Source organism: Oncorhynchus tshawytscha, linkage group LG25 (genome assembly GCF_018296145.1).
Source record: "Oncorhynchus tshawytscha isolate Ot180627B linkage group LG25, Otsh_v2.0, whole genome shotgun sequence".
NCBI lineage: Eukaryota > Metazoa > Chordata > Actinopteri > Salmoniformes > Salmonidae > Oncorhynchus > Oncorhynchus tshawytscha.
The window spans coordinates 7105919-7178007 of NC_056453.1; the positions used below are offsets into that span (position 1 = coordinate 7105919).

At 42.4% G+C, this 72089-nt stretch overlaps 1 protein-coding gene across 2 annotated transcripts; it reads right to left on the reverse strand.

Annotated features, from left to right (window-relative positions):
* Positions 1-2162: 2162 nt before the first annotated feature.
* On the reverse strand, positions 2163-52625 carry LOC112219527 (serine/threonine-protein kinase SBK1). Of its 2 annotated transcripts, none has more exons than XM_024380845.2 (5): positions 51746-52625; positions 51502-51623; positions 8759-8997; positions 6099-6301; positions 2163-5697 (listed from the first exon to the last, which is right to left on the reverse strand). In XM_024380845.2, the coding sequence occupies exons 2-5, from the start codon at positions 51537-51539 to the stop codon at positions 4882-4884; spliced, it is 1296 nt and encodes a 431-aa protein (XP_024236613.1). In that variant the 5' UTR covers positions 51540-51623; positions 51746-52625; the 3' UTR covers positions 2163-4881. The 2 variants fall into 2 exon arrangements, with proteins under 2 accessions (XP_024236613.1, XP_024236612.1); XM_024380844.2 differs by having other exon boundaries at positions 51502-51628.
* Positions 52626-72089: the final 19464 nt, after the last annotated feature.

Below are 72089 nucleotides of genomic sequence, written 5' to 3' on the forward strand. Positions count from 1 at the left end.
AAAAAAAAAAAAAACTATTGAGAGCTGCAAACTGCAGATGATATTCCTATGAAACTAGGCTGGGTGCAGCACGCATGTGAATATATTTCACGTGCTTTGCGATTGTGTAGGCTACTTTGTGTATGATCTCTGTATCGTACTACATAATTGCTAAGTCGTATACCTCCACTACTTTGATACGCATCAATACAGATTAATGCCCACTGAAAAAAACACTACACCACAGGCCCTTTGTGTTTTACCAAAAGTGCACTCTCCTACATGTGTGTGCTGGTATTACGTTTGCTGTCCTTTCAGAATCATGAACCTGTCCCACCACTGTGCAAACATATCTGTAAAAGATATAAAGGCTGTTAAGATATTAATGTTTAAAAAGAAGAGTATATATTTGGCTTGGCAAAGCGGTTTTATGCACTGACTGGATGGAAGCTGATAATTATGAGTTTTTTTACTCTACTGGTCTTGGCTGGTTACGGGAATACATTACTAGTGTCATGCCCTGATCTGTTTCACCTGTCCTTGTGCTTGTCTCCAACCCCCTCCAGGTGTTGCCCATCTTCCACTATTATCCCCTGTGTATTTATACCTGTGTTCTCTGTCTGTTTGTTGCCAGTTTGTCTTGTTTGTTCAAGCTTACTAGTGGTTTTCCTGTCAGCGCCTATCGGTTCCCAGCCTCTCTGTGCTAGTCATCCCTGTTTTGACCTTTGCCTGTCCTGATCCTGTACCCGCCTGCCTGACCCTGTGTCTGCCTGCCGTCCTGTACCTTTGCTCCACCTCTGGATTACTGAACCCTGCCTGTCCCTGAGTCTGCCTGTACCTTTGCCTTACCCTGGATTTTCAACCCCCGCCTGCTTTGACCTGTTTTTGCCTGCCCTCGTTGCTACAATAAACAGTGTTACTTCGACAGTCTGCATCTGGGTCTTTCCTTGATTTCTGATACTAGTCCTCACTGTGAGACCGAGTACAAATGTATCCGACACCAAAGCAAGACCTAGACACTCAATATGTGGTCTCGAGACCTGAATTTGAGTACTACAACACTGCTAAATATCATCCTTTGACCACAAACCAATCTTCCATTTCTGCTAACTGCCTACTTGTAGAAGAGGCTGGTGGGAGGAGCTATAGGGGGATGGGCTCATTGTATTAGCTGGAATGGAGTAAATGGAACGGTCTTATACACATCAAACATATGGAGACCACGTTTCATTAATTCCATTCCAGCCATTACAATGAGCCTGTCCTCCTATACCTCCTCCCACCAGCCGCCTCTCCCTCCTAGCGATTTAGCTAGCATCTCCACAAAGCCAGGGCTTAACACCACAGCACCTCTGCTGAGCTTGACAACTCCATCCATCCATGAAACATCTAGGCTCCATCCACCCTTGCCTATCAGCTCCACACAGCCTTGGTTTAGAAATCCTATTTCTCTCCAGCCAGATCTGAGTTATAGGCTATTAGAGCATCTTATACTAACTCAATTAACCTGCAATTCAGTCGCTACTGTAGCTAGTTACCTCAGGTCACCAGTCCTTCAAAGAGCGGGAGAACAGGCTATTGCACATGGCTAGATTCCACATGCTAACCCCATCTCTCTCTGCCACGTAGACCTTTTTCAAGTGCTTCTGTACTGTCTGACCTGATTAGCTTAACACAGTAGCCGCTAAAACCCACCATTTCCCAGACGTCCAACTCAGCCCCATTATGGCTATACTGCTAATGCCTCAGCTCAGAGAAGACAACATTAACACTCGCTGAAGGGGGTGGCTGATAATTGTTCTCGTTTGTGGTGGGATATTCACACTGCCTCGCTCTCATCCCACTTTTTTGAGGACCGCCAGATAACTTATCTACGGATGTGTTAATTGGTCTTTCAGCAGGAAGTCAGCTTATTAAAGCAGTCTGCACATGCACCAGACCAAAGACTCAGGACATTAGACCCGCTTTGACCTGACCTTCAGCTAATGTGCAGTCGAAAGGAAACACCTAGAGTTGGACTGGATTTGCATACACATATAGGTGGAGTAGAATTAAATGCGGGGAAGAGGAGGAGGGGATAAACAATGACATTCAGCCATATATAGATGTTAATGCACTGGTCATTTTAACATATTGCCAAAAATAATACAAGTTTGTATCAGTTCTGGTACACAAAGTTTGATTTAAACTCAATATTAAACATTTTATTTGTTTCTGTGTTAAAGACTTAATACATTTGCACATTTACATAATTCAACTTGCTGGTGGACACCAGCTAGTAGGATCAGGACATAACTGAGGTAAACAGTAGGCTACAAAACTAAAATGAACATTACACAATGTGATCATAATGCCTACATAACCTATCATAACAGTCTGACAAAAACTTGACACTTATGACAACTGACATAACACTGTTCTGATGTATACGGTTGTGCAATATCGAACAAAACTATAAATATTCACAATTCACACAGCAACAGTGTATGCATCTTGACATAAGTAGAGGCTACATATGCAAGTTATGCACGCATTCACCCTATGAGTGATCACAGAAAATCTCTGCCCAGATTGAGGTCAATGAACCACCATTCTCCTCTGACTACGGTCATCCTTAAAGAGTGACATATGACAAGGGCACTGACTTCATGACTAGCAGGTAGGTGTTCTAGAGACGATGGAGGAAGAAGGAAGGTGAATTGGACAGATTTTGACAAACGTAAACAGTACAACAGATGTATGTACATTGTATATGTGATAGAATGAGACTGACATTGCCGACATAGCAGAACAGACATACTGTATACTACACATTATATGTGGAAGGCAATTGCTATGAGAACTCATGGCTAGCAGGGCAGTGTTGTTGCAGAATGACCAGACCAGACAATTATGTTTGATGTTTCGGGAGTGGACAGGAGCTGAGAAACTGACCATAAAAACACTGACTGTCACTATAGCGACAGGGATAATGGGCTGTCATCGGGGAAAGGAAAGAAGGGAAGTGTGGGACACACACAAAACACACCTGTCTGACATAACAGCAGCAACTTAGCTGATAAATAGAGATGAACGCTTGATAAAGCAGCACACAGTGCGCTTTTTAGATGCTTACATCATTTGTTTTCTTTTTTCGCTAGCTGAGACACTCGCGGTGTGGCGGCCTCAATTGATCATCAGCCCACAGCATGTCAAAGGGGGGAGAGAGAGGTCATCCTACCAGACAACACAGAATGGCTCAGAGACTCAAGTGCAGGAGAAAGACAAGCAGATGGGGAAGGGAGGAAGAGAGCGAGTGATGAAGGTGAAGGACGAAGAGAGGAGGAAGATTGGTTGGCTGGGAGTTTGAGGAGCCTGGAGCGAACATGGGATCTATGATCAATTATATTGGAATTGCTTCGGTAATGTTATACAGGATGCATGTGTGCAGTAAAGCAGTAACTCAGTAAAGTACTTGGTTGATTTGAGTTGAGTTGTATTGACAGAGGAAGGGGACTATTGATGGTTAAGATGGGCTAAGGTCACAGTGTTCAGAATGTGCTCAGGGAGAGACATCACACACGTGTTAAACAGTACTATTCCAATAGGCCCTTGTCCCATCCCAACCATACTCTAAAGGCTGCTACTGTCCACCCCATTTTTGGCACCACTATAGAGCATTATCATTTTATAATGTTCATATACTGTACATGTCATATTATTTTTGCTACATTCAGTGCGTTGATCCCTGTAACCTCTCCCAGTAGTAAACAATATTAATAGAGCTACATGGTTGAACTACCTGACAACAATACAGTGTGGCGCTTAACATAGTAAATATCTATAATGCACTCTTTTTTTTATTCTCCCCCTTTACAAAGAGATTGTGTTTTAGTTGTTCAAACACCCCCCCCCCCCACACACACACAGCAAATATAAAATAAACACTCCCTCTATTCTATAACAGTTTCCAAGCATTTGAATGTCAACAGAAGCAATTATATATTTTCTCTTTTTTTTCACATTGGAAGATGCCTGTATGAACTAATTAGGCACTATTACAGAATGAAATGTGTCCTTTTAAACAGTGGTCTACTACAGGAAGTAACCGCTGAGATGTCCTGAGATGTCTGACAGCAGGGTCCTGTCTCAGTTCAGACAGTCTAGATGAGCAATGTCCCATTGTCATAGTAACTGCTACATTGGAGAGTCACCTTCACATATTTTCTCCTTTTGAAAAACAATCATTCTCCCCTATGTCCATAGCCATTTTCACACGTTGGAAATGACCGGAAATGCCATGGAATCCCATTCGTTCAGCGATATGTCAGTCAGACAGAAGATCAGTTTGACCTATTGGATCGCTGGCCCTCTGATCAGCTAGTTTTCTAAAGCATGTCACTAGATCAGCTAAGGTTTGGGCCTCCCCAGGTCAAAGGTATTTATATATATAGAGAGAGAAGCAGAAGAAGAGAAATTAGGGAGAAGGGAGGCAGAATGGAAATGTGTCATCAGGGAGCATTGAAGGTTTCTACTGAACCCAATGTTTAGAAATGGCTAGAACTGTTTCTATTAGCATCGTTAGCCGTGTTAATGTGTGTACCAAGAAGCAAAATAGCTGAACAGTGGAACGAGTTGCTGTGAAAAAAACGACGTCAGTCAGTGGACTCTTGAATGTCGCTTCTCTAACTCAGAAAACAGTCTAAGGTCACAAGTCAAAATAACAAACGCATGCGCTAGTGATGACTTGTCCAAGAGTGTACTGCCGTGAGTGCTGATACCAATCTGTGGGACAGTCAAGAATTCGATATTGGGCTTCTTCTCAGCAGAGTCAACCTTCAACTCCAGGCCGTTACAAGTACCTTGCGCAGGTTCCTATCGCCATGGCAACGCCCACAGATACCGCTGCTCATCCAGTCTCTGTCAGACACAGATCTCTATGGCAGTAGCCATCACCTTGGTCTTCTCTCGACCCAGAGAAGAGTGGTGCTGGCCAGGAGACTCCTCCTGAGGGGACTGGGGGTCAGAGAGGACGCTCCTCTTCAGGGGCGCTGGGTGCAAGATTGAGGTCGTCCCTGGTGGAGTGGAGGGCTCTGGGTGTCTGTGGGAGCGCAATGAGGAGGAGGGGCAGCCTGCAGGGCATACACCAGATGAACTGGACCTCTCGCCTCGCTTGGCTCGGCAGGAGGCACGGCGTCGGAATTCGCTGACCAGCTCGTACTTGACAAAGCAGAAGACGTCCTTCACGCCGCATCGCTTCTCAGGTTCGGCAGCTAGCAGCCGCTGGAACATGCGCAGGGCGTCGTCAGTGAAGCGGCGCCACTGGGATGGGTGGGCCGCCGTGGGACACCCCGCACGATGCCAGCGCCGGAACTCCTCATAGAATGCGTCAGTAGGCAGCGCTGCCTCCCAGGGGAAGTTACCGGTCAGCATGCAGAAGACAAGCACTCCGAACGCCCAGATGTCCAGACTGGTGGTCACCAGGAAGCCTTCGGCACGACTGGCGCGGCACACCTCCGGCGCCGTGTACGGGATGGTGCCACTCACGCGCTTCACCCGGCAGCCCACTCTCCGCGTCATGCCGAAGTCAGCCAGCTTGACGCGCCGGCACTCGCGGTCGAAGAGGAGCACGTTTTCGGGCTTGATGTCACGGTGAACCAGGTTCTTGCTGTGCATGAAGTCCAGAGCCAGACCCAGCTGCTGCATACAGCGCTTCACCATCTCCTCCGGAAGACCCACCTACAGGGAGGAGAGGAGGAAGGAGTGAAGAAAGAGAAAAGGGTGTTAGTTTTAGATTTTACAGTAAGGGAGGAAAACGAAGTACAATAAATGAAATGAGAAAGAAATAGAAGAGTTGTAGAGGGACTAAAGTGGGACAAAGAGGCTCTTGTTAAGCATTATATTGCACTCATCTTTAACAACCTAGAATAAGAACCTTTGCTTCTGGGTACCAGTCCCTCCACTGAAATTAAACGAGAGCTCTACAGTACACTAAATGAGTGTGCAGCTCAAGTCTGAGCAAGGACAAGGCTCCAATCCCAGAACCACAGGTCTTTGAAACATTGTGCTTGATTGGCTAGGGTATGGGAGAACAGTGATTGGTGTGGAGATAAGTACGATCCAGTACCAGTACCCAGTACCTGGGGAGGAATGATGTCGAACAGGTCTCCAGCGGGGGCATACTCCTGTCCAAAGACGTAGCTATCCTCGGTCTCGAAGAGTACGTCCAGGACTTTGATGATAAATGGGCTGCAGCTCAGTGTTCCCGTCAGGCTGTACTCCCTTAGGAAGCTCTTCAGCTTCGTCTTGCTCTTGGTCACAAACTTCAGAGCCATTTTGGTGCCTGATATGTACACACAGTGGTGGACAGAATTAATAAATTATTAATTTAATGTCCCAATAGGGAAATTTGTTTGGCAACATTTCAGAAGATAGACAGGCAGAAGCAAGCACACGCTCACACACACGCCTGAGTTAATAACATTACAACTCACATACTGTATCAACATTCTGTATAGCAAGATTATTAAAGTTTTTTTTATTTTCGTTTTTATTTCTATTAGTGTTGGGATTTGTATTTGGAATTCAGTTTAGTTTCAATTAGTTTTTAGACCTGTTTCAGTTGTATAAAGTAATTATTATTTCATGTTTTAGTGTTAGAGACAGAAAGTATGTGTGGGCCCAGCTAGGAGCCATTTGTGTTGTATAGTTTTTGTGTGTGTATTTTTTCCAAGGGGCAGCAATTCATAGGTTGGGTTAGGTTTAAAGGAGCCATCAGCAGTTGCTTCATACATTTTTACTAAAATTAATGATTGATTCTTGAATAATATATGAGCCTCATGAGCTTAACTTTCTGTTATTCCCCATCAGAACCCAAAATATAAGCTTGTTTATAAACAAAGCATTAAATCATGGTTAAAACTATAATTTTGATATCATGGACGGTCAATTCTTGTTTCCATAGCGCCGTCTATGAATTTGAAAGTGATTACATTTCTCCAGAGCCATCCCTCAGCTTGTGGAGTGGAAAATGCTTTGTTATTTTTCTACTGCTGATTGTCTCTTTAAATGATAAAATAAATATCAATGTGACTAGGATTTAAAAGGAACAGTGCTGAAACTGGTGCAAAAAATATTGTGGAAGGAAACTCTCTCTCGCCCATATTTACACCAATCCAATGCTTTTTCACCTCAGTAGGACATACAGTGCCTTGCGAAAGTATTCGGCCCCCTTGAACTTTGCGACCTTTTGCCACATTTCAGGCTTCAAACATAAAACTGTATTTTTTGTGAAGAATCAACAACAAGTGGGACACAATCATGAAGTGGAACGACATTTATTGGATATTTCAAACTTTTTTAACAAATCAAAAACTGAAAAATTGGGCGTGCAAAATTATTCAGCCCCTTTACTTTCAGTGCAGATCTCTGAATGATCCAATGTTGACCTAAATGGCTAATGATGATAAATACAATCCACCTGTGTGTAATCAAGTCTCCGTATAAATGAACCTGCACTGTGAAGTATTATAACCGGTCTTTCTGGAGAGACTAATAGTGATACAAACTAGACCTATTTGAAACATTGGCATTTACCTGTCAGATTCAGTAGCTTGAAAACCCCATTAGATTTTTTCCCCAAAGCTTAGAAGAAAAACTAAAATGTTATTTTAGTTTGTTTTGGAGACAAGGATAATAGTTTCAGTATAGTTTCCGTTTTTCAAACTGGTTTGTTAATTATTTTATTTCAGTTTACAAAATATTTTTTTCATGATTACTTTTTCAGTTTATTATTATAACCTTGCTGTACAGTATCAGATAAATATCTTAGGCAAGGCAATATAAACTTAACTGACATGAACTAAATATGCCTGTTCTATCTGATTCTGTGTATCTGATACGATTGGAATCTGTTATTTTTCCCACAGTCTGAATAGCCAAAAAGCACATGGAATCGGATATTTCAAGCCACATTTCAAACCACCTTCATAGGTGGTTTAACATCAGAAATCTGATTCCTGGCCATGTGACTGAATGGTCAAATCTGATTTGACCACCCTCAAGTGCTTTTTTGACTCTTATTTCGCATATCTTGAAGTTTGCTAGCTACTCTGTTGACAGTTTGACAAGAACATGTGGTAGATAACTGACTTGTTAATTGTTTAAAAAAACAAATTACTGAACGTGCTAGAAAGCTAAACAGCTGCCTAGTTGACTGTTGTGGCTAGCCAAAAAGGACTTGTTTTGAAAGTTGGATCATCATCCTTTGAGGCTTTGAAAGTGTTCTTACCCTATGATTTTGAACATTCAAAGCAACTGGGAAATGTCCATTGGAGGCATTGTCACCTTAGCTTGCTACATAACTTCTGAGTTAGAGGAAGCATGAGCACCACCACCAATCAGCCTACACCACTGCACACATATCCGTCATTACTATGACAGCTATGGTAGCCTTCTCAGCAAATGACTGCGGTCTGAACACACACACACATCCGATTTGGTCCCTTGTAACTTGCTGTTTGGACAATCAGTAGTCCAAAATGTATTTGAAAAACAAAACTAATTTGAGCATTAAGGCCTTCACTTTTACCAAGTCTAATGCCCTCTTCAGCTTAATGGCATGTAACCTTGTAGTTAACTTTCAACCTGAAGAGCCCTTTCACACTGACATCTTACACTATGGTGACCTTTGACCTCACAATGCCCTGTCACTGTAGTGCCCTTTTCATTGACCGTTGACTCTATGGAAACTTTTGCCGCCAACAATGTCCCTTCACCACAGCCATGCCCTCTGACTCACCCTGTGTGCGGTGTGCCACAAGGTCCACCTTGCCATAGGTGCCCTTGCCCAGCTCGCGGATGTGCTCGTAGTGTTTTGCCACGTCTGCACCCGGCAGGGAGGTAATGGCCAGGGCCTGCATGTCCTCCACAGGCACTCCTCCACCACCGCAGTAGCCCACCTTGGAGTTGGGAGAGCCTCCACCACCCACCCGGCCCGGCCCCAACAGAGACAGGCTCACCTTGACGCTGTGGGGCAAACTAGGAACAGAACACAGACAGACAACATAAATTCATGTGTCTGAGACAAGAAAAACTGTGTTACGCTAAATACAGCAGGCTTATTGGCGATAACACACATGAATGTCATTCAGTGTGTGTGGCCCAACGCTCTAAACACTAGGCTACCTGCAGTAATGAAGTCTCTGTGTCAGCCTGAGAGAGAAATGGCCGGCTCTTGGCAATGTTCCTCAGGTGGTGAAAATATATTTTGGTCACATTCCTAATTATGTGATTTGAAATTTTGTTCAGAATCTAAAATAACACCTAGGTTTTTTTACCTGGTGTTTTATCTTTATTGCCTGTGAATTAAAATATGTGGCTTGATTCTCTCTCTGTGCTTTGGCTCCAACAATAAGTACCTCAGTCTTGTCTTGATTTAGCTGGAGGAAGTTGTGAGCCATCAAAGTATTTAAATCACTAGTACAGTCTAATAATTTATCAGTGGAGCTAAAATCCTCTGGTGACACAGAAATGTAAAGTTGTTGTGTATCGTCTGCGTAGCAGTGAAAATCAATGCTGTGCTTTCTGATAATGCTGCCAAGATATGTAAAAACTGAACAGTACCGGACCCAAAATCATACCTTGTGGAACGCCACATGTGTTATGTATTTTCTCTGAGTTATCGTCACCAAGGGTGACAGAAAACTCTTCACTGGTTAAATAGGTCCTAAACCAATTTAGAACAGGACCGGAGAGGCCAACACAAATCTCCAGTCAGTCCAGAAGGACATCATGTTCAACAGTGTTGACTGCAGCACTTAAATCTGAGAGTACAAGGACAAAGAGCTGTTTGGTATCTGTGTTGGCTTTTAGATAATTTACCACGGTCTCTGTGCTGGGCACGAAAACCAGATTGGAATTTTTCAAAATTACAGTTGGCACTTTTTCCTGAATTTTGCTTAAGAATGTAAGGTTGGAGATTGGCCGAAAATTGCTAAAAGCTGAACAATCTAGATTACTTTTCTTCAGAAGGGGTTTCACCATTGCAGTTTAGTGCAGTGGGGAAAGTGCCTGTAAACAGGGATTGATTTTAACAACAGATTGCACTTCGTCAGATATGCAATTAAAAAAAGTTTTGAAGAGAGTGTTGGGGATAGGTTCGAGAAGGCCGGTAGAAGGCTTAAATTGTGATATAATTTTCCTGAGCATATCTGTGTCAACCAGGGAAAATAAATACATAGTGCCTTTGCGTGGTAGGCTAGGGCACAAACTTCTCATCAGTTCTTGCTATTTAATGTTTTATTTCTTATTTCTTACTTACTATTATTATTTTTTATTGGTGCGCAACTGTTATGAAAGTTCTATTGTCAATTTTGTTTTGTATTTAAACGCCACTTTAAATGTGAGAAACATCCAATTAACTTTGCGCTCAGTAAACATATTTGACTTGTTGCAGCTCTGGGCTAGCTTTTAGAACGTTGGATGCTGACTCAATTTCCTGAACCCTGAAAAAATTGCTGCTGAGATGTTTGTTAAGACTTTTCAATAGCATAGACTAACCATTAGAAGACAGAGGCAGGGCTCATCACCATCCCAAATTAAAATACTTATTTATTTTATTTTTATGTTTTGATATGCCAAAATGGGTCTACTCTAGAATCTGTCATTCACAGTGATTTAGAAGGCTAATAACATTACTACTGAAATAGATATACAGTTGAAGTCAGAAGTTTACATACACCTCAGCCAAATACATTTAAATTCAGCTTTTCACATTTCCTGTAACTTAATCCTAGTAAAAAAATCCCCGTTTTAGGTCAATTAGGATCTTTATTTTAAGAATGTGAAATGTCAGAATAATATTAGAGAGATTGATTTATTTCAGCTTTTATTTCTTCATCACATTCCCAGTGGGTCAGAAGTTTACATACACTCAATTAGTATTTGGTAGCATTGCCTTTAAATTGTTTAACTTGGGTCAAACATTTTGGGTAGCCTTCCACAAGCAGTTTTGTGAAGTTTGGCCCAATCCTCCTGACAGAGCTGATGTAACGGAGTCAGGTTTGTAGGCCTCCTTGCTCGCACACGCTTTTTCAGTTCTGTCCACAAATTCTCTATAGGATTGAGGTCAGGGCTTTGTGATGGCCACTCCATTACCTTGACTTTGTTGTCCTTACACCATTTTGCCACAACGTTGGAAGTATGCTTGGAGTCATTGTCCATTTGGAAGACCCATTTGCGACCAAGCTTTAACTTCCTGCCTATTGTCTTGTGTTGCTTCAATACTTCAATATATCCACATAATTTTCCTTTCTCATAAAGCCATCTATTTTGTAAAGTGCACCAGTCCCTCCTGCAGCAAAGCACCCACACAACATGATGCTCCTACCTCCGTGCTTCACGGTTGGGATGGTGTCCTTCTGCTTGCAAGCCTCCCTCTTTTTCCTCCAAACATAACGATGGTCATTATGGCCAAACAGTAATGTATTATATAATGGCCAAACAGATCAGAGGACATTTCTCCAAAAAGTACGGTCTTTGTCCCCATGTGCAATATTCACTGACAAAATTAAATACACTTGAGTAAATGAGGGATAATAAAGTACATCAGAAGCAGGTGCTTCCACTAGAGGTCAACCAATTAATCGGAATGGCCGATTTAATTAGGGCCGATTTCAAGTTATCATAACAAATCAGTAATCGGCATTATGGCCGATTACAATGCAATCCACGAGGAGACTGCATGGCAGGCTGACCACCTGTTATGTGAGTGCAGGCAGCAAGGAGCCATGGTAAGTAATGCTAGCTAGCATTAAACTTACCTTATAAAAAACAATCAATCTTAACATAATCACTAGTTAATTGCACATTGTTGATGATATTACCAGTTTAATGAACTAGCTTGTCCTGGGTTGCATATAATCAATGCAGTGCCTGAAATTGTGTCACTTCTCTTGCTTTCAGTGTAATCAGAGTCAGGGTATATGCAGCAGTTTGGGCCGCCTGGCTCGTGGCAACTGTGTGAAGACCATTTCTTCCTAACAAAGACCGTAATTAATTTGCCACAATTTGACATAATTATGATATGACATTGAAGGTTGGGCAATGTAACTGAAATATTTAGAGATGCTACACGTTCTATAAAATATGGAAGAGTTCCGTATTTCAATGAAAGAATAAACGTTTTATTTATTTTTTTTAATTTATTTTATTTCACCTTTATTTAACCAGGTAGGCTAGTTGAGAACAAGTTCTCATTTACAACTGCGACCTGGCCAAGATAAAGCATAGCAGTGTGAGCAGACAACACAGAGTTACACATGGAATAAACAAATTAACAAGTCAATAACACAGTAGAAAACAAAGGGGGAGTCTATATACAATGTACGATGTGTGCAAAAGGCATGAGGAGGTAGACGAATAGTTACAATTTTGCAGATTAACACTGGAGTGATATATGATCAGATGGTCATGTACAGGTAGAGATATTGGTGTGCAAAAGAGCAGAAAAGTAAATAAATAAAAACAGTATGGGGATGAGGTAGGTGAAAATGGGTGGGCTATTTACCAATAGACTATGTACAGCTGCAGCGATCGGTTAGCTGCTCAGATAGCTGATGTTTGAAGTTGGTGTGGGAGATAAAAGTCTCCAACTTCAGCGATTTTTGCAATTCGTTCCAGTCACAGGCAGCAGAGTACTGGAACGAAAGGCGGCCAAATGAGGTGTTGGCTTTAGGGATGATCAGTGAGATACACCTGCTGGAGCGCGTGCTACGGATGGGTGTTGCCATCGTGACCAGTGAACTGAGATAAGGCGGAGCTTTACCTAGCATGGACTTGTAGATGACCTGGAGCCAGTGGGTCTGGCGACGAATATGTAGCGAGGGTCAGCCGACTAGAGCATACAAGTCGCAGTGGTGGGTGGTATAAGGTGCTTTAGTGACAAAACGGATGGCACTGTGATATACTGCATCCAGTTTGCTGAGTAGAGTGTTGGAAGCCATTTTGTAGATGACATCGCCGAAGTCGAGGATTGGTAGGATAGTCAGTTTTACTAGGGTAAGCTTGGCGGCGTGAGTGAAGGAGGCTTTGTTGCGGAATAGAAAGCCGACTCTTGATTTGATTTTTGAATAGAGGTGTTTGATATCAGTCTGGAAGGAGAGTTTGCAGTCTAGCCAGACACCTAGGTACTTATAGATGTCCACATATTCAAGGTCGGAACCATCCAGGGTGGTGATGCTAGTCGGGCATGCGGGTGCAGGCAGCGATCGGTTGAAAAGCATGCATTTGGTTTTACTAGCGTTTAAGAGGAGTTGGAGGCCACGGAAGGAGTGTTGTATGGCATTGAAGCTTGTTTGGAGGTTAGATAGCACAGTGTCCAATGACGGGCCGAAAGTATATAGAATGGTGTCGTCTGCGTAGAGGTGGATCAGGGAATCGCCCGCAGCAAGAGCAACATCATTGATATACACAGAGAAAAGAGTCGGCCCGAGAATTGAACCCTGTGGTACCCCCATAGAGACTGCCAGAGGACCGGACAGCATGCCCTCCGATTTGACACACTGAACTCTGTCTGCAAAGTAATTGGTGAACCAGGCAAGGCAGTCATCCGAAAACCGAGGCTACTGAGTCTGCCGATGAGAATATGGTGATTGACAGAGTCGAAAGCCTTGGCAAGGTCGATGAAGACGGCTGCACAGTACTGTCTTTTATCGATGGCGGTTATGATATCGTTTAGTACCTTGAGTGTGGCTGAGGTGCACCCGTGACCGGCTCGGAAGCCAGATTGCACAGCGGAGAAGGTACGGTGGGATTCGAGATGGTCAGTGACCTGTTTGTTGACTTGGCTTTCGAAGACCTTAGATAGGCAGGGCAGGATGGATATAGGTCTGGTCCAGGGTGTCTCCCCTTTGAAGAGGGGGATGACTGCGGCAGCTTTCCAATCCTTGGGGATCTCAGACGATATGAAAGAGAGGTTGAACAGGCTGGTAATAGGGGTTGCGACAATGGCGGCGGATAGTTTCAGAAATAGGGGGTCCAGATTGTCAAGCCCAGCTGATTTGTACGGGTCCAGGTTTTGCAGCTCTTTCAGAACATCTGCTATCTGGATTTGGGTAAAGGAGAACTTGGAGAGGCTTGGGCGAGGAGCTGTTGGCCGAGGTTGGAGTAGCCAGGCGGAAGGCATGGCCAGCCGTTGAGAAATGCTTATTGAAGTTTTCGATAATCATGGATTTATCGGTGGTGACCGTGTTACCTAGCCTCAGTGCAGTGGGCAGCTGGGAGGAGGTGCTCTTGTTCTCCATGGACTTCACAGTGTCCCAGAACTTTTTGGAGTTGGAGCTACAGGATGCAAACTTCTGCCTGAAGAAGCTGGCCTTAGCTTTCCTGACTGACTGCGTGTATTGGTTCCGGACTTCCCTGAACAGTTGCATATCACGGGGACTATTCGATGCTATTGCAGTCCGCCACAGGATGTTTTTGTGCTGGTCGAGGGCAGTCAGGTCTGGGGTGAACCAAGGACTGTATCTGTTCTTAGTTCTGCATTTTTGAACGGAGCATGCTTATCTAAAATGGTGAGGAAGTTACTTTTAAAGAATGACCAGGCATCCTCAACTGACGGGATGAGGTCGATGTCCTTCCAGGATACACGGGCCAGGTCGATTAGAAAGGCCTGCTCACAGAAGTGTTTTAGGGAGCGTTTGACCGTGATGAGGGGTGGTCGTTTGACTGCGGCTCCGTAGCGGATACAGGCAATGAGGCAGTGATCGCTGAGATCCTGGTTGAAGACAGCAGAGGTGTATTTGGAGGGCCAGTTGGTCAGGATGACGTCTATGAGGGTGCCCTTGTTTACAGAGTTAGGGTTGTACCTGGTGGGTTCCTTGATGATTTGTGTGAGATTGAGGGCATCTAGCTTAGATTGTAGGACTGGCGGGGTGTTAAGCATATCCCAGTTTAGGTCACCTAACAGAACAAACTCTGAGGCTAGATGGGGGCGATCAATTCACAAATGGTGTCCAGGGCACAGCTGGGAGCTGAGGGGGTCGGTAGCAGTGAGAGACTTATTTCTGGAGAGAGTAATTTTCAAAATTAGTAGTTCGAACTGTTTGGGTATGGACCTGGAAAGTATGACATTACTTTGCAGGCTATCTCTGCAGTAGACTGCAACTCCTCCCCTTTGGCAGATCTATCTTGACGGAAGATGTTATAGTTGGGTATGGAAATCTCTGAATTTTTGGTGGCCTTCCTGAGCCAGGATTCAGACACAGCAAGGACATCAGGGTTAGCAGAGTGTGCTAGAGCAGTGAGTAAAACAAACTTAGGGAGGAGGCTTCTGATGTTGACATGCATGAAACCAAGGCTTTTACGATCACAGAAGTCAACAAATGAGGGAGCCTGGGGACATGCAGGGCCTGGGTTTACCTCCACATCACCCGCGGAACAGAGAAGGAGTAATATGAGGGTGCGGCTAAAGACTATCAAAACTGGTTGCCTAGAGCGTTGGGGACAGAGAATAAGAGGAGCAGGTTTCTGGGCATGGTAGAATATATTCAGGGCATAATGCGCAGACAGGGGTATGGTGGGGTGCGGGTACAGCGGAGGTAAGCCCAGGCACTGGGTGATGATGAGAGAGGTTGTATCTCTGGACATGCTGGTTGTAATGGGTGAGGTCACCGCATGTGTGGGAGGTGGGACAAAGGAGGTATCAGGGGTATGAAGAGTAGAACTAGGGGCTCCATTGTGAACTAAAACAATGATAACTAACCTGAGCAACAGTATACAAGGCATATTGACATTTGAGAGAGACATACAGCGAGGCATACAGTAATCACAGGTGTTGAATTGGGAAAGCTAGCTAAAACAGTAGGTGAGACAACAGCTAATCAGCTAGCATAACAACAGCAGGTAAAATGGCGTTGACTAGGCAACGGGGGCCGACAGATAAAACATAAACAGGCAGAATGGAGTACCGTGATTAATGGACAGTCCAGAGTGCATCAGCTATGTAGCCAAGAGATCAGTGTCCAGGGGGCAGCGGTGGATGGGGCAGGGAAGCTGGATGCACTCTGTTTCATTTTCGAAAGTTTCGCAGTTTAATTTTCGAAATTATAGTTTCCAGGTTTGACCATATTAATGGGGTGGCAGGGTAGCCTAGTGGTTAGAGCGTTGGACTAGTAACCAAAAGGTTGCAAGTTCATATCCCCAAGGTGCAAATCTGTCCTTCTGCCCCTGAACAGGCAGTTAACCCACTGTTCCTAGGCTGTCATTGGAAATAAGAATTTGTTCTTAACTGACTTGCCTAGTTAAATAAAAAATGACCTAAGCCTTGTATTTCTGTGTGTTTATTATATTATAATTAAGTCTAAGATTTGATAGAGCAGTCTGACTGAGCGGTGGTAGGCAGCAGCAGGCTTGTAAGCATTCATTCAAACAGCACTTTCCTGCATTTGCCAGCAGCTCTTCGCAATGCTTGAAGCACAGCGCTGTTTGACTTCAAGCCTATCAACTCCCGAGATTAGGCTGGCAATACTATAGTGCCTATAAGAACATCCAAGGTCTATGAAATACAAATGGTATAGAGAGAAATAGTCCTATAATAACTAAAACTTCTTAACTGGGAATATTGAAGACTCACGTTAAAAGGAACCACCAGCTTTCATATGTCAGGGTTCTGAGCAAGGAACTCAAATGAACACTTATGGGAGATTCTGGAGTGATGTTGGAGACAGTTTTCCACCACCAACAAAACACCAAATTCAGAAATTTCTTGTGGGAGAATGGTGTCACATCCCTCCAATAGAGTTCCAGACACTTGTAGGATCTATACCAAGGCACATTGACGCTGTTCTGATGGCTCGTGGTCACCCAGCTATTTTGGCAGTTACCTGTATGTAAATAATTATGCCCCGTACACATCGTGATGCATTTCCTTACACCATACTGTATGTAATCTTTAAGTCTCTCTGGACAGAGACCAAAGGGAGTTTCACAACCCAAGACAAGATGGAGGAGAGTCTCTCGTTTATCACATTTACTTAGGGAAAACATAACCTTTTCATTCACGACAGGAGAAACATATTGTTTCAGTTGATAATAAAACATGTTTAGTTTAGTGACTTGTTCCACAACTTGTTTCTCTTACGTTCTAGCAAGTCAAGCTAGCTTACAGAGCAGCTAGCGACCTCCACCTAATAATAATCATCCAAAACAAATGTCATTACCATCACATTAAACTAAAACGGCAGGAAACAGTAATATAATTGGCTTAATTAAGGATCAGACCCTTTTTTTCAATTTTTGCCTAAAATGACAGCATGTAGCTCAGGACCTGAAGCAAGGATATGCATATTATTGATACCATTTGTAAGGAAACACTTTGAAGTTTGTGGAAATGTGAAATTAATGTAGGAGAATATAACACATTAGATCTGCTAGAACATAATACAAACAAAAAACAATGCATTTTCTATTTATCATTTTGTTCATCATCTTTGCAATACTTTGAGAAAGGAGTCCAGGTGTAATTCTAGTTTGAGAAACAGACGCCTCACAAGTCCTCAACTGGCAGCTTCATGAAAGTACCCGCAAAACACCAGTCTCAACGTCAACAGTGAAGAGGCGACTCCGGGATGCTGGCCTTCTAGGCAGAGTTGCAAAGAAAAAGCCATATCTCAGACTGGTCTATAAAAATAAAAGATTAAGATGGGCAAAAGAACACAGACACTGGACAGAGGAACTCTGCTTAGAAGGCCAGCATCCCGGAGTCGAAGAACTTTTCTTTAATGAGTTGGACGGGAAAGATATACTCCAAACACCCGAACAGGCCCTCATCCCCGTAATTTGCTGGAGAAGGAAACTGAGATTTTGTGGAAAGAGATCAGGGTGCCTTGTGAGGATCAGGCGACGAGTGGCTAATCTGCCTTTGTACTCCGTACTGCTAGCTAACGTTAAATCACTGGAAAATGAATTGGACAAATTAAAAGGACGTATATCCTACCAACGGGACTTTAAAAATGGTAATATTTTATGTTTCACCGTGTCGTGGCTGAACGTAGACATTATTAACATACAGCTGGTGGGTTATATACTATCGGCAGGACAGAGCGGCGTCCTATGCATATTTGTAAACAACAGCTGGTGCACGATATCTAAGGAAGTCTCAAGGTTTTGCTCGTCTGAGGCAGAGTATCTCATGATAAGCTGTAGACCACACTATTTACCTAGAGAGTTTTCATCTGTATTTTTCATAGCTGTCTACATACAGACAGAGACTGGCACTAAAACAGCACTCAATGAGCTGTATACCACCATAAGCAAACAGGAAAACGCTCATCCAGAGTGGCCGGGGACTTTAATTACCGCAGGGAAACTTAAATCAGTTTTACCTCATTTCTATCCACATGTTAAATGTGCAACCAGAGGGAATAAAAAAACAACAACTCTAGACCACCTTTACTCCACACACAGAGATGCGTATAAAGCTCTCCCTCGCCCTGCATTTGGCAAATCTGACCATAATTCTATCCTCCTGATTCCTGCTTACAAGCAAAAAATGAAAGCAGGAAGCACCAGTGACTCGGTGGGTAAAAAAATGATCAGATGAAGCAGATGCTAAACTACAGCATAGTTTTGCTAGCACAGACTGGAATATGTTCTGGGATTGAGGAGTACACCACATCAGTCACTGGCTTCAACAATAAGTGGATCGATGACATCGTTCCTCAGTGACTATGTACAGTACATACCCCAACCAGAAGCCATGGATTACAGGCAACATTTGCACTGAGCTAAAGGCTAGAGCTACCTCTTTCAAGGAGCAGGACTCTAACCCGGAAGCCTATAAGAAATCCCGATATCACCTCCGACGAACCTAACAATTTCACAACAACTACCTTATACACACAAGTGTAAAGGAATGAATACGAATATGTACATAAAAATATATGAATGAGTCATGGCCGAACGGCTTAGGCAAGATTCAGTAGATGGTACAGTATATACATATGAGATGAGTAATGTAGGGTATGAAAACATGATATAAAGTGGCAGGGCTTGCAAACTATTACAGACTACAAAGGGAAGCACAGCCGAGAGCTGCCCAGTGAGACAAGCCTACCAGACAAGCTAAATAACTTCTATGCTCGCTTCGAGGCAAGCAACACTGAAACATGCATGAGAGCATCAGCTGTTCCGGACAACTGTGTGATCACACTCGCCGATGTGAGCAAGACATGTTAAACAGGTCAACATTCACAAGGCTGCAGGGCCAGATGGATTACCAGGACGTATACTCCCGAGCATGCGCTGAACAACTGGCATGGGTCTTCACTGACATTTTCAACCTCTCCGATGACTGAGTCTGTAATACCAGCATGTTTCAAGCAGACCACCATAGTCCCTGTGCCCAAGAACACTAAGGTAACCTGCCTAAATGACTACCGACATGTAGCACTCAAGTCCGTAGCCATGAAATACTTTGAAAGGTTGGTCATGGCTCACATCAACACCATTATCTCGGAAATCCTAGACCCACTCCAATTTGCATACCGCACCAATAGATCCACAGATGATGCAATCTCTATTGCAATCCACACTGCCGTTAAACACCTGGACAAAAGGAACACCTACAGTGGGCAAAAAAGTATTTAGTCAGCCACCAATTTTGCGAGTTATCCCACTTAAAACGATGAGAGAGGCCTGTAATTTTCATCATAGGTACACTTCAACTATGTCAGACAAAATCCAGAAAATCACATTGGTTATTTTTTTAAATGCCTTCCTCACCATCTTAAATAAGCATGCCCCATTCAAGAAATTTAGAACCAGGAACAGATATAGCCCTTGGTTCTCTCCAGACTTGACTGCCAACACAAAAACATCCGATGGCATTCTGCATTAGCATCGATCAGCCCCAGTGATACGCAACTTTTCAGGGAAGTTAGAAACCAATTTACACAGGCAGATAGAAATCCAAGGCTAGCTTTTTCAAGCAGAAATTTGCTTCCTGCAACACAAACTCAAAAAAGTTCTAGGACACTGTAAACTCCATGGAGAATAAGAACACCTCTTCCCAGCTGCACACTGCACTGAGGATAGGAATCTCTGTCACCACCGATAAATCCACTATAATTGAGTGGATTTCACTCAATTATAGTCAACAGCACTGCACCCCCCACAGCAACTCGCCCACCCTTCCCCATTTCTCCTTCTCCCAAATCCAGTCATCTGATGTTCTGAAAGACATGGACCCCTTCAAATCAGCCGGGCTAGACAATCTGGACCCTTTCTTTGTAAAATTATCTGCCGAAATTGTTGCCACCCCTATTTCTAGCCTGTTCAACCTCTCTTTTGTGTCGTCTGAGATTCCCAAAGATTGGAAAGCAGCTGCGGTCATCCCCCTCTTCAAAGGGGGGGACACTCTTGACCCAAACTGCTACAGACCTATATCTATCCAACCCTGCCTTTCTAAGGTCTTCGAAAGCAAAGTCAACAAACAGATTACCGACCATTTGGAATCCCACAGCACCTTCTCCGCTATGCAATCTGGTTTCAGAGCTGGTCATGGGTGCACCTCAGCCACGCTCAAGGTCCTAAACGATATCTTAACCGCCATCGATAAGAAACAATACTGTGCAGCCGTATTCATTGACCTGGCCTAGACTTTCGACTCTGTCAATCACCACATCCTCATCGGCATACTCGATAGCCTTGGTTTCTCAAATGATTGCCTCTTCAGGTTACTAACTACTTCTCTGATAGAGTTCAGTGTGTCAAATCGGAGGGCCTGTTGTCCGGGCCTCTAGCAGTCTCTATGGGGGTGCCACAGGGTTCAATTCTTGGGCCGACTCTCTTCTCTGTATAATGATGTCACTCTTGCTGCTGGTGAGTCTCTGATCCACCTCTACGCAGACGACACCATTCTGTATACTGCTGGCCCTTCTTTGGGCACTGTGTTAACAACCCTCCAGACGAGCTTCAATGCAAATACAAGTAAAACTAAATGCATGCTCTTCAACCGATCGCTGCCTGCACCTGCCCGCCCTTACAGCATCACTACTCTGGACGGTTCTGACTTAGAATATGTGGACAACTACAAATACCTAGGTGTCTAAACTCTCCTTCCAGACTCACATCGAACATCTCCAATCCAAAGTTAAATCTAGAATTGGCTTCCTATTTCGCAACAAAGCATCCTTCACTCATGCTGCCAAACATACCCTCGTACAACTGACCATCCTACCGATCCTCGACTTCGGCGATGTCATATACAAAATAGCCTCCAATACCCTACTCAATAAATTGGATGCAGTCTATCACAGTGCCATCCATTTAGTCACCAAAGCCCCATATACTACCCACCACTGCGACCTGTATGATCTCGTTGGCTGGCCCTCGCTTCATACTCGTCGCCAAACCCACTGGCTCCAGGTCATCTACAAGACCCTGCTAGGTAAAGTCCCCCCTTATCTCAGCTCACTGGTCACCATAGCAGCACCCACCTGTAGCATGCGCTCCAGCAGGTATATCTCTCTGGTCACCCCCAAAAGCAATTCTTCCTTTGGGCGCCTCTCCTTCCAGTTCTCTGCTGCCAATGACTGGAACGAACTACAAAAATCTCTGAAACTGGAAACACTTATCTCCCTCACTGTCAGAGCAGCTCACAGATTATTGCACCTGTACATAGCCCAAACAACTACCTCTTCCCCTACTGTATTTATTTATTTTGCTCCCCATTATTTATATCTCTACTTTGCGCATTCTTCCACTGCAAATCTACCATTGCAGTGTTTTGCTTACTTATATTGTATTTACTACGCCACCATGGCCTTTTTTGCCTTTACCTCCCTTGCTCACATTGTATATAGACTTATTTTTCTACTCTATTATTGACTATGTTTGTTTTACTCCATGTGTAACTCTGTGTTGTTGTATGTGTCGAACTGCTTTGCTTTATCTTGGCCAGGTCGCAAATGTAAATGAGAACTTGTTACTTTAATAACTCTACCGACATGTACATATTACAATTTGGGGTGGCAGGTAGCCTAGTGGTTAGAGTGTTGGGCCTGTAAAAGAAAGGTTGTGAGATCGAATCCCGATTTGACAAGGTAAAAATATGTTGTTCTGCCCCTGAACAAGGCAGTTGACAGCCTAGGAACAGTGGGTTATTGTAAATAAGAATTTGTTCTTAACCCACTTGCCTAGTTAAATAAAGGTAAAATACAAATTACCTCGACACCGGTGCCTCCGAACATTGAATCTGTACCGGTACCCCCTGTATATAGCCCAGCTATTGTTATTTACTGCTGCTCTTTAATTATTTGTTATTCTTATCTCTTAATTTTTTTAACTGCATTGTTGGTTAAGATAGCCTCCTTTTTTAAAAATATTCGCCTAACTGACATACCCAAATCTAACTGCCTGTAGCTCAGGCCCTGAAGCAAGGATATGCATATTTTTGGTACCATTTAAAATGAAACCCTTTGAAGTTTGTGGAAATGGGAATTTAATTTAGGAGAATATAACAATAGATCTGGTAAAAGAAAATACAAAGGAAAAAAATGTTTTTTTTCTACCACTATCTTTAAAATGCAACAGAAAGGTCCCTGTTCCAGCCATCACGCTGGTTGTAATTCCAATAGTGTCCACAAGATGGCAGCAGGGTATGTGCAAAGTTTCAGACGGGTAACCTGAAGTATGAGCGAGCTACATGACATTTAGTGTGAAGTCACCCAGTTACATTTGGGCAAATTGTGAGAGACACTTGCATTCATATTACATTTTTTTCTGCAAGAATATCATCAAATCTGTATACTTGGACTTTGATTTAGCTTTTCCAGTATTAGTAGCCATATTATAAATTCAACATTTGCAAAACAACCAGTTTTCATCACTACATAACTCTGAATACTCTTATAGTTTTTGTCCAGAATGAAAAGGTATGCTGTCGTACAAGATTAGTAGCTAGATTTTAGGGCAGATACATGGTTTCCGGATACTCCTGTAAAGCCCAGCTCATTGGCTATCTAGCTAGCTTTGTTTGACAAAGGTAGAGTCGTTCAAATAAAGACCGCCCGCGTCATCGGCCGGCCATGAAGGCGTCGCTCACTGACCAAATATGGCGTCCTATAGGATATACTACACCCCTAATGATATAGTGAAGTCTTGTTATGTTCTAGGATCTCTGAGGAATACATACGAACACGATTTGACTGGTTGAAACAATGTTTAGGGTGAGATTATCACAGATTCCTTTCTTTACAAATTGATTGAGTGGAAATACAAAATCGATCGTGCATGCTATATGGACATTTTAGGATATGAAAAAGGATTTGATCTAACAAAACAACACTTCATGTTATCTCTGGGACCTGAAGGAGGGTGTGGGGTGGGTGGACTGAGGTAGGGAAGGGACTGGGGGGTGTTGTGTGGAGGGAGGAAGGAAGGGTGGTTGGGATATTGTAAAATCTTTATAATTACAATGATGTACATTTTGTAAAACTTCAGAAAAAAAGAAATATATATATATATATATATATATATATATATAAGAAAAATGAGCTAATTGGAATGCAAGGCGGACCTAATAAACAAAGAAACTAACGTATTAATCTTGTTTTTATGTGCTGTGTGGTTGTATTGTACACACAGATAGGGTTTTTGATAAGGCTGATCTCACACGGAGATGTCATCTATTGTGCATGGATATCACAACACTCACACACCCCATCAGTGTGCATTTCCCACACAGATGGGCCATTGGTAAGCGAGCAATCTCTCTCGCACATGCACACACACAGACAAAGAAAGACTAGTTCATTGAAGGCTCTTTCTCCCTCCCTCCCTCCCTCCCTCCACAGCCCAGCTTTTGTTCTTTGTTCTTCCTCTCGTCCAATTAAGATTACTCAGTTATCTTGTGGGAAGAAAGTCATAAATATTACATTATTAATTAGAGGGAAGAAACTGCAATAGGGTGCAACTATTTGGAGCTGCCAGATCTTCACACGCTTGGACTAAACAAGGCCAAAATATAAGTGTGCCTCGCTAAGTATCTTCTATCAGAACACATATGCTCCTTTACTCAGTCACGATTAGAGCCAAGACCGAGAAATAAACATTAAGTCACAGCATGTCTTCTGCCAAGGAGTGAAAACTGTACAGTGCATTGTCTATGATATTCTATAGACAATGCATACTTATTGAAGTGACATCAATAAGGGATCATAGCTTTCACCTGGATTCACCTGGTTAAGTCTATGTCATGGAAAGAGCAGGTGTCCTTAAAATGTTATTGTAGCTCATTTTGCTGTTGTAAAAAAAAGGCTTTGAACAAGTTGGGTTAAAAAAATGTTTTAACTGATTGAGTAGACCAGACTCCCCATCCCGCTCCTGACCCATCAATCATAATGAACCCAGTAGATGAGCGGCTGTTTGTTTACTGGCACTCCTTAAGCGCTAGCTGGCTAGCTGTAGTTGCAGCCGCGTAGGGCTCCAGGGTGGAACATGCAACACTCCGGCATCAAATCTAATTGCATTACTCAGCCTGCACGAAGACAAAAACACCTCCGAACCTAAGACGCAACCACCTCATTTCCTTTGTAGAACATTATTAAGAGACCCAGAATGGGATGAGGGGAAGAGAGATGCCATCAGCTGCAGTATAATGTTCTAAATGGGAACCGGGAAATGGGGATCCTGCAAAGTGCTTTGTGGGTGTGTTGATAGAGGGTTATGTGTGAGTCTAAGTTTGGATGAATGCGTGCACTGAATGTGTTGTGAATGTTTGAGTGTGTACAAGTGTGTGACTATGTGAGCTCAGTTTGCACATGTGTGTGTACCGCATGTGTTTGTCCCTGTGCACACAGTCCTGCAGTGACACTATCAAAGGGCCATTGTGTTCCCATATCTCCCAGAGAGCAGCTGCGGCGCTGCGTGAGGGAGGCAGAGCGTCTCCACCGGGTCTCTTTCCTCACCCCTCAACATTAGTGTTCAGCTAAGGCCACATGCCCCACTGCGCTCCCATTCTGCCCTGTGCTACTCTGTCCTCAGCACCTACTGTATAAAAGAGAGGCAGCATGGATATATAGGGATTTCACTGTGTGAGATCCTCATGTCCCGGAGTTTATTGAGCCAGTAAAATAACTGAAAAGAGTCTGCACACTCAAATGACAAATTTCACTACTTGGATCAAAACACTTCAATATAGGTATGTCAATCAAAAATGGGTGAGCAGATTGCAGATCTACTCCAGTCTCACATTTCCTATTCATGTATATTTCACTGGTCACCCCCAAAGCCAATTCCTCCTTTGGCTGCCTTTCCTTCCAGTTCTCTGCTGCCAATGACTGGAACGAACTGCAAAAATCCCTAAAGCTGGAGACTCATATCTCCCTCACTAACTTTAAGCACCAGCTGTCAGGGCAGCTCACAGATCACTGTACCTATACATAGCCCATCTGTAAAAAGCCCATCCCCATACTGTATTTATTTATCTATCTATCTTGCTCCTTTGCACCCCAGTATCTCTTCTTGCACATTCATCTTCTGCACATCTATCACTCCAGTGTTTAATTGCTATATTGTAATTACTTCACCACCATGGCCTATTTATTGCCTTACCTCCCTTGCACACACTCTATATAGACTTTTTCTACTGTATTATTGATTGTTTGTTGTATGTGTCGAAATGCTTTTATCTTAGCCAGGTCAGCAGTTGTAAATGAGAATTTGTTCTCAACTATCCTACCTGGTTAAATGAAGGTGAAATAATACATTTAAAAAATGTAATTCTTAGCACCTCTGAACCCTCATTGCTCAAGACTAGACTCTAGAGATCACCATATGCAGCAAATACATGTTTTCTGCATTATTGTTTAATGTGCTGGGAACTGAAAAACGACCTCTCCAGCAGTCAGTGCAGCACTACCCTTGATAACCCACCGTGCAGACATTGGTGAAAATAAACATTGATTCAATGTATTGTGACGTGGAAAATACATTGGAATTGAAAAAAGTCATAAACATAAACTTTTGTTTTGAGGGTCAAATTTCAACCACAGGATTATGTCATTCATCATGGTAACCAATTTTCAACCTAGACAAACCTTATATAAAATGTGTTGAATTTGTACCTTTGAAACAATGTCAGATCTTCAACGTAAAATCCACCATAAGAAAAAAACTATAGGCTGGGCAGCACTTTTTACTGGAGAGTTTATCTACAGCTATCCCTTTGGTCTTCCATTCAAGGTTTTAACCGAGCCCTTCTTAGCTTTGATTTGTCACTGACTATACCCAATGTGCTATCGTGAGAATGATTGCTGAAAAATCTCCACTTAATAAATGTACTGTTCCTATCGAAGTCATTCCAAAGGGTAGGTTCAACAGAGCAAGTTAAATGGAACCATACTTTATCAAAGAAGCCATTTAGGCCTGTATAGCGTTTGGTAAGTCATCAATAGCTATTGTTTAAATTCATCCCAGGATTAAACAAAAAAATAGACAATAGATGTAGGCCTAGAGTTTCTAGCTTTGGTTGATTTCAAATGGAATCTACACGTTGTAACGATCGTTGTCCTCCTCAGATGAGGAATAGGAAGTATCAGACCAAAACGCAGCGTGGTAAGTGTCCATGTTAATTTTAATAAATAAGCTGATCACTGCAATAACCAAAAACAACACAAGCGCGTAAACTAAACAGTTATTATAGGTGAAGACACACAAACAGAAAACAACTACCCACAAACACAGGTGGGAACAGGCTCCCTAAGTATGGTTCTCAATCAGAGACAACTATAGACAACTGCCTCTGATTGGGAACCACACCAGGACAAACACAGAAATACAAAACATAGAACAAAACATAGAATGCCCACCCCAACTCACGCTCTGACCAAACCAAAAATAGAGACATAAAAAAGGAACTAAGGTCAGAACGTGACACAGATTTTTGGTTGAGATGGAGACGTAAATCCAAAATATTTATTATTAACGTGTGTCAAGTTTTGTTTGTTTTCAGCGTGTGTAGTTTATAGAATATTTAACTCAATCATCGGTGTAATCGCTCTAGGTCGTGGTTGTTTTCGTTTGGGACCGCGCCCGTTATGGATCAGTAGCAACATTGTTGCGAAGCTTTAACATACAAACCATCGGACAGTCAGACAGTACACCTGCACGCCTGAAGACCACAGCTAAGATCTCTCTTGTTATCTTTTTCTCTCGCTTTCCCTTCCCTCTCATTCCAGTGCTTTACCCTGCAACAGACTCTATTTTTCAAATGCACTTCCCATTGAAGTTCATTAGAGCTGGACTATTATTTCCCTGCCAGAAGTATTTGGATGGACATTTTAGTAGGTTGCTTGCAAGTTGTATATTATGTGAACTGTATTGAGGTGGGGTGTACTAATGACATGTGGCCGAGAAGACTGGACATTTTTAAGGCCTTTGTTGTGTCGATGAACACCCCCCACATTCATACCCTCTGCACTCATCCACTAGAAAATAATACAGATTATTGCAAATCCTATGTTGATGACTGGGTTCGAAACCACAAATGCTGATGTTCCAGATACTCAACCAGTCTAAAGAAGGCCAGTTGTATTGCTTCTTTAATCAGCACAACAGTTTTCAGCTGTGCTAACATAATTGCAAAAGGGTTTTCAAATTATAAATTAGCCTTTTAAAATGACAAACTTGGATTAGCTAACACAACGTGTCATTGGAACACAGGAGTGATGGTTGCTGATAATGGGCCTCTGTACGCCTATGTAGGTATTCCATTAAAAATCAGCCGTTTCTAGCTACAATAGTCATTTACAACATTAACAATGGCTACACTGTATTTCTGATCAATTTTATGTTATTTTAATGGACAAAAGAAACATGCTTTTCTTTCAAAAACAAGGACATTTCTAAGTGACCCCAAACTTTTGAACATGTATGTATATATTACATATATACATACATGTATATTTACATATATACAGTGCCTTGCGAAAGTATTCGGCCCCCTTGAACTTTGCAACCTTTTGCCACATTTCAGGCTTCAAACATAAAGATATAAAACTGTATTTTTTTGTGAAGAATCAACAACAAGTGGGACACAATCATGAAGTGGAACGACATTTATTGGATATTTCAAACCTTTTTAACAAATCAAAAACTGAAAAATTGGGCGTGCAAGATTGCACGCAAGTCGGTTAGGGCTTCTACTTTGTGCATGACACAAATAATTTGTCCAACAATTGTTTACAGATTATTTCACTTATAATTCACTGTGTCACAATTCCAGTGGGTCAGAAGTTTACGTATACTAAGTTGACAGGGCCTTAAAACAGCTTGGAAAATTCCAGAAAATGAAGTCATGAATTTAGAAGCTTCTGATAGGCTAATTGACAGAATTTGAGTCAATTGTAGGTGTACCTGTGGATGTATTTCAAGGCCTACCTTCAAACCCATTGCCTCGTTGCTTGACATCATGGGAAAATCAAAAGAAATCAGCCAAGACCTCAGAAAATAAATTGTAGATCTCCACAAGTCTGGTTCATCCTTGGGAGCAATTTCCAAACGCCTGAAAGTACCACGTTCATCTGTACAAACAATAGTACACAAGAATAAACACCATGGGACCACGCAGCCGTCACACCGCTGAGGAAGGAGACTCGTTCTGTCTCCAAGAAATGAACGTACTTTTGTGTGAAAAGTGCAAATCAATCCCAGAACAACAGCAAAGGACCTTGTGAAGATGCTGGAGGAACAAAAGTATCTATATCCACAGTAAAATGAGTCCTATATCGCAATAACCTGAAAGGCCTCTCAGCAAGGAAGAAGCCACTGCTACAAAACCACCATAAAAAAGCCAGACTACGGTTTGCAACTGCACATGGGGACAAAGATCGTACTTTTTGGAAAAATGTTTGGCCATAATGACCGTTGTTATGTTTGGAGGAAAAAGGGGGACGCTTGCAAGCCGAAGAACACCATACCAACCGTGAAGCACGAGGGTGGCAGCTAGAGGTCGACCGATTATGATTTTTCAACGCCGATACCGATTATTGGAGGACCCATAAAAAAATCGGGTGCCGATTAATCTGACGATTTTTATTTATTTGTAATAATGACAATTACAACAATACTGAATGAACACTTATTTTAACTTAATATAATACATCAATAAAATAAATTTAGCCTCAAATAAATAATGAAACATGTTCAATTTGGTTTAAATAATGCAAAAACAAAGTGTTGGAGAATAAAGTAAAAGTGCAGTATGTGCCATGTAAGAAAGCTAACGTTTTAGGTTGAAGTTATTATAGGAATTATAGGACTATGTCCCTCTATACCATTTGTATTTCATTAACCTTTGACTATTGGATGTTCTTATAGGCACTTTAGTATTGCCAGTGTAACAGTATAGCTTCCGTCCCTCTCCTCGCTCCTCCCTGGGCTCGAACCAGGAACACAACGACAACAGCCACCCTCGAAGCAGCGTTACCCATGCAGAGCAAGGGGAACAACCACTCCAAGTCTCAGAGTGAGTGACGTTTGAAACTCTATTAGCGCGCACCCCGCTAACCATTTCACATCGGTTACACCAGCCTCATCTTGGGAGTTGATAGGCTTGAAGTCGTAAACAGCGCAATGCTTGACGCACAAAGAAGAGCTGCTGGCAACACACACGAAAGTGCTGTTTGAATGAATGCTTACGGTTCTGCTGCTGCCTGCCACTGCTCAGTCAGATACTTGTATGCTTGTATGGTCAGTCAGATTATATGCAACGCAGGACAGATAAACTAGTAATATCATCAACCATGTGTAGTTAACTAGTGATTATGATTGATTGTTTTTTATAAGATAAGTTTAATGCTAGCTAGCAACTTACCTTGGCTTACTGCATTCGTGTAACAGACAGTCTCCTTGTGGAGTGCAACGAGAGGTAGGTGGTTATAGTGTTGGACTAGTTAACTGTAAGGTTGCAAGATTGAATCCCCCGAGCCGACAAGGTGAAAAAAAAGGAAAAAAATCAAATAAAATCGGCCAAGTCAGTGTCCAAAAATACCGATGTCCGATTGTTATGAAAACTTGAAATCGGCCCTAATTAATCAGCCATTCCGATTAATCGGTGGCAGCATCATGTTGCAGGAGGGACTGGTGCACTTCACAAAATATATGGCATCATGAAGGAGGAAAATTATGTGGATGTATTGAAGCAACATCTCAAGACATCAGTGGACAATGACCCCAAGCATACTTCCAAAGTTGTGGCAAAAATGGCTTAAGGAAAACAAAGTCAAGGTATTGGAGTGGCCATCACAAAGCCCTGACCTCAATCCTATAGAAAAAGTGTGTGCGAGCAAGGAGGCCTACAAACCTGACTCAGTTACACCAGCTCTGTCAGGAGGAATAGGCCAAAATTCACCCAACTTATTGTGGGAAGCTTGTGGAAGGCTACCCGAAACGTTTGACCAAAGTTAAACAATTTAAAGGCAATGCTACCAAATACTAATTGAGTGTATGTAAACTTCTGACTAACTGGGAATGTGATGAAAGCAATAAAAGCTGAAATAAATCATTCAACTATTATTCTGACATTTCACATCTTAAAATATAGTGATGATCCTAACTGACCTAAGACAGGGAATTTTTACTAGGTTTGTGAAAAACTGAGTTTAAATGTATTTGGGAAAGGTGTATGTAAACTTCCTGATTTCAACTGTGTGTGTGTGTGTGTGTGTATATATATAAAATGCCAAAGAATATATGGGGGATTGGAAGTGATGCAGATAATTACATTGATGGAAGCTAGAATCTAGCTGTAATATTAAAGCAGATCTACCCCCTAAAATTGTATTTTTAAATGAACAAAAATAAAATGTTTACATTATTTCGGCAGTTACCTCTATGTCCTCTTTGTTATTTACTAAACGTAGCATTGTTTTGTCTAGACATTGTTTGTCTTGAATCTATAATTGATCCACCCTGCCTCATCTATCTTACAATTCTGTTCTGTTTGAGTGTCTATTCATCTCTTGTCATATTGGTGTGAAATTAACATTACATTTCCATGGGAACTGTCTCCTCTGATAATAGATGCAGCTAGGCAACTTCAAGTGGACATGTCTCTCTCTTACACTTTCAAATGTCCAATGCAGCCGTTTTTATCTCAATATCAAATCATTTCTGGGTAACATTTAAGTACCTTACTGTGATTTTAATTGGAAACAATGGTCTTTTTTAAATAAATAGATTACATATGTGGACACCTGCTCATCAAACATCTCACGGACATTAATACAGAGTTTATTCCCTCTTTACTGCTATCTTCTGGAAAGGCTTTCCACCAGATGTTGAAACATTGCTGTGAGGACTTGCTTTCATTTAGCCACAAGAGCATTAGTGAGGTTAAGAACAGATATTGGGCAATTAGGCCTGGCTCACAGTTGGCGTTCCAATTCATCCCAAAGGTGTTCGATGGGGTTGAGGTCAGGGCTCTGTTGCAGGCCAGTCAAGTTCATCCACACCATTTCTGTATGGACCTCATATTGTACACGGGGGCATTGTCATGCTGAATCAGGAAATGGCTTTCCCCAATCTGTTGCCACAAAGTTGGAAGCACAGAATCATCTAGAATGTCTTTGTTGGCTGTAGGGTTAAGATTTTCCTTCACTGGAACTAAGGGGCCTAGCCCAAACCATGAAAAGCCGCCCCAGACCATTGTTCCTCCTCCACCAAAGTTTACAGTTGGCACTATGCATTCGGGCAGGTAGCATTCTCCGGGCATCGACCAAACCCAGATTCGTCTGTCCGACTGCCAAATGATTAAGCATGATTCATCACTTCAGAGAACACATTTCCACTGCTCCAGAGTCCAATGGTGGCGAGCTTTACACCACTCCAGCTGATGCTTGGCATTGCGCATGGTGATCTTAGGCTTGTGTGCGGCTGCTTGGCTATGGAAACCCATTTCATGAATCTCCCGATTATCAGTTCTTGTGTTGACATTGCATCCAGAGTTAGTTTGGAACTCGGTAGTGAGTGTTGCAACTGAGGACAGATGATTTTAATGCGCTACGCGCTTCACTCTTCTTCCATTTGGAAGGTCCATTTGCGACCAAGCTTTAACTTCCTGACTGATGTCTTGAGATGTTGCTTCAATATATCCACATAATTTTCCTACCTCATGGTGCCATCTATTTTGTGAAGTGCACCAGTCCCTCCTGCAGCAAAGCACCCACAACATGATGCTGCCACCCCCGTGCTTCACGGTTGGGATGGTGTTCTTCGGCTTGCAAGCTCCCCCCTTTTTCCTCCAAACATAACGATGGTCATTATGACCAAACAGTTCCATTTTTGTTTCATCAGACCAGAGGACATTTCTCCAACAAGTATGATCTTTGTCCCCATGTGCAGTTGCAAACCGTAGTCTGGCTTTTTTATGTCGGTTTTGGAGCAGTGGCTTCTTCCTTGCTGAGCGGCAATTCAGGTTATGTCGACATAGACCTCGTTTTACTGTGGATATAGATGATATTGTACCCATTTCCTCCAGCATCTTCACAAGGTTCTTTGCTGTTGTTCTGAGATTGATTTGCACTTTTCGCACCAAAGTAAGTACGGCAGTACGAAAGTACGACAGAAAGCGTCTCCTTCCTGAGCGGAATGAAGGCTGCATGGTCCCATGGTGTTTATACTATTGTTTGTACAGATGAACATGGTAACTTCAGGCATTTGGAAATTGCCCAAGGATGAACCAGACTTGTGGAGGTCTACAATTGTTTTTCTGAGGTCTTGGCTGATTTCTTTTGATTTTCCCATGATGTCAAGCAAAGAGGCACTGAGTTTGAGGGTAGGCCTTGAAATACATCCACAGGTACACCTCCAATTGACTCAAAGTATGTCAATTAGCCTATCAGAAGCTTCTAAAGCCATAACATCATTTTCTGGAATTTTCCAAGCTGTTTAAAGGCACAGTCAACTTAGTGTATGTAAACTTCTGACCCACTGGAATTGTGACACAGTGAATTATAAGTGAAATAATCTGTCTGTAAACAATTGTTGGAAAAATTACTTGTGTCGTGCACAAAGTAGATGTCCTAACCGACTTGCCAAAACTATAGTTTGTTAACAAGAAATTTGTGGAGGGGTTGAAAAAGGAGTTTTAATGACTCCAACCAAAGTGTAAACTTCTGACTTCAACTGTATAGTATACCTCACGGTTTTACCAATCTGACTTCAGATTCTGATCTTTATCCATGTTTCTCCAAAAGTCACATTTCTAAGTTGCTCTAAACGTCAAATTTCGAAGTGTTTTTGACAACCTGGGTTGCTCATCGAACTCAGCATCGTTCCGTTTCTCGTTCAAATTTTGAAGTTGCTCCAAACGTCAAATTTAAGGGTTGAAGGGATATAATTGTTATGTCTCTGTGGCCAGTGCGATGGGAGTTAGAGTTAGTTTTGCGAGCCAATGCTAATTAGCGATAGCGCAATGACTGGAAGTCTATGCTTATCTGCTAGCATGCTTGAGTTTAGGCAAATCAGCCAATATAATGGATATAAAAAATATATAACTATATTGAAAAGCTTTGGCAAATTGCCTGTAAACTGGGGCACTATTTTGGGTGGCTCACTTGTATCAACCATAGCTGCATTCATCATCATTTCTGTAGGTCTATTTTAGGCCAATGTAACCTCTTTGGTTTTAGCCAAACAGCAATGTGTGCTGATGGGTTGGAGTCAAAAACCTTCAATGAAATGAAACAACACGGACATTCGTTGCATTCCATTCTGGGGAAATGGCATAATAACTTTAAAAAGTGGGGGAGTGGGTGTCTTAAACAGCAAATGTCCACACAGCAAATCAATAGAGAGTGATTGCTCTCTGCAGCGCTTTTTCAGTCCAACTCCCCCAAAATTCTTGAGAAATGTAAACAATAGACTAAATAAATAAATCATTTGATTTCATAGTCTGACTCACTTCTCTCTCCCAGGCCCAAACAGACTCTACCTCTCGTCTCAGCTGAAGATTCATTATCAGTTAAGAATGATCTAGCGGTGTACAGTTTCCCGTCAAAGACAAGGACATTCACATTGGGTCACACTGTCTCTCACACAACAGGTGAAGGTCTCTCTCACACACACAATCACACTTTGTGAGCACAGGTGACCTGCTTGAGAGGAACAACTAAACACTTTATTCCATAACCTCAATAAACACCCTGTTCAATCAGAGCGTCCTGTTCTTGAGTGAGTGTAGCTCTGCGGTCCACCACTCAGTAGTAAATAACTGAATCATCTACGTAACAGCATGAGCGGACCACATGGACCGCAGAACTGAAACCTAACCCCCGAAGATAAACAACCAGAGAGCAGTCAACTGTCCATCTACAATTGCTCTATTGTGAGTTTAGCAGTTAGATTCAGAGACACTAGACTAGGCAGTGTGCTACTGCTAACTACAAATGCTACCTTAAATTCTGAAACATGTCGTGGGCTAATCGTACATTTTTCCCAGCTTTCAAATTGAGTGTAATACCCCTTTAATTGTGCATTTTGCAAAACATTTGTCATGACAGAGTTTGCTAAACAAAAGCCCACCCGATTGATACAATCATGATATAATTCTGCTACACTACGTGCATAGTAGACACGCATACCACACATACATACAGCGGCAATATTGCTGGAAATTAATTGGCAGATATTGTGTTACGTTTAGCTTTTTAAGCCAATTGTGGCTAACTAGGGGTGGAATAATGTTAATGTGGATTTGATTCGATAGTAGCAGGGAGCTTGATGTGTATGATACTTGTGAGATTTGTTTATGACCGTTTGTGGTGGAACACGTGTGAAATAGATGCACTTTCAGAATTGTTTGGCGAGCTACTCATAAGTGGGCTGGTCGCGATCGACCTGTTGGAGACCACTGATTGTAGAGCTACAGAGCACCATTCAACATGAAATAGCTAGTCTACATCAAACAAAAGCAATGAACAAGACAGACACACAAAACCACTCAACAGTCAAGTAACTGCACTCAACAGGAAAATATACTGTAGATTATAGAACCCCCTCACCTTGCATGTATTCTACAGTGTAGGAATGTTTAATGTCATGACTGACACTACAGGATTGAGGACATGAAATGGGACCGAGGCAGGGAGGAGAATCCATCCCTTTGATGTGAAATGGATGGGGGTACTCTGACTCCAAGGCTGTACTGGAGTCTACTATGGGCTGGGAGAGAGATGGTTTGGCTGTATTATATGATGAGGAGGAACTAAGGAGGAATTTGGCCATTTGCCAAGCATTCAGACATCTGCTGAAGGGGACCAATGTAACCAGAAAACCAGATCTTGATCGATTACCATGACGATGGGGGGATCCTACCACCAAATGCCAACCCTGTGGTGACATCAATCCCTGCTGTTGTGTCAACTGCTTTTGGTTGCTGAGCCAGAAGGGCTGCAATGCAATCCAGTCCAATCTCATCACTCGCTTTCTTCCCCTTTCCTCGGACCTTGTCAATTCCGAATGGAATGCAGGGGCTGATCTAATATCATACCTATCCATGCAGCTACACTGTAAGTGCATCGCCTTACCTGCCACCAAAGTGTGTCATGCTGTACCATCCTACCAGCTCTCCAACCTGCCCCCTGCACAGGACATAGGTTACAGTAGATGTGTGACAATTGCCAAACAGGGCAGTGGTGTGTATAATGTTTCCAGTACATGTATCGTATGCTCCAGTGTATGATAGGCTACTATGAATAATATAGTATGGTACTGAACAATTTTCCTGTAAATAAGGTGAAACTGTGCTGTGATTCATTCATACAGTACAGTTGCATATTGGCTTACAAAGCTGCTAGTGAACACTTAAAGTGGCACTCCAGTCTCCTTTTCCCCTCATTGAACACCTGATTTACTTAACAAAGGCACATCTCAATAGAACTTTTTAAAGGCTTTTTGAGGAGGAGCGCAAGTGAAACCAAAATAACTATTGGTACATTTGTAAACAACAGTGTTCCATTGTGGCTGTAAACAGCAATCTAAGATAGTTAACTTAGTCTAGTTTTCTCAAGGTCAAAATTTGCATATTGACCATATTATTCGAGGGTGGGATGATCCTTACGACTGGGAACAAATCTATTTTTCAAAATTAAAGTTCATAGATTTCCCAAAGAAGCATCGCAGCGGGATGAAGTACCTGAATTGATAGTAAAGTTAGCAGCAGGAGGTGAAGGCCACAATGATGTGTAGCACATGGGTAAGTTGTTTATCAAGTTAACCATCTATTCTAGGTAACGTTAGCTAGCTAGCTACATATAAATAGGATAGACAGCCATCCAATATTTTTTTATGGCACAAACATAGCTTTATCTGCTAAAAACAACAATGTTAGCTACCTAGCTAACAAGCTAACTAGACAATGAACAGATTCCCATTCCCAAAGAGAGAACAAGCTATGACAATACAAAACACAATCGCAACAAAATATCAAATGTTATATCGCTAATTAAGCAAGTCCTGGTCTAATTTTTATGTTTCTTAATCTCAGATACACAGACCTGTGAAAGCTGCTAAACCTGTCTGCGGATAAGGGTCCTAATGAAAGTCCCAAGTCCTGAATAGACTGAAGGGTACAGTATATCTTCAATTGGTACATGCCATTGGTTTACTGTTAAAATTGGTTGTAGGACTACAACAATTCTGTTAAAGTAACAATGCATAGGCCTAGAACATGCACGGCCAACCTTGCTCCTAGAGATCTACTGGTTGTGCAGGTTTCTGTTCCAGCCCAGCCCTAACACCTGACATTCTGCTTATTATTTGTATTAGACACTACTTATTTAACTATTACATTTTTGTTTTGGAGTAAGACGGATGTCTAAACTACAGGTCAGCTTTTCTCGTCATGAATCTTGTTCTGGAAGCAGCTCTGCAGTGGTCACTAGCTAGCACAGCCACAAAGTCATAACATCTGATTTGAAACCTAACCACACTGCTAACCCTAATGCCTAGCCCTAACAAAAAGAAATAACAACAAAAAATCCTGAACTTTTACAATATAGCCAATTCTGACTTTGCAGCTAGATTATCTTGGTGATTTCTGGTATATCATACAAGAAAATCGCATCACAGCATGTTTTTGGACTCATTCAGCAGTTTTTACTTGATTAAGTACAATAACCTGGAGGTTCAATTTATATTCATGAAACTTGATGCTTTCGCTGCTTTCTGTTAACAAGACATATTGATAAATAGCCCAATGTCAAAATACAGTTAAGTGTCCAAATTAACAATTAATATGAAAAACTGTTTGTGATATATTGAAAACCTAAACATATTTACACATACAGTACATGTGCAACAATATTAATCAGACAGTGCCTTGCAAAAGTATTCATCCCCCTTGGTGGTTTTCCATTTTTTTTGCATTACAACCTATAATTTAAATGGATTTTTATTTGGATTTCATTTAATGGACATACACAAAATTGTCCAAATTGGTGAAGTGAAATGGAAAAAAAGAACCTTATTCAAAAAACAAACAGACTGAATTGATCTGAGAGTCACAGGGCTATGGTGAAGCTCATATAATTAAATATGGACTTTATGATATAACTCTGACATAAGTGTGGTTTGCTCTCTCATCATTTGGTAATACAGGAAATTTCCACGACATTTGGCGACGAGGACAGGGTGTGAATCTTCACTCGGTGACCGTTCCTGATGATCTAGGTAAATAAATCGTGCACGAGGGATCCCTCAAACTTGGGATCTTAGGGAAACCACATTTCGGGAACGAAGCAGATGGACCAACCTTTGATCTGAGAGGAAGCGAGCTGAGTGGATAGCACATCTCGAACTGAGTTTTTTTTAAAGAAAGAGGTGAGCGAACCACTCACACTTGAGGTCGAGTTTTTTAAATATGCCTCTGTTACGTATACTCTGAGTGTGAATTCCTTTGTAAGGAGGACGCCTTGGAGGCGTAAGCAAGGCCCAAGTCAGAGGAGAGTAATCTGAGAGTTTGTGGACTCAAATATGCTCTGCCACTGTCCGGTTGCGGTTGACCAAGAGCTGTCCTGACACTGAATTGATCACAGTGGGGATTGGTGCGGTCTGTGGGGGTGAGGGGCCAGGGTGACTGTGTGTTCTGTGTGAAACATGATACTTGGTGAAGCCCTATTGGAAGAAGGACCACATTCTGTGTGTCTGTGTGACTGTCTAAGTGACCCTCAGAAGTGGTGAATTCCAATTATTTTAAATGTGCTAGCCAGGTATGCCCTGGGTTACTGTGTGAGTATTTTGTTATGGGATCACTAGGTAATATTTGTATGAGCGGGGTTGGTTGACTTTGTGTGGGTAACCTTTCAAGTATGTTCTGATGTTCTGTATGAGCGTCTGACCACCTAAGATTTTCTTACGTTTTATATGGATTCTGTGAATATTTGAAATTATGATAAATTGTATGTGTGTATAATAATTACTAGAGATTTGATAAACTAATGCAGAGAATATAATTAGATACAATTTAAACCACCCATTCGTAGACGTATGTAGGTTTTGAGTTGGTATCTTTAATGGATCATTTGATAAAGATGAGATTAAGCACTATTAAACTATTATTATTAGTCTACAAAATCTGGGAAATTGAGCTCTAGAAACTGATTAGAGTGTGTCCACTTCTGGTTATCTTACCCTTACGATGTAACTATAAAACGCTTATTGGATTATTTCCATCTGGGTACAACATTTGAAATAAAACTGCCCTTAAGGTCTGAAAATGTTTTATTTTTTCTTCACAGTATGAGAGGAGTTGCGGGATTTATTGAATAAACTGTTTTCCATAAATTAGAGCGAATTAAGAGGGAATCTAGACGTAATTGATAATGACATACAAAGCCTAAGGTTTTCCATCAAACTAATTATCATTGCGTGATTAATGTGATGTAGTAAATTAATTGAAATACGTTGCAAGAGAAAACAATCTACTTTTACTAAAAGGCGCAAGATCTGTTTCCTAGTCTATAAATGTCGATTTTATTATTTGATTGCTAATCTATTCATTTGGCATGTGAGAATCATACCCGGAGAAACGCTTGGGCCTTTAAATTAGGGCTATTTTTCTGGGAATTGCCGACAGTGACGGTTCTTGATTTTACGAATACAGACAATTGTAAAGTGGGTTTATTTGCGGAAAATCTTAGTCAATCACATTGCGTTGGTGGTATAGTGGTGAGTATAGCTGCCGTCTAAGTTGGAGGCCCGGGTTTGGTTCCCAACCAATGCTCTAACTAAAATCTGAGTTTTTGATTGTTATTCAACTATTTGTATGTTTTGCCTGGAAAGATACGGTCGCTAGTGTTTGGTGAAGATATAAACGGAATGTTTTAAATAGCTTGTTTGGTTCAAATTGAAAGACTCATTCATTCAACTTAAAATAATAGCGAAGCGAATTTTGACGCAAGACCGTGTCTGTTCCCTAAATTATCTGCTGGAATAATGCATTGAGAATTGAGTCGTATTTAAATGACTGTATCAATAGAGGAGACAGTTACCTAAATTAAAGAAATTCTAAATAGTAGTGGAGAGATAATGGCGATAGAGCGGTGCCCACCAAAATGTTTTTCATTCTTATGGATTGACTGACACATGTTATAATTTTGGCGCTGTGTGTGTTATTTTTAAAGTCTTGGACATTTAATAAGTGTGAAGAGGAAAGAGAAGAGAAAGTTGTAAAGTTTGGTTTTAATCTTACGATAGAGGTAAGGAAAAACGTTGAAATGAGAGGGGTTAAATTTGAAAAAAGAAATAGGATATGTTGAGCTGAAAGTGATTCAGGTGTGTGTAAGGAAACATTGTGATAATGTATTCTGATGGTTATTGATTCTTGGTTTGATTGTTTAGTGAACACCAGTGAATTTGAGCAAGAAAGTTCATGTAGTCTAACATTATAATCTGTTTCCATTATGTGGAACAATGTCAGGTCATTAAAGTTGATTGCAGTTTGAGTAGTTTTTATTTTTACAGGGACAGTGCATCCTTAATCACAGTTGTGTGTGTGTCTAATGGCAGGGTATCCCAGACATGGTTAACTCTCACACTGAAAGCAGATTGACTAAAGGTACTTTTCTTTAAAGGAACTATACAGTCATTTCGTATGCTGTTAAAATAAAGTTTGGGTTTTCTTTTCAATAAAAGTACTGAGAGTGAGGGAGCCTGGACATTTAGAATCTTGAATACAAGATAGGAGTCAGTGTATTGCATAAGATTTTTTCCAACTCAGGAGCTTATGCTTTCTATAGCTATTGGGTTTCCTAACAAGTAGTTTGAGAGCCTGTTGGCAGAGGACTGAATGGGTATTAATGTTATAAAGCAAGCTTGAGCCAAACTAGTAAGGTAGTATGTTAAGTGGGGGAGTATCATAGATTTGAATTATAGTTTTGTTACCTCTATAGTCAAAACCAATTGCATATGTTTTGGGAAATTAGCTCGGTTGAATTTGGTTATTTGAGTTACCTTTTTTATTTTCTTTTTAAAAGAGAGGTTGAAATCAAGTTTGAATCAAAAAATCGAATTTATTTATTATAGCCCTTCGTACATCAGCTGATATCTCAAAGTGCTGTACAGAAACCCAGCCTAACACCCCAAACAGCAAGCAATGCAGGTGTAGAAGCACGGTGATGCCTTGGTACTTAAAATCAGATACCACCAGGAGCTTTTCCCCTGATACATAGACATTTGTCTCAGGGGCATCAATTGTTGTTTTTTGAGGAACATGCAGACTGTGTTTTATTTTATTGAGATGTAAACATGAGTCTCTGAGCAATTTTGTCATCTGAACCATTATAGTAGTGTGTTCTTGTGAAGTTTGTTGTTTGTTATTTGCATGCATGTACCACTGTATCATCTGCATACATTGGAACTTCAGACCCTGTACAGACAGAAGGAAGATCATTAATGTACGAGCTGAACAGTATTGACCTTTGGGGAATGAAAACATTGTGGATATGAGTGGAAAAAAGGTTGTTTTGATTTTTATCAGGATAGTTTTTACTAAATGTATATCAACAGGTTGAAATTATTAGATTGCTGATTAAAGGGGTTTGTTTATTTATTTACTGTTTATTGTTGATTTTAGGAGTTGATTTTACTTAATTAAACATTGTATTATCTGATGTGTTTGAGTACGATTCTTTCTTCTAGGATGGATGGAAGTTATCTAAAATATGTAAATTGAATGAGCCGTGGGAGAACACGTTTACATGTTTACTAAATGCCTGGGATTAAATTACTGATTCCTTACGCTGAGAAATGTACTACATTTGCGACAGAGGAAAAAAGTATTACATTTAGATAGTTCTGATATCAAGATAATTGTATCTAAGGGTAGCATGTTCATTTAAGCATACATATACATTGATGTTGATTAAAACGTATGATTAATGATTTGAGGTACAGTGGAATTATCATTAGGTTTGGTTTATAGTTCACTTGAGTTTCTGAATCGATGTAGTATAATGAATACTAACAAAGTGTTTTGTGTTTTTTCTGGGAAAATGGGTGTTTCATGGTCTCTCTTTGAAATGTTTCCTGGGACTATAATCTTGGGGAGAGTGAGTGAGATTGAGGCCATAAACTACCAAATTGAAAAGGGCCTGGAACTTTTTGTTTTTTCATTAAGGTTTGCAAATACACACACACAAAACATTTGTTATGACTATTTGTTGGTGTTTAAAAAAATACTATGTTTGATTTGTTTTTAAAAAATCCTTTGGGTTTGGTGAGTTTTCCATTTGTTTTAGTGCAAAGGTATCTTAAAGGGGCATGCACGCACATGGAATTTTTTATGAGTTTTAATTAAACACGTTAATTCTTTAAATAAAGGAATGTACTGAGAAACTGAGATATAAGCAAGTAGGAAATAATTGACTATTTTTTGTAATTTGTCTAATATAGTAAAAAACACTTATTTGAAAGGTTTTGTATGACCTATGACCTCTAATGACCTTCCGTTGTGGATTGATCACCCTCATTGGAATGCCATTTGGATAATGAATTTATGGTCATTTGTAATACTGATTTCAAGATAATTTGTGTTATTGATAAATATGTTTGAGTTTATAGTTCTTAGCCATATTTGTAATTTGGACCAATGTGAAGAAGGAGAGGGCATTGCTTTTAACTAAGGGTATGCTGCTTTAAGTCTATTTTTCTATGACCATATGGGTTTTTTCAGTTTAGTGATTTTTATTTGATTAGGTTATTTGAAATTTTGTTTTATTTTTTTCCAGTAAGTAGTTTGTTTTTTACATTACTCTCATGGAGAGATATGTGTAAAACATGGGGGAGGATTCAGTTTTTTGAGGTTTTGGATTGAAGTTTATACACCTTGAGTGATATGTGGAGTGTGTTGTATTGTTGTGTTTGTTCTGTTCTATTCCCGAGGGGATATAAGTCTAACTTCTTGATCCTTGGCTCTACGATGGAGTTGACAGTGATGCGGAGTATATATTTTCTCTTTGAAATATGTTTAGATATGTGTATTAAGAATAATTGGTAAAAGTAATATTTTATCATGTAGTTAATGAACTGAACTAAACTGGTGTTCTGATCTGTTCTTTCGAGGTTATCATGAAAAGTGACATCAGACAGTATCTTAATGCATGGAAGAGATATTTGGACAGAAGTGTGTGTACCTCAAAACCCCCTGTAACTGGCTGAAGAAGAGTGACAAAGGCATTGAATAAGGCCCTTCCAAACCACTTCTACTGAGAGAAAGGAACCAAGCCAGAAATCGGTGTACAGTATCAGATCTAAGCTATCAACTGCTTTTCTTTCATGTTTCTCTCAGGAGCATGAGAGGAGTCCATGTGGAGTGAGCATGGAGAGAGATCTGTTCTAACCTTTTCTTATGTTGCTGGTATACTGGTTGATGAATGGACAAGACATAATGAGTGGTAAAGATGAGACATTGAAATTGGGACATTATCATGGGCCATGCACTTTGAAATGTAAAGCTATCTGAAGAAGAACGAAAAGGACGCCAGAAGAATAAATGCCTGTGAGAGGGGGTTGGTCAACTGTGCCAATAAAATTGTTTTAGACTTCTGTGGTATCAGGTTGATTGTAGAGGTCTACACGATGTAAAATTATAGTAATTTGGAATGCATTGAGATACTGATCTGTATTATAATCACGATTTAAAAAGTTAATAGTAGAATTATGGTATAATTATACTTGAATGTTAATATGAATGTAAATTCTGCTAATATTGATGTGTATTAAATTGAGTTTTTTACTTTGAGTGATAAGACCAATTTGAATCACTGAGGAATGTCATTCTAAATTTTGGTTGGATAAATAGTTGGGTTGTTAATTATGATTTGGAATATGAATGATTTCCCTGACCTATTCTCTATTCCTGACTACATCTCTGAGCATAAGAACTTAGAGGGATGACTGTCCTATATGTTGTGATGAGGACTGTGTTTAGATACTGGTTCTCATGTAATTTAGGGAGCATTTCTATGTTATGTTTTTATTTTCCTCAAATGGATTATTCTGTGTTATTAAATATGTGCAAGTCAGTCTTGTAGAATAAAGGTTGTAAACTTAGTTTCCGAAGGGAGAAAGCTTACATATAAGCTAAGGTATTTGACATTGAATGGATTTGATTTTTTATTTTATTTTAAATATTAAGTATGTAGTTAATGTTCTGATTCTCCAGAAGAGACAATATCCCTTGGAGGGGAATGTTAGGGATGAATCAGAAATAGTTCGGTTACATTCATAAATAAGATGTTTTATTTACATAATAAGGCTTAGGTGAGATATGTATGTTAGGATGTTTTCTTTTGGATAATACTGTTGGCAGTTTGCAGTTATCCCTTCTCTGCTAGGGCTTAGTCACTAGGGACCCAGAGAGGGAAGAGGTCCGGCTTGTCTTCTTATGGGAATGTGTCTGTAACTATTACATGTCCCCTCTGAGGTTGCCCTTATCTTGATCTAGTAGATGACCTAAGAGGCTCACTGTCTCGGTGAGCTTGTCCAGGAGGGGGTGTATTTGAGATGGGAATATCTAGAACTGACAATTGATATATTCCATTGGATGAGGTAATGGTTTAGTACTATGCTGTACCAAGAGCGAGATAGGAACTTCGTTTAGGAGACTAAACTGAACAATAATTTATAGCTAATGCTATAAATATACTCCTCTTTCAAGTAAAAGGTTCTTTGTGTAATGATCCTAAGATCTGTTATTCGTCATGTGAGTTGAGATGGGTGTGTCTTGGCTATAAATGATACTAAGAACTGTTTTGTAAGCACTCTCAAAGAATTCATTTATAGTCACTGAATTGATCTGAGAGTCAGAGGGCTATGGTGAAGCTCATATAATTAAATATGGACTTTATGATATACGGTGGGGCAAAAAAGTATTTAGTCAGCCACCAATTGTGCAAGTTCTCCCACTTAAAAAGATGAGAGAGGCCTGTAATTTTCATCATAGGTACACTTCTACTATGGCAGACAAAATGAGAAAAAAAATCCAGAAAATCACATTGTAGGATTTTTAATGAGTGTATTTGCAAATTATGGTGGAAAATAAGTATTTGGTCAATAACAAAAGTTTCTCAATACTTTGTTATATACCCTTTGTTGGCAATGACAGAGGTCAAACTTTTTCTATAAGTCTTCACAAGGTTTTCACACACTGTTGCTGGTATTATGGCCCATTCCTCCATGCAGATCTCCTCTAGAGCAGTGATGTTTTGGGGCTGTTGCTGGGCAACATGGACTTACAACTCCCTCCAAAGATTTTCTATGGGGTTGAGATCTGGAGACTGGCTAGGCCACTCCAGGACCTTGAAATGCTTCTTACGAAGCCACTCCTTCGTTGCCCAGGCGGTGTGTTTGGGACCATTGTCATGCTGAAAGACCCAGCCACATTTCATCTTCAATGCCCTTGCTGATGGTAGGCTTTGTTACTTTGGTCCCAGCTCTCTGCAGGTCATTCACTAGGTCCCCCCGTGCGGTTCTGGGATTTTTGTTCTTGTGATAATTTTGACCCCACGGGGTGAGATCTTGCGTGAAGCCCCAGATCGAGGGAGATTATCAGTGGTCTTGTATGTCTTCCATTTCCTAATAATTGCTCCCACAGTTGATTTCTTCAAACCAAGCTGTTTACCTATTGCAGATTCAGTCTTCCCAGCCTGGTGCAGGTCTACAATTTTGTTTCTGGTGTCCTTTTGACAGCTCTTTGGTCTTGGCCATAGTGGAGTTTGGAGTGTGACTGTTTGAGGTTGTGGACAGGTGTCTTTTATACTGATAACAAGTTCAAACAGGTGCCATTAATACAGGTAACGAGTGGAGGACAGAGGGGCCTCTTAAAGAAGAAGTTACAGGTCTGTGAGAGCCAGAAATCTTGCTTGTTTGTAGGTGACCAAATACGTATTAATACTTAATACTTATCCATCATAATTTGCAAATAAATTCATTAAAAATCCTACAATGTGATTCTCAATTTCCCCCCCCTCATTTTGTCTGTCATAGTTGATGTGTACCTATGATGAAAATTACAGGCCTCTCTCATCTTTTTAAGTGGGAGAACTTGCACAATTGGTGGCTGACTAAATACTCTTTTGCCCCACTGTAACTATGACTTGTGTGTGGTTTGCTCTCTCATGATTTGGTAATACAGGACATTTCCATGACAGGAGTTGTAGCAATGAGACAAGATAGTAATTACTAACAATTGGATACCACGAAATTGGGGAGAAAAGGTGGTAAAATGTTTTTTATTTAAAAATTACAAATAAAAAAAACTGGAGAGAGAATATGTATTCACCCCGTTTGCTATGAAGCCCCTAAATAAGATCTGGTGCAACCAATTACCTTCCAAAGTCACATAATTAGTTAAATAAAGTCCACCTGTGTGCAATCGGAGTGTCACATGATCTCAGTATATATACAAACACAATTGTTCTGAAAGGCCCCAGAGTCTGCAACACCACTAGGAGCTCTCCAAACAGGTCAGGGACAAAGTTGTGGAGAAGTACAGATAAGGGTTGGGCTATAAAAAAATATCCAAAACTTTGAACATCCCATGGAGCACCATTAAATCCATTATTAAAAAATTGAATATGGCACCTCAACAAACCTGCCAAGAGAGGGCCGCCCACCAAAAGTCACGGACCAGGCAAGGAGGGCATTAATCAGAGAGGCCACAAAGAGAGCAAAGATAACCCTGAAGGAACTGCAAAGCTCCACAGCGGAGATTGGAGTATCTGTCCATAGGACCATTTTAAGCCGTACACTCCACAAAGCTGGGCTTTATGGAAGAGTGGACAGAAAAAAAGCCATTGCTTAAATAAAAAAATAAGCAAACACGTTTGGTGTTTTCCAAAAGGCATGTGGGAGACTCCCCAAACATATGGAAGAAAGTACTCTGGTCAGATGAGACTAAAATTGAGCTTTTTGGCCATCAAGGAAAACGCTATGTCTGGCACAAACCCAACACCTCTCATCACCCTTAGAACCCTATCCCCACAGTGAAGCATGGTGGCAGCAGCATCACGCTGTGGGGATGTTTTTCATCAGCAGGGACTGGGAAACTGGTCAGAATTGAAAGAATGATGGATGGTGCTAAATACAGGGGAATTCTTGAGGGAAACCTGTTTCAGTCTTCCAGAGATTTGAGACTGGGACGGAGGTTCACCTTCCAGCAGGACAATGACCCTAACTGCTAAAATGAAGTAACACTTGAGTGGCTTAAGGGGAAACACTTAAATGTATTGGAATGGCCTTGTCAAAGCCCAGACCTCAATAGAATTGAGAATCTGTGGTATGACTTAAAGATTGCTGTACACCAGGGGAACGCATCCAACTTGAAGGAGCTGGAGTAGTCAAAAATCCCAGTGGCTAGATGTGCCAAGATTATAGAGACATACCCCAAGAGACTTACAACTGTAATTGCTGCAAGAGGTGGCTCTACAAAGTATTGATTTTGGGCAGGTGAATAGTTATGCACACTCAAATGTTCTGTTTTTTTTGTCTTATTTCTTGTTTGTTTCACAATCTGTGTTAATTCCAGGTTGTAAGGCAACAAAATAGGAAAAATGCCAAGGGGGGTGAATACTTTCGCAAGCCACTGTACATGTTGGTTAGATGAGAATTTGTAGAAGGCTTCTATCTATATTTTGGAATGGCAGATGTTGATTTTGGGTGACCGCCATCACGGAAAAAGAGAACAAACAGCTTTTTCTGTTAACTTCAACAAATCAAGACTGGCCATAGGATATCAACAGTGACTAAAGTTTGACTTTCAAATCTGTGTATTGGTGTGTGGCCAGCGACATTTATAAAAAGAGACCGTCCAAATGATCCATTCCATTTCAGAAAGAAAATGATAGCTGCGTTCTAAGTCCTGCAACCCCCAGCGAGTATGACAAAATCAACAGTACAAAGCCAAAGATATTGATCTGTTTTAAGGAATTGCTCATGTCATTTTGACTATAAGCTTTTATACTAACATCAGCAATCTGAGGTAAAAAGGATGTGTAATTTCCCTCCCAATTCGATGTGGTCAAAATGTCAGCTTGTGTAATGTAGTATCACATATTGTCCACGTCATGTAAAGTAGCGTAATATACTGTACATTAATTAGATATGACAAAATAATTCAATATTTTAATTTAGGATGATAGTAAATAAAGCAAACTCGCATATTTTAATTATCAAATATTTCACAAGTTTAACCATTTAGAGATTCAAAAACATCCTCCTAAGCCCAATTTAACCAGGTGCTCTAGACTAGAGCATCCATAGGTCCTTTGCAGCAGACTGAACGTTTGACGTCCCTACTAACGAGAATTTAAAAAAATATTATAATAAATAAATAAAAAAAATAAAATATTTTTTTTTTGTAATCGCTCCATTCTCCCTCCAGGACAAGACTTACAGTGCCTTGCGAAAGTATTCGGCCCCCTTGAACTTTGCGACCTTTTGCCACATTTCAGGCTTCAAACATAAATATATAAAACTGTATTTTTTTGTGAAGAATCAACAACAAGTGGGACACAATCATGAAGTGGAAGGACATTTATTGGATATTTAAAACTTTTTTAACAAATCAAAAACTGAAAAATTGGGCGTGCAAAATTATTCAGCCCCTTTACTTTCAGTGCAGCAAACTCTCTCCAGAAGTTCAGTGAGGATCTCTGAATGATCCAATGTTGACCTAAATGACTAATGATGATAAATACAATCCACCTGTGTGTAATCAAGTCTCCGTATGAATGCACCTGCACTGTGATAGTCTCAGAGGTCTGTTAAAAGCGCAGAGAGCATCATGAAGAACAAGGAACACACCAGGCAGGTCCGAGATACTGTTGTGAAGAAGTTTAAAGCCGGATTTGGATACAAAAAGATTTCCCAAGCTTTAAACTTTCAGCTCATACAAGGAGAAGACTGATCAGAGATGCAGCCAAGAGGCCCATGATCACTCTGGATGAACTGCAGAGATCTACAGCTGAGGTGGGAGACTCTGTCCAAAGGACAACAATCAGTCGTATATTGCACAAATCTGGCCTTTATGGAAGAGTGGCAAGAAGAAAGCCATTTCTTAAAGATATCCATAAAAAGTGTCGTTTAAAGTTTGCCACAAGCCACCTGGGAGACACACCAAACATGTGGAAGAAGGTGCTCTGGTCAGATGAAACCAAAATTGAACTTTCTGGCAACAATGCAAATCGTTATGTTTGGCGTAAAAGCAACACAGCTCGTCACGCTGAACACACCATCCCCACTGTCAAACATGGTGGTGGCAGCATCATGGTTTGGGCCTGCTTTTCTTCAGCAGGGACAGGGAAGATGGTTCAAATTGATGGGAAGATGGATGGAGCCAAATACAGGACCATTCTGGAAGAAAACCTGATGGAGTCTGCAAAAGACCTGAGACTGGGACGGAGATTTGTCTTCCAACAAGACAATGATCCAAAACATAAAGCAAAATCTACAATTGAATGGTTCAAAAATAAACATATCCAGGTGTTAGAATGGCCAATTCAAAGTCCAGATCTGAATCCAATCGAGAATCTGTGGAAAGAACTGAAAACTGCTGTTCACAAATGCTCTCCATCCAACCTCACTGAGCTCGAGCTGTTTTGCAAGGAGGAATGGGAAAAAATTTCAGTCTCTCGATGTGCAAAACTGATAGAGAGACATACCCCAAGCGACTTACAGCTGTAATCGCAGCAAAAGGTGGCGCTACAAAGTATTAACTTAAGGGGGCTGAATAATTTTGCACGCCCAATTTTTCAGTTTTTGATTTGTTAAAAAAGTTTTAAATATCCAATAAATGTCGTTCCACTTCATGATTGTGTCCCACTTGTTGTTGATTCTTCACAAAAAAATACAGTTTTATATCTTTATGTTTGAAGCCTGAAATGTGGCAAAAGGTCGCAAAGTTCAAGGTGGCCGAATACTTTTGCAAGGCACTGTATGACAATAAACATTAACCTGCGTCCAAACCCACTAACCATTTACACAGGCTTTCTTTGTATGATAATAAATAAAAGGTGTTGATTCTTGGAATTGGGTATAGTGTATTTTAAGGTCATTGAATATTCCTTGTTTGTCTGTTTTATTTGGTTTTCTCTCATTTTGTCTGATGATATTGCATAGATGTGCAGGTGTAGCTGATGTCCTTGACCATTGGTTTGGCTGTAACAATCCCTGTATGGCTGACCTTGGATGCAACCACACACCCATGAGTCCAAATATGAACTTCGCATTTCCATATTTCAACATCATGCCATTTACAATATCAACATTTATGATCGCTATGTTTGATTTCCAGTTACAAGGATGACATGCGTCATACCCTAGGTTGTCCTAAACAGAGTGAGCCTGTTTGTCATATTTTGAAGGAAATTTGCACTCATGAGTCCATTCTATGTGCACCAAAGTTACAATATGTTTAGTTGAAGTGCCTTGTGAAAGCCTAACACTAAGATCATATTAGTGAATCTTAGCTAGTCATGTTCACAAATGATGCCCACCTGACCCAGACTGAGATTTATAATGGACGTTTTTGTGGGATTGCCTAAACAACAACAGTAATTGTTTGATGGTGGGGATGCAGAGCTGTGTTCCAAACAGAAAACGATAAGTTTACCTACTTCAGTTCCTCAATGGCAAAGCTAGGAGCTTAAAGAAAAGCACCTTTATAGTTGAAGGCACTTTCCTTGAGTCATAAAAGTGCATTGAAATTACGAAGGAACTGTGCACAGTTTGGACAGATGTGTGTCCACTTGGAGACACCAGTTAAGGCCTCTCACTCAAACCTTTGGAATATTTTTTTCTTATATGCTGCACCTACCTCAACATTTTCATGAATATTGTTATGTTACTGAATGTATCCGGAGTATTTTCAGATTCCATTATTGACAAATGTTGCAAAAAGTACAGTAAATGTAAAATGCACATAAAATTAACAGTTTTAATGTTTGAATTTAGTCTTCAGTTAGGAGAACTGTTGTCTCCTCAACTTTGGTCTGATAATTTCTCCATAATCTCCAAAGTGTTCTCTTTCAATTGCTACCATATTTATTCAGTTAGAAACATTTACATTTGGCCCTATCCATATAGGCCAATTTCCACGTGTGTAAAGGTTTAAACAAAGTATGGTACTGTTATTGCCATACAAGGTCAAGGCAAGGAAGAATTGTTTTGTCATCAAGCAATACAAGGTGAATTAAATGAATGTCCAACTCTTCGCTGTCATCATTTAGAGTGCATTACTCCCCAGAAGGCTTGCGGCTTTTATTGTTTTTTGTTCAATAGAGTCAGACACTCATTTAAATGCATTTCAGGGCATTACCAGTGATATATTACCACCACTGACCAGACTGTACACTCACTTTATGATGCCTCCTGAGTGCCAATTTTGTTAATCTGTTTGTGTATAATGGTACTGAATAGCAAATGCAGAGTGCTGCCCGGTAAAGGAAATTTTGCCTGATTTAAAATGTACAGGCACTAGATTAATACATGTTGGGGGATGAAAAGGATGGTGGTGTTGTCGCAGTGAGTTTGGTTCAGAAGAGATCACTTTTACATTGACCTGACCTCATACCCTTGCCCCTTAAAGCTATCATGAAGATGTCACCTTTTCCTCAAAGAAAACACATTGCATGGTGAATAGTTAAAGTACAGAGAAAATGTTCCTTAAATATATGGGAAATAGGCCTAATGACCCCAATCTGCTGAATGAATATTCCACAATCAAGTCAACTGGAAATCTTCAGACTACACCAAAAAAATGATGCACTTTTCAAAAAATATTAGGGATCTTTCTCTGTGATGCATATAGCCTAAAGCATCATAGGCCTACAAACAAACCCTATACTGACCAATAAATAACGGTTCATATGATTTAAATTGCCATTGCATCATATCTTACACGATGTATGGCTAGCCTATGTTAATCAGGTAACTTTCAAATGATCTGTGTGTGATAATCTGATCAGATGTTGAAACCAAACTCACCTGCTAGCGACCTGTCTCTCTCCTCCGTGGTCCTGCATTCGCGCGGTGCAAGGAGCACCTGCACTCTTCAATTGACCGGTTGATTCACTGGGGTCTGGTCGACGATATCTCCTGTTTTAGATCTATTCTGATTTAAATTAAATGAATCATATTTCAACATTAACGAATGAGTCAATAATATGACAGTCTATAATAAAAGCACAATTACGCTGTGTTATTTCATCTGAACAAAAGTATAGCCTACACTGTGAACTGAATTGCGGTCCGGGTTTGTGTCTCGTTTTCTCGTCTGTGTTGGTAATTCTCTGATTGGTTCCGTGCTTAAAGACACTCTTCTGTTTTGGATTATTCGGTGCCACTGGAGAACTGACACCGTTATCTTCTACGGTTTGGTAATGGGTGGCAAGATGCTCCGTTCCTCTATGGAAAGCGCACACCGCTCAACCTGCAAGGCAACGGGAGGCGGGTGTGTGTGTCTTTCGCTTTTCTTGTGGTCTGCATGACCCAATTCAGCACCACATGAAATTCATTCATTTGCGGCATACTTTTCAACCTGCGTGGAAAATGACCCGACTCTCTATCTGCACCTATTCACTGTGTTTCAATTTCTCCTCGATGCGTCAGGCTGGTATTGTCTGTTACTCCAAGCAAGGGAATATGTGTTTCGTTTTTTACTATCCCTTTCACAACTGTTCACAATCTCAATCTCTCTTGTGGCACTACCAGACAGCTCTTTCATTGTTCCCAAAGATGATATGTTCTATTTAGCCTACAAGATAGCCGAGGGACCGCTCTAACAATGGAAATACATGTCCTCAATTATTGAAGGCAGACGAGATCAGGTGGGACAATTCTAGCCAATGAGAGAGCAGATACACGTGTGAACAACAGGGACAACTAAGCAGTTTTTCTGAAAGTTGCCGGAATGCCACGTTCATCCACTTATATCATTACATTTGCAACAGCCTAAACATTATGAAATGCATATTCGATCAAATAAACTTCACGTAATCCGACACGCTCTCATAGACGTCCAAACAAAAATGTCTTATCTCACGAGGACAGAATTGGGCGGAGTAAATCCTCTTGCTTTGCCTCTTCCTCTTGTTCCCTCCCGTCTAGTCTCCATCTTCTGGCAGCAGCAGCGCTAACGTGCACTGGGTCCTAGCGCCTAGTTTTTATATGAGTTTTACTTAATAGGAGCAGTCTACTACACCAATGACTGTTGCATAATTCAGAAGCTTATGCCCTCAAGTACTTCTTCACAGTGACTTTGCCAAGTGTCCATATTAGGTAACATTTGGGGCATGACTTTCAATTAATTTAGCCTACTGGTTGGTGGTTCCATGTTTAACAACAGGCAAGCATCCAATCATCTTTGTCAACCCAAATAGATTAGATTGGTGGAATGGGATTGGAATAACAGGGACAACCTTAGAGCATAGTCCTCCACTAATCCTTTGAGAGCATCATCAGAAATCACGGATCAGAACGGTTGGTGAGTAGAGTAGTTGAACTGTTGGGAACTCTTCATCGTACCCCTGGGAACTCTTCATCTCTCTCTCTCTCTCTCTCTTCATCATACCCCTGAACAGGCAGTTAACCCACTGTTCCTAGGCCGTCATTGAAAATAAGAATTTGTTCTTAACTGACTTGCCTAGTTAAATAAAGGTACAAAAATATATAAAAAAATATCCCCCTCAGGCAGTGCACTTGTTCCACTCAAAACCCACTCCTCCAGAACTAAGACAGCCTAGGCCTACAGGGTGTCAAAAAATAAGATGGTTGCACACACAGAAGAGGAAAGAAAAAGGAGCACCAGTCTAGGTAACAACTATGACAGTGCAAAGAATATGACTTGCCTATATCTTGAAACAATATCAGTGCCATCAGGGTATTCTGTTGCAGTATTTTCCTGTTCAAGGAATATGTACTGAAAAGACAGTTATAGTTGATATCATCGGTTAGATGTTGTCACCTTTTGAGAGGTTCAAGATTTCTCTCTGGGAATTGGGCAAGAAGCAATGAGGCTGAGAGTTTCCTCGGGGTTACCGTGGGAACCGGGTTGTCATAAATCATGTTGAAGGTCAAATACTGTGGGATGACAACAGGGAGCGGTGTGGGTCAAATAAGTTCATGAGAGCTGTGAACAAATAGAGCAACAGCACTTGTTCTCTCTCTCTCGCTCTCTCTCTTGATAAGCTTTATTAGCATGAATGACAAAGCCACTGTTGCTAAAGCGAAGTGAGATAATGACCATAACAGTAAAAAATAAATAATGATAACAATAGTGATGGTGATTGGAGAAAGATTACAATGTATGTCAATATTCCAATACATTTTATGTATAGAAATAAGATGAATAAACACAAATAGTAATATTAATGTGATAATCTAAAAAACATTTAGCTTTGTTAATTAAAAAAGAAAAATATACAGTAATTACAATAATAAGACATATACTGAGTGTACCAAATATTAAAGGAAAAATACTCCCAAAACCATTGATTCCTTTAATTTACAGTGTTAAATAACAACAATATGTGAGAACAATATTTTTTGTTTCATTTTGGCATTATAAGGTTGGTAGCAACATGGGAAATTGCTGTGGAAATCTGTTGCAGCTCAAGTAGACTAAAAGGTCAACAATGCAATGCTCTCTATGGGGTGGCTGGCTAGCTAGATTGGTAGCTATCAAATGTAGCTACACACAATAATACCAAAGACTATATCAGCATGTAAGGTAGCTAGTTAGCTGTGAAATCACCTAAACAAACTGCACTATCAATTTAGGAGTCTACAATCATACCATGTTCAACCTGCAGATTGATGTGCCTCACAGAGTGGAGTCTGACATTCGCAATGACAGATATACTTTTGAAGAGATGAGATGCGTTGCCAATACTACATCAATGAGCCACACGGTGCATTCTGAACATGGGAGTCTATTGTGCGCTAGCTCAAAAATCCCAATTTAGCTTGAATTTTGTCAACAAGAAGTGCATTACAAATCGTTTTTGAGATGTGAGATCATTAACTTGCTATCTGTAATATCGTATAGCTTTGGAATCGTGACATTACCTACTTTTGACGAAAGTAGGCAAGTTTGTAGACACCTGGAGGGTAGTGGAGACACACAAGGACAGGTGAAACAGATCAGGGCGTGACAGGGAGGGGTTTAGATCTTTGATTTGAAATGTACTTGTTACGGTTTTCTTCTATCTCCTCCTCTGAAGAGGAGGTGTAGCAAGGATCGGACCAAAATGCAGCGTGGTTATCTAGATTCATGTTTAATGAATAAGAACACGAACAGTACAAAAAAAAAACGTAACGCGAAAACCTAAACAGCCTATTTTTTTTAATAAAAAATAAAAAAATGTATTACCTTCAATACCATTCATTCTTTACAACTCATAATTTTCATTCATACTCCAATAATGGTATTTTAATTTAACTAAACAAAAACCCCAAATAAAACCTCAGGGGAGCATCTTCCCTCCCCATCATCCTACAAACTACCTTTCCCTATCTCCCCATCCCTAATCTATCCCCTTACAAATCTAAATTACACCCAGCCCTAAACCCCCCTTCCACCTCTCCCGAGCAGCATGCTGCCCCCACTTCCTCTCCTCCCTCTTCATCCTCCCCCTCAAATCTCCTTCCACCCTCCTCACTATCCCTTCCACCCCCCAATCTCTCCCTGTCTTCACCATGTTCTGCCTGGCTTCCCACAGCCCCCGTTTAAAAGAGACTCATGAGAAGCCAGAGCAGAAACCTGTCCCTATCCGTCCCTCTTGCTCTTCCTACACCTCTCTCTAACCTGGCCCACATCAATACAAAATCCCCCCTTACCAAACCTAACAACACCCGTGCCCTAGCCCATACTACTCCGGCAAAGGCACAGTCCCAAAAGACATGGCGCACAGTCTCCTCCCTGCCACAAGAGGATCTTGGACAGGTGGGGGATTGCGCCAAACTATGCCGGTACATGATACCGGCAAGCACTTATGGAGGCTCAACCAATTCAGGTCCTTGAGCCTGTTGTCCAGACCCCGCGCCTGCACTCCCTCCCAGACCACTGCCGAGATGCCCACTACAGGCGCCGGACTCCCTGCCTGTCTGACCTCCTCGTACAGGTGCCTGTGATCTAAACCTACTCGGGCAACTTTAACCTCAGGGTGCACACGCAGCCACTTGGCCGCATGACCAAAGTGCCACGGCAGCTGTTCCGCCCGAGGACCCATGTTAGACCACACCATTACGCTTCTCGCCTGATACGAGAAGAACACCCGCAGGAGGTAACCGGACGGGTGTATCACTGGATGAGCAAGCTCCGTTAACAAGAAAGAAACAAAAATTGCGTCCAGCTTGAGGGGGAGATGTGGTACCCCCCCACCTCCCTCCCCCGATGGGACAGAGCATGCGTGCCCTGGCGACCCACTCGTACCTGCCACCCCACATGAACTGAAACACAAGCCTCACTAGAGGCCTCCTCAGACAAGCCGGCAATGGGTAGATGTACGCCAAATACAAAAGAGACGGCAACACATCCACCTTTAGGACCAGGACTTTGCCCATAAAAGACAAATACCTAGCCTTCCACATTGCTAGCTTCCTCTGTACCACTGCGATACCCATGTTCCAGTTTAGCGTCGCTGAGCCGGAGGTCTCAAAATGGACCCCGAGAATCCTCAGGGCCCCGGGCACATCCGTTCTACCGCGCCATCTTCCGAAAAACTTAACGGAAGACTTTGCATGGTTCAGAACTGCTCCCGACACTCGGGTGAAATCCCCAATTATGGTAAGGGACCTTGTCAGGCACGAGTCCTTGCACAGCAGCAAGGAAGTGTCGTCGGCGTACTACGTCATCTTAACACGCAGCCCACCACTTCCAGGGATCAACAAGCCTTCCACCCCTGTGTCTGCCCTAATGGCAGCCCCCAGAGGCTCCATGTACAGAACGAAGAGGAGAGCCGAGAGTGAGCACCCCTGCCTGACCCCAGACGAGAGATCAAAAACGTCACCCAAGTGACTATTTACACTAACTCGGCACCCCTCTCCGACATATAATGTACGAATCCATCCTATGAACTTCTCCCCAAATCCTAATCAACCTAACACTCTGAATAGAAAATATCTATTCACGCGATCAAAGGCTTTCGCCTGATCTAGCGCTGTTACCATTTAAGGCAGGCCTCTATCTTCAACCCAAGCGATGGAGTCCCTGATTAACTGTAGGTTCCATCTAATAGAGCGGCCCTCTACCCCGCACGTCTGATCCTCATGGACGACGTAGGGAAGGGCTGTGCGCAACCGGTCTGCTAAAACCTTTACAAGTAGCTTGTAATCTACGCACAGCATGGTCAATGGCCGCCAGTTGCCACGGTCTGTTACTTCCCCCTTCTTATATAAAAGTGACAGCACACCAACAGCCATTGATCCCCCCAGGACCCCCGTCTCAAGGATTGGCTTCAAGACTTCGAGGACCACTGGTCCAAGTATACCCCAAAACTTGAGATAAAACTCAGCCGGCAGCCCATCCATCCCAGGCACCTTCCCTTTCCCCATCCTCCTAAGAGCGCTCTCAACCTCTTCTAGTGAGATCTGGGCCTCCATCGCTTCTCTAATGTCCTCCGGCAACCGCCTGGACAAGTGTTCTAAAAACACATTTCCCTGCTCTACATCTATTTCCCTTTCCTTAAATAAACCTTGGAAATGATCAGTTGTCACCCTGACCATTTCCTCTGGTTTTCTAACTATACTACCATTTTCTTCCCTAACGCCATGCATTACCTTCCTACTCTGTCTGGCCCTAACCGACTTAAAGAACATAGCAGAACAAGTCTCATTGTGTTCTAGAAAGCCACTATGCGCACGCTCCAGGAAAGCTCGAGCCTTCCGCTCCTGCAACTCCCTGAGCTGCGCCTTTAGGGTTGCGGATCTCTCCCAGTCAAACGACCCGCTGAGGTTGCCTGCCTCGTACTCGAGTTCAATTGCCCTTTGGATACGATCCACCTCCCTCCTCTCCTCCCTTTTTTTCCTCTTGCAATACCCTATTATAAAAGCCCTTTTCCTCACCTTAACTAATTCCCACCACTCTAACACCCCCTCGCACATGGACCTGAGGCCTTCAAGCCTCCAAAAGAAACAAAAAAAAACGTCAAAAAAAGCCTGCTCCTCCAGCACATCCCGATCTAACTTCCAGTCCCCCCTCCTGAAGAGGTAGACTGGCGACCCCACCTGCAGGAGCACCCCGTCGTGATCCGAAAAGAAAACAGGCAACAGCCGCCCAGACAACTTACCCAAGGACCTGGGTACAAAAATATAGTCGAGCCTCCGCGCAACCCCCCTGGAGTTGTGCCATGTAGGACCGGCCATTTTCGGAGTAGTGTGCAGGCCACCATCAACCAGACCATGGCAAGCCATTAACCCAGTGATGGCGCCTGCACTGATATCCCCCCCTATTCCTAAATCTGCATTAAAATCCCCCCTATCACTAATTTCCTATTTGTGACACACAAGGGCGCCAGACAGTCCACCATCTCCCTCCTGTCTGCCACCACCTGTGGCCCATACACCACCACTAATCTAAATTTACAATCCCTTATCGTGACATCCACCCCCATAACCCTCCCCTGCATCACCACAAAAGAACACTCCACTTTTACCTCCCTGTGCCCACACAAAATGCCTACCCCCGATGAGTGCACACCCCCAATATCCCAAACCGACTCCCCCTTGTCCCACTCCTTCTTAAACCTACTAACATCCCCTCCATCCCTCAGGTGAACCTCCTGTAAAAAACAAAAATCAAACCCCACACCTTCCAAATAACTAAATACCGCCTTCCTCTTAAAAAAATCCCTTAAACCCCTTACATTTAAACTAACAAAAGTAAAATTAGACCCCATGAAAGAATAAAATAAAAACATGTAATACACTCAAATACTAAACCCAGACAGAAAAAAAAACAGGAGACTCACCCGATGCTCCCCTGCTCCATATCTACCTGTGAAAACACCATCCATACTCCCGACGTCCCCCCCTCTTCCTCCATCTCACCAACCCAGGATGCAGGAATAGTGTTTGGCTCCGGGGTACCCTGCACCCTGGGTCTACCCCCACACTCCTCCCCCTCCCTAGTGCTGCAGCTGGTTTGGAAAAATATAGGGGAGGTTGAATCCCCAAACAAAAAACTCCCCACCTCCTCCTGTACCCAGTCCTGAGCCTTGTTAGGTGTGACCCCACCCAACAGAAGTTGAGGGCCTGGGGAAACCAGCAGCAACCCAGAGGTTTCTCCCACCCCCATCACTCTCTTGGCCAACCCCTCCCTCTCACTGTCGGCCAATCGCACCCTCCTCTTCATTCTCTTCTTTGGTGATGGCGGCAGTGGAGAGAGACCACCCTCCCCCCCGCCAGCTCCTCACGATACCCCTCATCTCTTCCACCAGGGCACTTTCCCCCCACTCCACTTGCTCTTCCACCGTCTCCTTCTCCACCACCCCTCCCTCGCTTTCTTCTCTCTCATGCTCCTCCACTCGCTTGCCGTCTTCCGCCGCTTTTCCTGGTTCTCCTACTCCCGTGCCTTCCGTTTCCTCCTCTCTTCCATCCGCCGCTTCTTGCTCCTCCTCCTTCCTTGCGACCCTCCCCTCTGGACCTGTACTCTGATCATGAGGCATGCATGCTTCCTTCCCCTCCTCTTCTTCCCCCATCCCCCGCTCCTGCTCCCCCAGCCACAGATGCGTATGACCTCTGACGAGCCGGGCACCCCCGCCACAGGTGTGCTAACGAGCCACACCCGTGGCACGCCTTAGGCTCATCACAATCCTTCGCCTCGTGCTCCCCAGATCCACAAAATCTGCATTTTCTTGTGCTGCATGAGGCGACGATGTGGCCATAGGCCATACAGCGCCTGCAAAATGGAGGCTGACGTGCATAAAACAACGTCCCCCTGTCAGCCCCCAGGGAGAACATAGGAGGATGGAGGTAGCCACCATGTCCCTTTGGGTCCTCCCTGAGGTGGGCCTGGAAGCCCCTCCTCCCATTCCAAAACCCAAGGGAGTCTTTGAGGTGCCTTGCTGAGGAGACGTTATCCATGTATCTCCCCAGAAAGGCCCTCACCTCTTCGTCCTTAACGAATGGTTTGTAAATGTTGACAGTTACAACCCTAAAGTTGTTCCTCGCCAGGCTTGTTATTTCATAGTGGCTCATCGGCCTCTCACCTCCCACTGCTCTTGCCCTTCTCAGGATATCATCGTGTTTCTCCTCTGTATGTAGTGCCACGTCGTATGCTCCCTCCAACGAGTCGCCTTGGAAACAAAACACGTCCTTCACCGTCAGCTTTAGAATCCCCATCAATATTGTCCTTCCAAAAGTTTCCCGTCCTAAAGGCTCCAACTCCTTTTCCTTCCAAGCAAACCGAATCGTGTTGGCCAGCCCAATCCCAGGGACCGACCGTGTTGATGAATTTTGCACCATCTCCACAAGGAGAATGGCGCACCCGGCTCACGTTCTCTTCTCTTCCAAAACAAGGACAAAATAAAAACCAAAGTGACTGCGTCTATAATGGTGCACACTAACACAGAGACAGGAACAATCACCCACGAAACACTCAAAGAATATGGCTGCCTAAATATGGTTCCCAATCAGAGACAACGATAAACACCTGCCTCTGATTGAGAACCACTCCAGACAGCCATAGACTATACTAGATAACCCCACTAAGCCACAATCCCAATACCTACACAAAACCCCAAGACAAAACACACCACATAATAAACCCATGTCACACCCTGGCCTGACCAAAATAATAAAGAAAACACAAAATACTAAGACCAGGGCGTGACAGTACTGTAAAGGTTTTCAAAGTAAGTTTTCCAGATTGTTCCATTTTGAATAGCTAATTCTGTTTCATTGTTATCAAGGTTTTTGTATAATTCTTAGAATGAGTTTTGATCAATAGCCTCTTCAATTTCATTTAGTTTTATTTTAATTTGCTTTCAATGTATGTGAATAGTTTAGACGCAACTCCTCATTGGTTGGCTCTCTGTGTTTTTTGTTGGAGAGCATTAGTAAAACATTTGTGGAGGAGATACATTGTTTATCAAACCACACTTATTTTTAATGTTTTGTTTGTTTGTTCTGTTATTGTTTATCCTAAGATTTGAAAATGAGGCCAATATTTCAAACACATTATTGATGCATTTGGTTGCTGAATTTACCCCCTCTAGGTTAGGTTTTGAAGAAGTGGTTTTGAAACTGTTCAACATGGAAATTGTTTTAAGATTATCCATGTTCAGTTTGAATTCCTACATTTAACTTTTTGTTTTAGTGAATATAGTTTTTCTACATTTACGGAGTTTGCTGATGGTTTCTCAGACCCTTTCTCAGACCCTCTGTCTCTGTCTCTCTATCTCTCCTCCTTTTTTCAGACACCAGTCTTTCACTGTTCTTGTCCTAGTTTTCTCTTTTGTGTCTCACCGCTTCCTCCCAATTACAGTGGTGGCCTCCTTTCTCTCTGTTCTCAAACGTGTTTTCTTGTTCAGCAAAGATAACTATAAAAGCGAGGACTGTTTCACTGCACTGTTTGGCTTTATTTTGAAAAAAATAACAACACAATAACAAAACTAAACGATCAAACGAATAATACAGCCAGAATATATATTATGCCGAATCAAAATCATGTCCTTAACTACGGATGAGATCAAAAAAGTTTGGCATTTGGTCATGAGCGGACGGACTCCTGTCCTTTTTTTGATGTTCTAAATGTGATAGCTGAGAACCAGGTGGGTATTATAATGCCCTTAGCTCTGTGGATTTTAGCAGTGAACCTCTCCACGTTTAAGTTGTCAAGATAGTAGTAGATCCACAGATTGTTCAGGTGAGCCTCCTGATCAAACCATGCTCTCAGAATGTTCATTTTTGCTGTTGTGAGGGCAGCCATAAGTAGATAGGAGTTTTTCAAGTTTAAACTGATACCTAAAGTTTCTCTAGATAGGAGTAATCCAGGACAGAAACGTATGGGCAAGACAAAGTTCCATAGATCTTATACAGTTGGGCCCTCCCAGAACATGTGCATAGATGTACCAGTCAGATCACACCACTTGCAAGCTTTGTCCTCTGAGAGTTTTATTTGGAATTGTACAGTCAGTGGTGTTAATTACTTATGTAAAAATACTTGAAAGTACTACTTATGTATTTTTGGGGGATATCTGTACTTAACAATTTATATTTTTGATTACTTTTACTTTTACTTCACTACGTTCCTAAAATAAAATAATGTACTTTTTACTCCATACATTTTCCCTGACACCCAAAAGTACTCATTACATTTTGATTTGCAAAGCAGGACAGGAAAATGGTCCTTTTACTCAAGTAGTATTTTACTCTGTAACTTTCACTTTTACTTGAGTCATTTTCTATAAAGGTAACTTTACTTTTACTCAAGTGTGAAAATGGCATACCTCTTCCAACACTGAGTGCAGTAAATCAAAATCAAATCAAATTTATTTATATAGCCCTTCGTACATCAGCTGATATCTCAAAGTGCTGTACAGAAACCCAGCCTAAAACCCCAAACAGCAAGCAATGCAGGTGTAGAAGCACGGTAGTATTTATGTAAGCTAAAGCAAATAGATTGCTGCATAGAAAATAAAATATAAACTACAATTGAGATAGTTAAAGCACCTTTTTAGCAGAGGAAGCGTGGAGCTGCCTCCCTCTGTCACTGTTTTGCTTTATAAAAGGACATTGTGCACATCAGCCTGTCATGTTTAATTAACCTTTTACTGCAGTGGGCTAAATCAGGGCCACACAGAGTGATTCTTGGTGCTGTTAAACAAATCTACTTTGAAACAAAAGTATAGACCACACACACATTGTTATGGGCTTAAAAAAGAAGAAATGTGTACCATGTCAGATATAGAGTTGAACTGTATTCCATTTTGAGTTTGCATCCCAATATTACACTTCATATACATCATAGAAGACTGAAATATAACAAAACTGTTTGACATAGAAACACTGGATTTTCGTCAAAAAATATATATTTTAAAATCATGATTATGAAAAATATGAATAACATTCCACTCATGAGGCCAAAGAGGGAGCTTGTGATCACTGACTGCAGAGCTTGGCCAAAAATGCAAACATGAAATGTCATCTCCCTAACCTTATGGTCTATGGTCTCTCTCTATTTTGTATTGCCGCCGTCGGTGTAACTATCCTTGCCCCATATGTTGCTTTCAATTCCCCAGTGTTATTGGTGCTTTCAAGACAACTGGGAACTCGGGGAAAAACGAGGTCAAATCTTGACGTCAGTGATCTTCAGTGATTAGTGAAAAGAGATCCTATTAAATTACTTGAGGGGCTGTATCATAAACCCTCAAACTTCCAGAAATGGGGGGAAAATGCCAAATCAAATCAAATTTATTTGTCACATACACATGGTTAGCAGATGTTAATGCGAGTGTAGCGAAATGCTTGTGCTTCTAGTTCCGACCATGCAGTAATATCTAACAAGTAATATAACTTGACAATTTTCACAACTACCTTACACGAATATGTACATAAAAATATATGAATGAGTGATGCCCGAATGGCATAGGCAAGATGCTGTAGATGGTATAGAGTACAGTATATACAAATGAGATGAGTAATGTAGGCTATGAAAACATTATATGAAGTGGCATTGTTTAAAGTGGCTAGTGATACATTACATCAAGATGGCAAGATGCAGTAGATGGTATAGAGTACAGCCATATTGGTCAGGGAGAAATCCAAATCAATCTAACTGAAACAAGTGGCAGTACAGTCATGATCTTGAAATACCTGATTTTACAGAAATTGTTGAATATAATTATTGTCTGGGAAGAAAGTAAGCCGGTACAGTCCTGTATGGCGTCCCGGCAAAATAAATAGTGGGGGTATGTCGTACCAGTACAACAGGAGCCTAACACATTTAACACAACATGCCAAGAAAACCGTAAGCTATTAGATCATTATTTTACATTGCCACGTGTCAAGAGCATGGCAAATAGAGCAAATTGACTTGAAACGGCATACGGATTGCATAGTGGTTTGAAGAGAGCACTTACATTTTGCCAAGGTGGAGATGAGTGGCCGAGATCGAGACCACTTACATATGGACAAGGCGGAGATGAGTGGCCTACATGCAGACAGCAGTGGACGCATCAATTCAGGCTACAAGTGTAGGCCTAGTGAGAATCGCAGAATGTCATTACAATACACGTACTGTCACGACTCCTACCGAAGGTGGCTCCCCTTCCTGTTCGGGTGGCACTCAGCGGTCGTCGTCACCGTCCTACTAGCCGCCACCGATCCCTTTTCGTTTGTCTGTTTATTTTTGTCTTATTAGTTTCACCTGTGTTTCTGTTGTTTGGTTTAATGAGCTTCCCTATTTTTAGTAGGTGGACCCGCCCTTGTTTTGTGCGGGATTGTCTTTATGTTACGTGTGTGTGTTTTAGGTAGAGGTGGATTTATTTTCCTAACTTGGCACCCTGTGTTTTTTGGGTTGTCACGTTGTTGTCTGCGCCCTGTATTGTTGGGCTTATCATTTTGTGTGCCGAAGTAAAGAGCACTTTTCCCCAGTGGAACTCTCTGCGTCTGATTCCTTCACCCACCTAGTCCCGCGTGACAGAATCCCACACCTGACATGGACCTCCTCTCCCATCGATGGAGGAAAGGGTCCTCCATCATACCAGTGTTTTCCACAGGATTGGTTTTGCAATGGATCTAATGATGGAGAGGATGGATCGATAGGAGAGGAGTGGCCTTCCCACCTCATCTCCAGCATCCCCTGTTCCTGCTACCGCATCCAGCTCCGGGGCTCTCGGCTGGCGCTCCCACGGGAGTATGATGGAACGGCGGCGGGGTGTCAGGGTTTCCTCCTACAACTGGAACTTTACCTGGCGACTGTTCGTCCTACTCCCTCCGGAGATGAGAAAGTGAGCGCCCTCGTCTCCTGTCTGACTGGACGAGCCCTAGAGTGGGCAAATGCAGTGTGGAATGGTCCAGACTCGGCGAGGGATCATTACCCCGAGATCACCCGCCGATTCCGAGCTGTATTTGACCACCCACCAGAGGGTCATGCGGCAGGTGAACGGCTGTTCCACCTGCGTCAGGAGACGAGGAGCACACAGGACTTTGCCCTGGAGTTCAGGACCTTGGCCACAGGAGCAGGGTGGAACGACAGGGCCTTGATAGACCATTTTCGATGCAGCCTCGGGGAGGACGTCCGCAGGGAGCTAGCGTGTCGGGACACCACCCTCACGCTGGATGAGCTCATCGACATGGCCATCCGTCACGACAACCTGCTGGCTGCCCGCAGGCTTTCGGAACAGGTCCTGTCGTTTCCACCTCCCAGCTCCTCCTGCTCCTATCCATATAGAGTTAGGGGGGGCGGCTTCGAGGGGGACCGGAGGAGGAGTGTCCTCCTGCACCAATTGTGGTCGGTGAGGACACACAGCCGACCGGTGCTGGAGGACCTCGCCTGGGACTCACTCAGAGCTTCCTGACGGTCATATGTATGTGTTAACCTCTTTCCCTGGTTTTTCTCCCCCTCTACAGCATAACGCGCTAGTCGATTCAGGCGCAGCTGGGAATTTCATGGATCGGGGGCTCGCGTTAAGGCTAGGGATTCTCCTTGTGTCGTTAGACCTACCTTTCCCAGTGCACTCCTTAGATAGCCGACCATTAGGGTCAGGAGTGGTCAGGGAGGCCACGGTGCCGCTGGACATGGTAATGCAGGGGAGTCATAAGGAGCAGATTAGTCTGTTCCTTATCGATTCGCCTGCGTTTCCAGTGGTGTTGGGAATTCCCTGGCTAGCTCAGCACAACCCGGTGATTTTCTGGCGACAGGGGGCTCCTATGGGGTGGTCAGAGGAGTGTCCAGGCAGGTGTATAGGAGTTGCTGTTGGTGGGACTATGGTGGAGAGTCCAGACCAGGTTTCCCCCGTGCGCATTCCCTCTGAATATGCCGATTTGGCTATTGCCTTCAGTAAAAAGAAGGCGACCCACTTACCACCCCATCACCGAGGGGACTGCGCGATAGACCTCCTGGAGAACGCTGCACTTCCTAGGAGTCACAAGTATCCATTGTCCCAGGAGGAGACGGTAGCTATGGAGACATACAGTGGGGCAAGAAAGTATTTAGTCAGCCACCAATTGTGCAAGTTCTCCCACTTAAAAAGATGAGAGAGGCCTGTAATTCTCATCATAGGTACACTTCAACTATGACAGACAAAATGAAAAAGAAATTCCAGAAAATCACATTGTAGGATTTTCAATGAATTTATTTGCAAATTATGGTGGAAAATAAGTATTTGGTCAATAACAAAAGTGTATCTCAATACTTTGTTATATACCCTTTGTTGGCAATGACAGAGGTCAAAGGTTTTCTGTAAGTCTTCAAAAGGTTTTCACACACTGTTGCTGGTATTTTGGCCCATTCCTCCATGCAGATCTCCTCTAGAGCAGTGATGTTTTGGGGCTGTTGCTGGGCAACACGGACTTTCAACTCCCTCCAAAGATTTTCTATGGGCTTGAGATCTGGAGACTGGCTAGGCCACTCCAGGACCTTCAAATTCTTCTTACGAAGCCACTCCTTCGTTGCCCGGGCGGTGTGTTTGGGATCATTGTCATGCCGAAAGACCCAGCCACGTTTCATCTTCAATGCCCTTGCTGATGGAAGGAGGTTTTTACTCAAAATCTCCCGATACATGGCCCCATTCATTCTTTCCTTTACACGGATCAGTCGTCCTGGTCCCTTTGCAGAAAAACAGCCCCAAAGCATGATGTTTCCACCCCCATGCTTCACAGTAGGTATGGTGGTCTTTGGATGTAACTCAGCATTCTTTGTCCTCCAAACACGACGAGTTGTTTTTCCCAAAAAGTTATATTTTGGTTTCATCTGACCATATGACATTCTCCCAATCTTCTTCTGGATCATCCAAAATGTTTTTATTTTTTAATTTCACCTTTATTTAACCAGGTAGGCAAGTTGAGAACAAGTTCTCATTTACAATTGCGACCTGGCCAAGATAAAGCAAAGCAGTTCGACACATACAACGACACAGAGTTACACATGGAGTAAAACAAACATACAGTCAATAATACAGTATAAACAAGTCTATATACGATGTGAGCAAATGAGGTGAGATAAGGGAGGTAAAGGCAAAAAAAGCCATGGTGGCAAAGTAAATACAATATAGCAAGTAAAACACTGGAATGGTAGATTTGCAATGGAAGAATGTGCAAATTAGAAATAAAAATAATGGAGTGCAAAGGAGCAAAATAAATAAATAAGTTAAATACAGTAGGGAAAGAGGTAGTTGTTTGGGCTAAATTATATGTGGGTTATGTACAGGTGCAGTAATCTGTGAGCTGCTCTGACAGTTGGTGCTTAAAGCTAGTGAGGGAGATAAGTGTTTCCAGTTTCAGAGATTTTTGTAGTTCGTTACAGTCATTGGCAACAGAGAACTGGAAGGAGAGGCGGCCAAAGAAAGAATTGGTTTTGGGGGTGACTAGAGAGATATACCTGCTGGAGCGTGTGCTACAGGTGGGAGATGCTATGGTGACCAGCGAGCTGAGATAAGGGGGGACTTTACCTAGCAGGGTCTTGTAGATGACATGGAGCCAGTGGGTTTGGCGACGAGTATGAAGCGAGGGCCAGCCAACGAGAGTGTGCAGGTCGCAATGGTGGGTAGTATATGGGGCTTTGGTGACAAAACGGATTGCACTGTGATAGACTGCATCCAATTCGTTGAGTAGGGTATTGGAGGCTATTTTGTAAATGACATCGCCAAAGTCGAGGATTGGTAAGATGGTCAGTTTTACAAGGGTATGTTTGGCAGCATGAGTGAAGGATGCTTTGTTGCGAAATAGGAAGCCAATTATAGATTAAACTTTGGATTGGGGATGTTTGATATGGGTCTGGAAGGAGAGTTTACAGTCTAACCAGACACCTAAGTAGTTGTAGTTGTCCACGTATTCTAAGTCAGAGCCGTCCAGAGTTTTTTATTTTATTTATTTTTTTATTTCACCTTTATTTAACCAGGTAGGCCAGTTGAGATCAAGTTCTCATTTGCAACTGCGACCTGGCCAAGATAAAGCATAGCAGTGTGAGCAGACAACACAGAGTTACACATGGAATAAACAATTAACAAGTCAATAACACAGTAGAAAACAAAGGGGGGAGTCTATATACAATGTGTGCAAAAGGCATGAGGAGGTAGGCGAATAATTACAATTTTGCAGATTAACACTGGAGTGATAAATGATCAGATGGTCATGTACAGGTAGAGATATTGGTGTGCAAAAGAGCAAGTAAATAAATAAAAACAGTATGGGGATGAGGTAGGTGAAAATGGGTGGGCTATTTACCAATAGACTATGTACAGCAGCAGCGATCGGTTAGCTGCTCAGATAGCTGATGTTTGAAGTTGGTGAGGGAGATAAAAGTCTCCAACTTCAGCGATTTTTGCAATTCGTTCCAGTCACAGGCAGCAGAGTACTGGAACGAAAGGCGGCCAAATGAGGTGTTGGCTTTAGGGATGATCAGTGAGATACACCTGCTGGAGCGCGTGCTACGGATGGGTGTTGCAATCGTGACCAGTGAACTGAGATAAGGCGGAGCTTTACCTAGCATGGACTTGTAGATGACCTGGAGCCAGTGGGTCTGGCGACGAATATGTAACGAGGGCCAGCCGACTAGAGCATACAGGTCGCAGTGGTGGGTGGTATAAGGTGCTTTAGTGACAAAACGGATGGCACTGTAATAGACTGCATCCAGTTTGCTGAGTAGAGTGTTGGAAGCCATTTTGTAGATAACATCGCCGAAGTCGAGGATCGGAAGGATAGTCAGTTTTACTAGGGTAAGCTTGGCGGCGTGAGTGAAGGAGGCTTTGTTGCGGAATAGAAAGCCGACTCTTGATTTGATTTTCGATTGGAGATGTTTGATATGAGTCTGGAAGGAGAGTTTGCAGTCTAGCCAGACACCTAGGTACTTATAGATGTCCACATATTCAAGGTCGGAACCATCCAGGTTGGTGATGCTAGTCGGGCATGCGGGTGCAGGCAGCGATCGGTTGAAAAGCATGCATTTGGTTTTACTAGCGTTTAAGAGCAGTTGGAGGCCACGGAAGGAGTGTTGTATGGCATTGAAGCTTGTTTGGAGGTTAGATAGCACAGTGTCCAATGACGGGCCGAAAGTATATAGAATGGTGTCGTCTGCGTAGAGGTGGATCAGGGAATCGCCCGCAGCAAGAGCAACATCATTGATATATACAGAGAAAAGAGTCGGCCCGAGAATTGAACCCTGTGGCACCCCCATAGAGACTGCCAGAGGACCGGACAGCATGCCCTCCGATTTGACACACTGAACTCTGTCTGCAAAGTAATTGGTGAACCAGGCAAGGCAGTCATCCGAAAAACCGAGGCTACTGAGTCTGCCGATAAGAATATGGTGATTGACAGAGTCGAAAGCCTTGGCAAGGTCAATGAAGACGGCTGCACAGTACTGTCTTTTATCGATGGCGGTTATGATATCGTTTAGTACCTTGAGTGTTGCTGAGGTGCACCCGTGACCGGCTCGGAAACCAGATTGCACAGCGGAGAAGGTACGGTGGGATTCGAGATGGTCAGTGACCTGTTTGTTGACTTGGCTTTCGAAGACCTTAGATAGGCGGGGCAGGATGGATATAGGTCTGTAACAGTTTGGGTCCAGGGTGTCTCCCCCTTTGAAGAGGGGGATGACTGCGGCAGCTTTCAATCCTTGGGGATCTCAGACGATATGAAAGAGAGGTTGAACAGGCTGGTAATAGGGGTTGCGACAATGGCGGCGGAAAGTTTCAGAAATAGGGGGTCCAGATTGTCAAGCCCAGCTGATTTGTACGGGTCCAGGTTTTGCAGCTCTTTCAGAACATCTGCTATCTGGATTTGGGTAAAGGAGAACCTGGAGAGGCTTGGGCGAGGAGCTGCCGGGGGGGCAGAGCTGTTGGCCGAGGTTGGAGTAGCCAGGCGGAAGGCATGGCGAAATCCATCATGGATTTATCGGTGGTGACCGTGTTACCTAGCCTCAGTGCAGTGGGCAGCTGGGAGGAGGTGCTCTTGTTCTCCATGGACTTCACAGTGTCCCAGAACTTTTTGGAGTTGGAGCTACAGGATGCAAACTTCTGCCTGAAGAAGCTGGCCTTAGCTTTCCTGACTGACTGCGTGTATTGGTTCCGGACTTCCCTGAACAGTTGCATATCCCGGGGACTATTCGATGCTATTGCAGTCCGCCACAGGATGTTTTTGTGCTGGTCGAGGGCAGTCAGGTCTGGGGTGAACCAAGGACTGTATCTGTTCTTAGTTCTGCATTTTTTGAACGGAGCATGCTTATCTAAAATGGTAAGGAAGTTACTTTTAAAGAATGACCAGGCATCCTCAACTGACGGGATGAGGTCAATGTCCTTCCAGGATACCCGGGCCAGGTCGATTAGAAAGGCCTGCTCACAGAAGTGTTTTAGGGAGCGTTTGACAGTGATGAGGGGTGGTCGTTTGACTGCGGCTCCGTAGCGGATACAGGCAATGAGGCAGTGATCGCTGAGATCCTGGTTGAAGACAGCGGAGGTGTATTTGGAGGGCCAGTTGGTCAGGATGACGTCTATGAGGGTGCCCTTGTTTACAGAGTTAGGGTTGTACCTGGTGGGTTCCTTGATGATTTGTGTGAGATTGAGGGCATCTAGCTTAGATTGTAGGACTGGCGGGGTGTTAAGCATATCCCAGTTTAGGTCACCTAACAGAACAAACTCTGAGGCTAGATGGGGGCGATCAATTCACAAATGGTGTCCAGGGCACAGCTGGGAGCTGAGGGGGTCGGTAGCAGGCGGCAACAGTGAGAGACTTATTTCTGGAGAGAGTAATTTTCAAAATTAGTAGTTCGAACTGTTTGGGTATGGACCTGGAAAGTATGACATTACTTTGCAGGCTATCTCTGCAGTAGACTGCAACTCCTCCCCCTTTAGCAGTTCTATCTTGACGGAAGATGTTATAGTTGGGTATGGAAATCTCTGAATTTTTGGTGGCCTTCCTGAGCCAGGATTCAGACACAGCAAGGACATCAGGGTTAGCAGAGTGTGCTAGAGCAGTGAGTAAAACAAACTTAGGGAGGAGGCTTCTGATGTTGACATGCATGAGACCAAGGCTTTTTCGATCACAGAAGTCAACAAATGAGGGTGCCTCGGGACATGCAGGGCCTGGGTTTACCTCCACATCACCCGCGGAACAGAGAAGGAGTAGTATGAGGGTGCGGCTAAAGGCTATCAAAACTGGTCGCCTAGAGCGTTGGGGACAGAGAATAAGAGGAGCAGGTTTCTGGGCATGGTAGAATATATTCAGGGCATAATGCGCAGATAGGGGTATGGTGGGGTGCGGGTACAGCGGGGGTAAGCCCAGGCACTGGGTGATGATGAGAGAGGTTGTGTCTCTGGACATGCTGGTTGTAATGGGTGAGGTCACCGCATGTGTGGGAGGTGGGACAAAGGAGTTATCAGGGGTATGAAGAGTAGAACTAGGGGCTCCATTGTGAACTAGAACAATGATAACTAACCTGAGCAACAGTATACAAGGCATATTGACATTTGAGAGAGACATACAGCGAGGCATACAGTAATCACAGGTGTTGAATTGGGAAAGCTAGCTTAAACAGTAGGTGAGACAACAGCTAATCAGCTAGCTAATCAGCTAGCACAACAACAGCAGGTAAAATGGCGTTGACTAGGCAACGGGGCCGACAGATAAAACATAAACAAGCAGAATGGAGTACCGTGATTAATGGACAGTCCAGAGTGCATCAGCTATGTAGCCAAGAGATCAGTGTCCAGGGGGCAGCGATGGATGGGGCAGGGAAGCTGGACTGGCGAGTGTTATCCAGGTTGAAAAAAAAGTTAACAATGACTAAATAGCTTGTAGCTAGTTAGCTGGTTAGCTTCTGGAGGTTCTTGAGTGTGTTCTAAAAAATTTAAAATAATAGCGATTCCGTATCACATTGGGTGAGGCAGGTTTCCGGAAAGGTATAAACAGATTAAAAATCAAGAAGAGATAGGAAGTAAATATGGGTCCGGTGAGTGTTTGGGACGCGGCGATTCAGACGGTTAGCAGGCCTGTGCTAACAAGCTAACAGTTCGTAGGCCCGGGCTAGACAAGCTAGCAGTTAGCAGGCCTGTGCTAACAAGCTAACAGTTCGTAGGCCCGGGCTAAACAAGGTAGCAGTTAGCGGACCGGGGCTAGACAAGCTAGCAGTTAGCAGGCCGAGTTTAGCAAGCAGGGAGATAGCGAGGGCTAGAGAGTTGGCCTTTAGGGGACGTCGCGATGGGGTGAGTCTGTTTATTCCTCTTCATGCGGTGACATCGATAGACCGGTCGTGGGCCCGGGTATTGTAGCCCAGGAGTATGCTACGGTGGTAGTACAGGTGCGCTGGCCGGGCTAGCTTCACGCTAAGTGGGTGGAAGCGCTAGCCAGGAGTAATCATCCGGGGTTGCGGTTTAGCTAGATAGCTAGTTGTGAAGACCCAGCTGAAATGTTCCGTT

Excerpts from the sequence above, each read along its gene's own strand:
- LOC112219527 (XM_024380845.2), bottom strand. The coding sequence starts at position 51,539 with ATGCAGGACCACGGAGGAGAGAGACAGGTCGCTAGCAG. Across the intron at positions 6,302-8,758 it reads TGTGGCACACCGCACACAGG|GCACCAAAATGGCTCTGAAG; the intron begins GTGAGTCAGAGG and ends TGTACATATCAG. Across the intron at positions 5,698-6,098 it reads TCGACATCATTCCTCCCCAG|GTGGGTCTTCCGGAGGAGAT; the intron begins GTACTGGGTACT and ends TCCTCCCTGTAG.